The sequence below is a fragment of the Triturus cristatus genome, chromosome 4_1 (assembly GCF_964204655.1).
Source record: "Triturus cristatus chromosome 4_1, aTriCri1.1, whole genome shotgun sequence".
NCBI classification, from domain to species: Eukaryota; Metazoa; Chordata; class Amphibia; order Caudata; family Salamandridae; genus Triturus; species Triturus cristatus.
The window spans coordinates 171,771,268-171,843,356 of record NC_140585.1 but is presented as its reverse complement, the minus strand read 5'-3'; positions in this window follow the sequence as shown (position 1 = coordinate 171,843,356).

Genomic DNA, 72,089 nt, shown 5'->3' with positions numbered 1-72,089 from the left:
GGGTGTATGGCCCCTAATGTGGCACAATAAGTGCTGCAGCCCTTAGGGGTCCTCTCTGGTCACAATACTCGGGGTACCTAGGGTACCATTTACCAGGAACTGACATGTAGCCAGAGATGCCAATTGGGTTTCAGCTTCGATACAGTTTTAGGGAAGGAACACAGGCACTGGGCACCTGATTGGAAGGAGCCCAGGGCACACTCAGTCAAAAAACATCAGCAATTCAGCAAAAAGTGGGGGCATACCATGCAAGAAAGATGGCACTTTCTCACAGATGGGGCCTAAGGTGACGTGTGCAAACACGCCCTGTGGCGGGTTTTAAGATGTTGAAATAATTCCCCTTCAATCCTGAGGGACCCTGGGGGCCAACTAGTCCACCCGGTGCTTCCAGTAAGCGCCACTGCGCTGTATTTCAGAGAGGTGGCCCAGGCCATGCCCCTTTTTACACCTCTCTGCAACGCAGCTCTGTGGCGCTTACTGGAGGTACCTAGTGGGCTACTTGGACCCTAGGGACACTCAGGATTCAAGGGGACTTAATCTCCCAAATTAAAACGGACACAGGGTGCGTTTACACAGTGGTGAAGGGAGGGGATGGGGCCTGAGATGACGTGTACAAACACGCCCTGTGGTGGGTTTTAAGATGGAGAAATAATTCCCCTTCAATCTTGAGGGACCCTGGGGGCCAACTAGTCCACCAGGTGCTTCCAGTAAGCGCCACTGCGCGGCGTTGCACAGAGGTGGTCCAGGCCGTGCCAGTTTTTACACCTCTCTGCAATGCAGCTATGTGGCGCTTACTAGAGGTACCCAGTGGGCTTCTTGGACCCTAGGGACCCTCAGGATTCAAGGGGACTTAATCATCCAAATTAAAACGGCCACATGGCGCGTTTACACAGTGGTGAAGGGAGGGGATGGGGCCTGAGGTGACGTGTGCAAACATGCCCTGTGTCGCGTTTTAAGACGGGGAAATAATTTGCCTTCAATCCTGAGGGCCCCTGGGGGCCAACTAGTTCACCAGGTGCTTCCAGTAAATGCCACTGTGCTGCGTTACAGAGAGGTGGTCCAGGCCGTGCCACTTTTTACACCTCTCTGCAACGCAGCTCTGTGGCGCTAACTGGAGATACCTGGTGAGGTAGTTGGACCCAAGGGACACTCAGGATTCAAGGGGGCTTTATCCCCCGAATTAAAACGGCCATAGGGCGTGTTTGCACACGTCAGCTCAGCCCACCCCCTCCCTTCACCAGTGTGCAAACGTGCCCTGTGGCACGTTTTAATAGGTAGTTTTAATCTCCCTGCCCTATTATGTACTAGAGGCTTACAGAGGAGGACTTTCTAATCACAGGGGTACTCCAACGCATAGTGTTCCCTACTGTATGTAGGTGTCTTAACTGTATTCTAAGTGTCTTTTAGCATAGGACTGGCTCTAGGACTGGTTAGTCAGAGTCAGTTACCACCAGTACCCATCTTAAAAAAACTTGTAAAAACTGCACCAACACCCAAACACTTATAAATTCACCCAGGTACTCTCCTTGCAGTACTCTAATCATTCAGGCAGTACACAAGTACTCATCCAGCGAGCCAGGCCTTAGCACATGGACTGCTTCAAACGCCTATCCAGTATGCATGCAGTCCTCTAACCACCTACACACTTGTCTTTCACACCTTCAATTCCCCAGTCTAGTGACCCATTCAGCACCATGTACTAATCCATTCACTGTGCCAAAACCCAAACACTTATAAATTCACCCAGGCACTCTCCTTGCAGTACTCTAATCATTCAGTCAGTACCCAAGTACTCATCCAGCGAGCCAGGCCTTAGCACATGGACTGCTTCACACCCCTATCCACTATGCATGCAGTCTTCTAACCACCTACACACTTGTCTTTCACACCTTCAATTCTCGAGTCAGTATCCATACACTTCCAGCAAACACCCTGTCACTCCCCTTGCACTCCTCTAGTGACCCATTCAGCACCATCTACTAATCCATTCACTGCGCCAAAACCCAAACACTTATAAATTCACCCAGGCGCACTCCAAGCAGTACTCTAATCATTCAGTCAGTACCCAAGTACTCATGCACTGAGCCAGGCCTTAGCACATGGACTGCTTCAAACGCCTCTCCACTATGCATGCAGTCCTGTAACCACCTACACACTTGTTTTTCACACCTTCAATTCTCCAGTCAGTATCCATACACTTACAGCAAACACCCTGTCACTCCCATTGCACTCCTGTAGTGACCCATTCAGCACCATGTACTAATCCATACTGAATACTGAATACTGAAATATTTATAGAGCGCTCGAATGCCGAGGCGTCTTGGCGCTGAGATAACGTAGAGAATGGTGAGAGTGGATCATTGATGAGGAGAGAAAAGCCAGGTTTTTAATGCTTTCCTAAAACATTGTTTAGATTTTTGTGAGCGCAGGTGGGAGGGTAGAGAGTTCCACAATCTGAAGGCCTGGTATGAAAAAGACCTGCCGCCCCATCGCATTCTTCTTATTCTTGGGTGGCATATTAGATCACGGTTGGCTGACCTTAGTGCACGCAATGGCACATAGCGGGGGAGAAGTTTAGACAGGTCATCAGGTCCAGTAACATACAGAGATTTCTGGACCAGGCAAAGGGCCTTAAATTGTATTCTGGCTTTAACTGGGAGCCAGTGAAGTTCCCTAATAGCTTTTGACGTAGGGTGACGGTAGGGAAGATTAAGTAGAGCCCTAGCTGCTGCGTTTTGAATTGCCTGGAGTTTGTTAATTTGTTTTTCACCTGTGCCCAAGTAGAGTGCATTACAATAACCCACTCGGGACATTATCAGGGCAGCCATCTTCTTTAGAGTAGGGGGGATGTAGGGTAGGATTATTTTTAGGACTTTAATGTTGTAGAAACAAGTGGAGGTGACCTGGTTTATCTGCGTTTTACAGGAGAGATCCTTATCCATCAAGAAGCCAAGATTTCTGACTTTATCAACCGGATTGGGGCAGGGGCCTGCCTCCTGAGGCCACCATAGGTTGCTCCAGACAGATGGTTTCTGACCGAACTCAATTATCTCGGTTTTGTCCGCGTTTAATTTAAAAAAATTACAACTCATCCAGTTTCTAACATCCAGAAGGCAGTTTTTGAAGCGTTCTGCCGTAGCTTCGATGGACTGGGACACTGACACTATGATTTGAGTGTCATCGGCATAAGACACTAATTGAAGGCCATGAGATCGAATTAGGGCAGCCAGGGGAGTGACATACAGATTAAAAAGGGTGGGCGACAGTGCCGAGCCCTGAGTGACCCCACCTGGAAGAGAGAATTCGTCAGAGTGAAAACCTGCCCAGTGTACTTGTTGGATACGAGAGTCCAAGAAGGAGGTTAACAGGGTAAGTGCCGTGCCCGTGAAGCCTAAATTTTTGAGTCTATTTAATAGGATGGAGTGGTTTACGGTATCAAAAGCCGCCGTAAGATCTAGTAAGACCAGAGCCGTTCTGCCGCCCTCGTCCATTTCCCTTCGGATGTTTTCAGTGGCCATAATAAGGGCGGACTCTGTCGAGTGATAAGGGCGGAAACCATGCTGAGAGGGATCCAGGAGTTTGTTTTGGTCCACATATCTCATCATTTCCTGGTTTATAGCTTTTTCAAGAATCTTAGCTGGCAGGGGGAGGCAGGATATTGGCCGGTAGTTCTTTAGTACCATTGGATCCAAGGAGTCCTTTTTGAGAATCGGTCGGATACAAGCCTTTTTCCAGCAGCTAGGAAAGTCACCAGAGGAGATGATGTTATTGAGCAGCGGGGTCAGGCCAGCCGCTACCGTTTGAGGGATCAGGTGTAGAATGCGTGGTGGACAAGGGTCTAGAGGGGACCCCGACTTCATCAGAGCAATTAGGTCTGCCACCTGAGTCTCCTCCAGCAGCGGAAAACAGGAATAGCCAGGCCCAGACGAGTGGGCAGTGTCGACATTGTCGTTAGGTATAGTTAAAGCAGATGAGCTCAAATCATCATAGACATTCTGGACCTTTTGCTGGAAGAAGGTTGCAATATTGGTCACGAGGTCCTGGTTAGGGGTAAAAACAGTGTCGCGGGGGCTCTTAGTCAGTTGAGTGACCGTTTTAAATAGTTCTCTGGTGGTATTAGAGGCTGCCTGAATTTTGTTTGTAAAATATAATGACTTGGCCTGAACTATTGCTGTCTTGTACTCCTGTAGGGCTTTTGTGTATATTAATTTGTTTAGGGCACTATAATCCGAGCGCCACACCCGCTCAAGTCGCCGGCATTTGATTTTTATGTGTTTCACTTCTGCCGAGTACCATAGCGCGGTTGCAGACCGTCTTCTTGCTTTTTTTATTTCAACCGGCGCTAGTTGATTAACCGCCTGACTGATCCAGTTTTGAAATATAACCGCTCCCCTATTGGTATTGCCGGATCCAAAATTCGGGGGGTTTTCTGTAAGTGCATTAGCTAGACTAATAGGTTCAAGTTTGTTCCAGGGGCGCGTTTTGACAGGGAGTGAAAAGCCTTTTCGGTGGATGGATGAGTTGTTATAAGGCAGATTAAAAAAGATGGCATAATGGTCAGACCAGGGGAGTGCTAGGATCGAGGTAATATTAATGTGGTTATTATTGGTAAAAATACCATCAAGGGTATGTCCGGCGGTATGGGTAGAGCCAGATACTAGCTGAGTCATGCCAAAGCTAAGAAAGTTATCTATTAGTGTGGTTGAGTCAGAATCGTTGTTAGCCTCTAAATGGAAATTAAAATCACCCAGAATAGTGTAGGAGGTAGAGTCAAATGTGGATTCTAGGAAAGTGAGTAACGCCGCAGTAAATGGTGCTCTTGGCCCAGGGGGGCGATACACAAGAAGGCCTGTGAATATTAGGCAGTTGTTGCTTTTGACTTTAAAACTCATGGCTTCTGCTTCTAGACCCGGTTCTGGTAAAGAGAATATTTTTAGATGGGATTTGAAGATTATCCCAATGCCACCGCCCACTGCTGCTGACCTGTTTACATATTCTACCAGGTAGCCTTCAGGAACTGCATCATTCCAGTCCGGCCCCGAGGTCTCAGATGCGCCAAAACCCAAACACTTATAAATTCACCCAGGCACTCTCCTTGCAGTGTTCTAATCATTCAGTCAGTACCCAAGTACTCATGCACTGAGCCAGGCCTTAGCCCATGGACTGCTTCAAACGCCTATACACTATGCATGCAGTCCTCTAACCACCTACACACTTGTCTTTCACACCTTCAATTTCCCAGTCACTATACATGCACTTCCAACAAACTCCCTGTCACTCCCCTTGCACTCCTCTAGAGACCCATTCAGCACCATGTACTAATCAAATTCACTGCGCCAAAACCCGAACACTTTTAAATTCACCCAGGCACTCTCCTTGCAGTACTCTAATCATTCAGTCAGTACACAAGTACTCATGCAGTGAGCCAGGCCTTAGCACATGGACTGCTTGAAACGCCTATCCACTATGCATGCAGTCCTCTAACCATCTACACACTTGTCTTTCACAACTTCAATTCCCCAGTCAGTATCCATACACTTCCAGCAAACACCTTGTCACTCCCCTTCCACTTCTCTAGTGACCCATTCAGCACCATACACTAATCCATTCACTGCGCCAAAACCCAAACACTTTTAAATTCACCCAGGCACTCTCCTTGCAGTACTCTAATCATTCAGTTAGTACCCAAGTACTCATGCACTGAGCCAGGCCTTAGCACATGGTCTGCTTCAAACGCCTATCCACTATGCATGCAGTCCTGTAACCACCTACACACTTGTCTTTCACACCTTCAATTCCCCAGTCAGTATCCATACACTTACAGCAAAAACCCTGTCACTCCCCTTGCACTCCTCCAGTGACCCATTCAGCACCATGTACTAATCCATTCACTGCGCCAAAACCCAACCACTTATAAATTCACCCAGGCACTCTCCTTGCAGTACTCTAATCATTCAGTCAGTACTCAAGTACTCATCCAGCGAGCCAGGCCTTAGCACATGGACTGCTTCAAACCCCTATCCACTGTGCATGCAGTCTTCTAACCACCTACACACTTGTCTTTCACACCTTCAATTCCCCAGTCAGTATCCATACACTTCCAGCAAACACCGTGTCACTCCCCTTGCACTCCTCTAGTGACCCATTCAGCACCATCCTCTAATCCATTCACTGCGCCAAAACCCAAACACTTATAAATTCACCCAGGCACTCTCCTTGCAGTACTCTAATCATTCAGTCAGTACCCAAGTACTGATGCAGTGAGCCAGGCCTTAGCACATGGACTGCTTCAAACACCTATCCACTATGCATGCAGTCCCCTGACTAACCAAAACACTTATAGTTCTGCACTTATACATTCAACCAAAAAAAAACAATATTTCCGTTTCAATATTTTAAAAACATTGTTATTTCCATTTATATTAAAAATATATAATGTAATTTAAAAAATAAAATATGAAAAAATAAACAGTTAAGAAACTGTAGAAAATCAGTATAAAAAATACATATAACTATTATTACATTTAAAAATTATCATTTAAAAACCTTTGAAATTCACTGAAAAATCCATAGGTTTCAGACATGTTATAGTTGGGAATTAGCATTTAAAAAACCTTAGAAATTCACTGAAAAAAACATAGGTTTCAGGACTGTCATAGTTAGCTGGACATTTCACTCATACAAAACCATTGAAATTCCTCTGTTATAGTTAGTTCTGCTAACTATAACTCGCTCGCCCGCAATCCACTGCTGATGATGTCACATATTACATCATTCATGACATGGTCAGTGACATCACTGATGACATCACTGATGACATCTCAAATGACATCACTGATGACATCACTGATGACATCATCCCCATGACAATCAGATACACCTCATCACTAGTTTAACCTTTCATCACTCACTGTAAAATACAGAGTACCATATTTGAATCCATTGACACACCAATCCAAGTTTCTAAAAACCCACTCAGTGATTCCTAGATCTATACACACATCTAATCACTTACCTATAGGTTCACTCATACATGCTGTCAATGATCAATAGAACACTATCAAATATACGTATATACCTCTATCGACATTACACACCAGCACACATCCTATTCACTTATGCAGTCATCCTACTCACTTATGCAAACAATGGATCATACTTATATTTAGTCAGCTACACACTTATACAAACACCACTTCATTTATTCATATAGATAGTAACTCATACTTAGTGTGTTATAAAATCACTATTACAAGTATACAGTTATCCATACAGTCACTCATACAATCTCTGAGTCTTATGTATACTTATTTATATACAACTGTCACATACAATGCCTTTTATTTTTCTAGTTTGTTGGACGTGTACCATTGAAAGATATATTTGCTCATCATCACACCCATAAAGATATTCACTCATCCAAACAACTGTTATAACAGGTAGACTTAGCCTCATATACCTACTGAATCAACTATTCACACATATTTGGGCAGTCACACCCCCCTCCGAACCACACACACACATTCACTCTCCCAAACAAATACTCAGCTAACTAATCAATAACTAATATAGACTTTCACATAGCTACTAACCAACTGGTGCAGCAGTTTACACAACAACTGACAAAGTGATACAGATATTCACACAGTTTAGTCACTATCCAATATATTTAGTGAGACACTATAAGTTAGTCAAGTAAACAGTCAATCACACTGCTACTAAATTCTCCATCCAGATATTTATATTTATATATCCACTCATTCTTCAATGCAGATTGCTATATATATAATACATATTTAAATAACGAACCAAACCACATTCCGTTCAGCAGTTCGGGCTGTAGCTGCGACTAAATATTCCTATGGAAAATTGCATGGGGAAAACATGTTTTGAGACACCCATTTTTTCTCGGCCACTACTTGACGTTGTCACTGACCATGTCATGAATGATGTAATATGTGACATCATCAGCAGTGGATTGCGGGCACGCAAGTTATATTTAGCAGAACTAACTATAACAGAGGAATTTCAATGGTTTTGTATGAGTGAAATGTCCAGCTAACTATGACAGCCCTGAAACCTATGTTTTTTCAGTGAATTTCTAAGGTTTTTTAAATGCTAATTCCTAACTATAACATGTCTGAAACCTATGTTTTTTTCAGTGAATATATATATATATATATATGTATGTGTTCTTTTATTGATTGTTTTAGACATGTCACTGGGCTATTGTCCATGATCTAGTATTTTTTACCCCCATCAATTTTACACACTCTCTTTTATAATCTCCTGTTTTATAGAACGAACAGCATCTCTTATCTCTAAATCTGTAGTTTTTTATACACGTGTTTAATGGATTTATGTCACTTTGAAATGCACTTGTCACTTTTCTGAATTTAGCGTTTAGGTCTTAGTTGCCCTAAACGTGTGGTATCATAGCACTATAGCACTTTTGAGAAAAAAACGTTCTATTTTTTATCGTTTTGGTGAGCACTTAGTATTATGTGATGTATATTGTGCAACAAATTGATTCATGAGAAAAGTTTGGATAAAATGCAATATATTTTTCCATCATAGACTGATCAACTTACATAAGAATACTTGCATGAGGAAATTAGGGCATTCAAGCTTTTATTTCGTAGATTTGCAATATATATTGGGAAATGTATTCTTAAAATGTATAAACTATGTTGAAATGTATTTGTACAAACAGTAGTATGTCTTCCATAACTATCAATGGATATGCTGCACTGGCACTTTAAAAATGGGTAAACTCTTGAAGAATGATCAGGTGATCAAGGCTGCTTGGACGACCGAAACGCGTCTTGACAAAGAGAAAATAAAATAATGCTTAATACAGTTGGTCTACGCAGGTGATTTCCGCACGTAAGCGGGTGAATATCGCGAGTTGCTGAGATATATATCTTCATCTCTGCTCACACCAGTGTTCCATGACCTGTTGCTATGGTAGCAGGCAGAAGTCATGTTGGGGGTAGGAATCATTTGGAAAAGGGTTGAAATTTGCAACCAATAGAAATGTGTGTTTCCATTTGAAAAAATGTGGGAAGCACTGTGATTTGAAGTTAACATGTATATGTGTGAAAAAAGAGAGGGAAACATTGCCATTTACTGGTTCTGCTGAGAGGTGTACAGTTCAGAGATTCTGGCTCTGATAATCTGCTGTGTGAGTGCCACATTTCTTTCTCAACTAACTACTTTTAAAGGTGAGTTATGAATTTGAGAGGGGATGTATGTGGTGTATTTTGATTAAAAAAATATAAATGAGATTCTTGTTTTAAAGTTGTGTTTTACATTTTATGTTTTGGAAGAAATTTAACTGCCAGGAACTTGTCAGATAATATGGAGTATGTCTTCAAAATAAGTCAAGGTGTACTGGTATCACCCAGGAATTCCGTTTTCTGTCTAGAATCAACCATGAGTCTGTGTGCACACAGGAATTTGTTGTCATAGATTTAATTTGTGGTGGTCTGGTTCTGTAAGACTTGCATTTGTAGGAAAGGGGCAGCTTGTTTTTTATATATATATATATATATATATATATATATATATATATATATATATATATATATATATATATATATATATATGTATATGTATATATATATTATAGACAGTTATAGTTAGGACCGTGTTTCCATGGGAAATCTCAAAATTCTATTTTGAATAACTTTCGCGCCGGTTGACGAATCCTCGCGAATTTTTCAAAACTAATGGGGCGCTCTGCTCAGCTCCTACCCTGAAAGTCTCGGGGGTATTCGTCAAGCGGGGGCTGAGAAAAAAGGGGGGTCCCAAAATGCGTTTTCCCCATTCATTTTCCCATAGGACCTTTAGTCGAGGTACAGCCCGAACGGCTGAACAGAATTACTTGAAATTTGGCAGAGAGGTAGTCCTCAGGTCAGGCATGTGCCTTTTGCATATATGGTGTCAATCTGTTCAGTAGTTCCTTAGAAAATTGCAGTTAAAAGCACATACATATCTATATGCGCGCATCGTACGTGCACGGTATGTGCACGGTGCGCGCACCCTAACGTGCGATAGCGTAATCCTGATTGGTGGATTTATGTCAGTCAACATTCGAATCGGTCGAAATCAGGAAGTGTCGGCCGCCATTTTGTTTGTTTTCAGTGCGAGAGTGGAAAAGTAAGGTGGCGAACGTGAAAAGGGGGCAGGGTGGAGAGTTCCTGACCCCCTAGCCTTTGTCAGGGGGTCCCTGAAAGACCCCGAAGGGTGAAAAAAACATTTTATTTTTTTTCAAAAAATCGCGTGGTGCACGCACGGTGCGCGCACCCCCGTCCACCATTTTGAGTTTTAGAGCCCCCGTCCGCCATTTTGAGTTTTAGAGGTAGAAGAGAGTTAAAAACAAAAGAGGAAAACGTGAAAAGGGGGCAGGGAAGAGAGTCCCTGACCCTCTAGGCCTTGTCAGGGGGACCATGAAAGACCTCTTAGGTGTCAAAAAAAATAAATTATAAAAAATATCGCGAGGTGCGCGCACGGTGCGCGCACGGTGGCAAAAAAAACATTAAAAAAATAGATTAAAAAAACAAGTATAAGTGTTTAGATGTTTGTTGGCTCTAAAAAGAGCTGTTGTGTTTATTGAGTGTTTTTTGTACCTACAAGTAAGTACCGATGCAGAGTCTAAAGTTCAGGAGGAAGACTCTGTTGCCTTCATCAGTGAAATGAACACCGTCTCCTCTATAAATGCCTTGCATGTTGTAACGCAAGTTGTTGTGGTATATAGAACCCATACCATAGTCTCTGAGAAAAGCAGAAACAGACTTATTGACGTGCTTTCTTGCTTTGTCAATCTGTGGACAATATTGGTTGGACCAGTTCCACTTTTGCCTTTGGCATATATTAGAATATACAAAGGTAGTTTGTGGAAAAATTGACATCAATTGCACAAAGGTGTCCTTAACAAGCATTTCCAGACCTACCCCAGTTAAAGTGCCTAGGTCATTTCCACCACAGTGCACAATTAAAAGGTCAGGCTGTGGGAGATGTAGAAAGGATTTCACCAAGGGCATTAATTGGTACCACTTTAACCCTCTCTGACCAATCCATTTAATGTCTACATTTGGCAAAGCAAGATCTTTGAAAATACCTCTTTTTTCTGCATACTTTTTACTCCAGAAGACATAGCTATGACCTACAATCCACACTGTGAACATCTTTCAAGGAGATCTGGATGCACTCAGAAGGTGTCTTTCAGTGGAATGGCAGTATGAAAAGAAAGATAGTTGTAAAATGGAGGCTTACATACTTTTTTTTAAATAAAAAGAGCTCATTGGCTATTTCAGATCATTCTACACAAAAAACTAGGCTGTAAGTTTAAATTTTTAAAAGCATGTTTTGTATTGGTTCAGAAAAATGTGTACCCACAGAACATTACTTTAGATTTGCTGTTAGGTTTGAAAAGTCAAGCACTCTTGGGGCCCGATTCACAGAACTAACTTAAGACAAAATCCTAAACTTACTACCATTTTGGTATTCATAGAATGCACTTACTACTTTTGGTATTCACAGAATGCACTTACTACTTTTGGTATTCACAGAATGGATTTACGACTACTAACTTTACGTCCGCACTTGGGCCGGAAATTCCGTAATGGAGGCGGGGCTTCTGGCCAGGAGGCGGGGCTTCTGGGCCGGAGGCAGAGCTTCCGGCCCGGAGGCGGGGCTACCGGGCCGAAGGCGGAGCTTCCGGCCCAGAGGTGGAGATTTTGGCCATGGCTAAATCTCCGCCACTGGCCGGAATCCCCACCTCCGGGCCGGAAGCTCCGCCTCCAGCCCGCAAGCCCCGCCTCCGGCCTGGAATTTCCGGCCCGAGTGCGGACGTAAAGTTAGTAGTCGTAAATCCATTCTGTGAATACCAAAAGTAGTAAGTGCATTCTATGAATACCAAAAGTAGTAAATTTATTCTGTGAGTACCAAAAGTAGTAAGTTTAGGATTTTATCTTAAGTTAATTCTGTGAATCGTGTCTTTGCTCTTTGGATTAGAAACATTGTGTGCTGAACTTCTGACCTCTCTGCTCACACCAGTGTTCCATGACCTGTTGTTATGGTAGCAGGCAGAAGTCATGTTGGGGGTAGGAATCATTTGGAAAAGGGTTGAAATTTGCAACCAATAGAAATGTGTGTTTCCATTTGAAAAAATGTGGGAAGCACTGTGATTTGAAGTTAACATGTATATGTGTGAAAAAAGAGAGGGAAGCATTGCCATTTACTGGTTCTGCTGAGAGGTGTACAGTTCAGAGATTCTGGCTCTGATAATCTGCTGTGTGAGTGCCACATTTCTTTCTCAACTAACTACTTTTAAAGGTGAGTTATGAATTTGAGAGGGGATGTATGTGGTGTATTTTGATTAAAAAAATGTAAATGAGATTCTTGTTTTAAAGTTGTGTTTTACATTTTATGTTTTGGAAGAAATTTAACTGCCAGGAACTTGTCAGATAATATGGAGTATGTCTTCAAAATAAGTCAAGGTGTACTGGTATCACCCAGGAATTCTGTTTTCTGTCTAGAATCAACCATGAGTCTGTGTGCACACAGGAATTTGTTGTCAGAGATTTAATTTGTGGTGGTCTGGTTCTGTAAGACTTGCATTTGTAGGAAAGGGGTAGCTTGTTTTCTTGAACTGTGATGGTTTGCACTGTGTGGTATTTCAGATAGCAGTGTGTAACGCTAACACATTTAATGTCTCTAAGGCTCATTTCATTTGCTGTAGTCTAATCACTCACCCAGGTTCCATATGCTCATGCTCTCAAGTAGCTGTTAGGACATGTGCTCTTTTCTACCTCTCTAAACTATAAGGAAAATGAGTCAAGCTCTTACAGTAAATATCACTTGTAAAACCACAGCGGTAAATGTGCTTTGAAATTGCCAATGAAAAATCCTTTTCTGCCTAGAATCACACCATGAGTCTGTGTGCACACAGGAATTTGTTGACAGAGATTTAATTTGTGTTGCTCTTGTACTGTAAGACATGCATCCGTAGGAAAGGGGCAGCTTGTTTCCTTGAACTGTGATGGTTTGCATTCAGCAGAAATCACTATCCCACAAATGAGAGGCAAATGTAAACACATTTAAAAAAAACAGGGTAGATTTTCCTTCCACACCTGCCATGGGTGAGGTAGATCCTACATGTTCCAAACTGCAATTAACCCTTACCCCACATGTACTCTTACATACATCTGTGCAGTCTTCATGCAGTTCTGCAAGCGTCCATGCAGATCTCTCTTTCACCTGACAATACACAGTCTCCAGAAGCACGCTCTTAGAACACAGGCAGTTGCTTCTCTTGCACTCCCATGCTAAGTATTCAGCACTGTGTGGTATTTTAGATAGTAGTGTGTAACTCTAACACATTCAATGTCACCAAGGCTCATTTCCTTTCCTCTAGTCTAATCACTCACCCAGGTTCCACATGCTCATGCTCTCAAGTAGCTGTTAGGACATGTGCTCTTTTCTGCCTCTCTAAACTATAAGGAAAATGTGTCAGACTCTTACAGTAATTATCACATGCAAAACCACAGCAGAAAATGTGCTTTGAAATTGGCAATAAAAAATCGATTTCTGCCTAGAATCACACCATGAGTCTGTGTGCACACAGGAATTTGTTGTCAGAGATTTAATTTGTGTTGCTCTTGTACTGTAAGACATGCATCCGTAGAAAAGGGGCAGCTTGTTTTCTTGAACTGTGATGGTTTGCATTCAGCAGAAATCACTATCTCACAAATGAGAGGCAAATCCTAACACATTTTAAAAAAACAGGGTAGATTTTCCCTCCACATCTGCCATGGGTGAGGTAGATCCTACATGTTTCAAACTGCAATTAACCCTTACCCCATATGTACTCTTACATACATCTGTGCAGTCTTCATGCAGTTCTGCAAGCGTCCATGCAGATCTCTCTTTCAACTGACAATACACAGTCTCCAGAAGCACGCTCTTAGAACACAGGCAGTTGCTTCTCCTGCACTCCCATGCTAAGTATTCAGCACTGTGTGGTATTTCAGATAGCAGTGTGCAACGCTAACACATTGAACATCACCAAGGCTCATTTCCATTGCTCTAGTCTAATCACTCACCCAGGTTCCACATGCTCATGCTCTCAAGTAGCTGTTAGGACATGTGCTCTTTTCTGCCTCTCTCAACTATAAGGAAAATGTGCCAAACTCTTACAGTAATTATCACATGCAAAACCACAGCAGAAAATATGCTTTGAAATTGCCAATGAAAAATCGTTTTCTGCCTAGAATCACACCATGAGTCTGTGTGCGCACAGGAATTTGTTGTCAGAGATTTAATTTGTGTTGCTCTTGTAATGTAAGACATGCATCCGTAGGAAAGGGGCAGCTTGTTCTCTTGAACTGTGATGGTTTGCATTCAGCAGAAATCACTATCTCACAAATGAGAGGCAAATCCTAACACATTTGAAAACAACAGGGTAGATTTTCCTTCCACACCTGCCATGGGTGAGGTAGATCCTACATGTTCCAAACTGCAATTAACCCTTACCTAACATGTACTGTTACATACATCTGTGCAGTCTTCATGCAGTTCTGCAAGCGTCCATGCAGATCTCTCTTGCACCTGAAAATAGACAGTCTCCAGAAGCACTCTCTTAGTACACAGGCAGCTGCTTCTCCTGCACTCCCATGCTAAGTATTCAGCACTGTGTGGTATTTCAGACAGTAGTGTGTAACGCTACCACATTCAACATCACCAAGACTCATTTTCTTTGCTCTAGTCTAATCAGTCACCCAGGTTCCACATGCTCATGCTCTCAAGTAGCTGTTAGGACATGTGCTCTTTTCTACCTTTCTAAACTATAAGGAACATGTGTCAGGGTCGTACAGTAATTATCACTTGCAAAACCACAGCTGAAAATGTGCTTTGAAATTGCCAACGAAAAATCATTTTCTGCCTAGAATCACACCATGAGTCTGTGTGCACACAGGAATTTGTTGTCAGAGATTTAATTTGCGTTGCTCTTGTACCGTAAGACATGCATTCGTAGGAAAGGGGCAGCTTGTTTTCTTGAACTGTGATGGTTAGCATTCAGCAGAAATCACTATCTTACAAATGAGTGGCAAATGCTAATACATTTGAAAACAACAGGGTAGATTTTCCTTCCACACCTGCCATGGGTGAGGTAGATCCTACATGTTCCAAACTGCAATTCACCCTTACCCCACATGTACTCTTACATACATCTGTGCAGTCTTCATGCAGTTCTGCAAGCGTCCATGCAGATCTCTCTTGCACCTGACAATACACAGTCTCCAGAAGCACGCTCTTAGTACACAAGCAGTTGCTTCTCATGCACTCCCATGCTAAGTATTCAGCACTGTGTGGTATTTCAGATAGCAGTGTGTAATGCTAACACATTCAAAATCACCAAGGCTCATTTCATATGCTCTAGTCTAATCACTCACCCAGGTTCCACATGCTCATGCTCTCAAGTAGCTGTTAGGACATGTGCTCTTTTCTGCCTCTCTAAACTATAGGGAAAATGTGTCAGACTCTTACAGTAATTATCACATGCAAAACCACAGCAGAAAATGTGCTTTGAAATTGCCAATGACAAATCGTTTTCTGCCTAGAATCACACCATGAGTCTGTGTGCACACAAGAATTTGTTGTCAGAGATTTAATTTGTGTTGCTCTTGTACTGTAAGACATGCATCCGTAGGAAAGGGGCAGCTTGTTTTCTTGAACTGTGATGGTTAGCATTCAGCAGAAATCACTATCTCACAAATGAGAGGCAAATGCTAACACATTTGAAAACAACAGGGTAGATTTTCCTTCCACACCTGCCATGGGTGAGGTAGATCCTACATGTTCCAAACTGCAATTCACCCTTACCCCACATGTACTCTTACATACATCTGTGCAGTCTTCATGCAGTTCTGCAAGCGTCCATGCAGATCTCTCTTGCACCTGACAATACACAGGGCCCGATTCACAGAACAAACTTAAGACAGAATCCTAAACTTAGTACCATTTTGGTATTCACAGAATGCACTTACTACTTCTGGTATTCACAGAATGAACGTGCTACTTTTGCGATTCACAGAATAAACTTACTACTTTTGCTATTCACAGAATGGATTTACGACTACTAACTTTACGTCCGCACTCGGGCTGGAAATTCCGGCCCGGAAGCGGAGCTTCCAGCCTGGAGGCGGGGCTTCTGGGCCGGAGGCGGAGCTTCAGGCCGGAGGCGGAGCTTCCGGGCCAGAGGTGGAGATTTTGGCCATGGTTAAATCTCCGCCACTGGCCGGAATCCCCACCCCCGGGCCAGAAGCTCCGCCTCCGGGCCGGAAGCCCCGCCTCTGGGCCGGAAGCTCCCCCTCCAGGAGTGCGGACGTAAAGTTAGTAGTCGTAAATCCATTCTGTGAATAGCAAAAGTAGTAAGTTTATTCTGTGAATCGCAAAAGTAGTACGGTCATTCTGTGAATACCAGAAGTAGTAAGTGCATTTTGTGAATACCAAAATGGTACTAAGTTTAGGATTTTGTCTTAAGTTAATTCTGTGAATCGGGCCCACAGTCTCCAGAAGCACGCTCTTATCACACAAGCAGTTGCTTCTCCTGCACTCCCATGCTAAGTATTCAGCACTGTGTGGTATTTCAGATAGCAGTGTGTAACGCTAACACATTCAACATCACCAAGGCTCATTTCCTATGCTCTAGTCTAATCACTCACCCAGGTTGCACTTGCTCATGCTCTCAAGTAGCTGTTAGAACATGTGCTCTTTTCTGCCTCTCTCAACTATAAGGAAAATGTGTCAAACTCTTACAGTAATTATCACTTGTAAAACCACAGCAGTAAATGTGCTTTGAAATTGCCAAAGAAAAATTGTTTTCTGCCTAGAATCACACCATGAGTCTGTCTGCACACAGGAATTTGTTGTCAGAGATTTAATTTGTGTAGCTTTTATTGTGTAAGACTTGCAGTCGTAGGAAAGGGATAGCTCATATGATATGTTTTGAAAAGCTCTTAAAAAATATAGTAATATATATATAAATTACATAAAAGTATTTTTTTTTAGTTTTTTTCAGGTATTGCTGAACAACACTGAAAAAAATTAAAGATGCCTATAAAATCAAGAAAGAGAAAAGAACAGCAACAACATCTATATTTGAAGACAACTGGACAAAAAAAAATAGTTGAAGAACCTCATGTTGGAAAAAAGAGAAAGCCTTCTGGTAAGCAGACTAAGGATTTAAAAAAAAAATATCTTCAAGCAAAGAAAAAATGTAAGAAATATATCCACTGGAAATAGTGTTTCAAGTAGAAAACAACCAGACAATCGACAGAATATACTAAATGCTAATGAAAAATAGATTTTAAAAACATTCGTAGAAAAATGTTTGAGAAGAGTGATGTTCAATTTGTTGAAGGATGTGAAAAAATATAGGAAGAAAGCCAAATTTTATAAGAAAAGGAAACATATTGAATCAATTGTTGCCAAGGCTTTGGAATTAAAAAGAAAACTATTCATTTTAATTTTGAACAGGATCTGTACATTAGATAAATTAGTGAATGTAATGAAGTCAAAAAGAAAAAGAAAAAGAGAAGTGAAATAAAAAACTTTTGTAAAGTGTTCTTAGGAGAATGGAAGCATAGTTCAAGTACTGAACCATTTTTTAATGAAGAGAGTTATCTTCAAAGTAATAGTTTGCTGCATGCAGTTGACACCAGTGGTCGAGCTTATGAAGTTAAGGATGGTTGTGTAATGGAAAAGGAGAAAATGGTTCCAAGAAATGAGGAAGAAGTGTTAGCTGATGAGGTTATGGGGATACGTCCTAAAGCCCCAGTGTACACTTGGAATTGTAGTAGTATTTGTACTGTACGACAGGAATCAATTGATACATTTCGTGATTTTCTAAGAGAATATAGTAAAAAAAAGTGTTAAACAGAAGATTAAGGTGCTTCAAAGACTAGATCCATGCAGAGTGAGAGAGAATACTGGTTTGCAAGGACATTCTCTGGCTTGTCTTTCTAGGAAAGTTTGCCAAAGTGTTTTTCGCCATTTTAGGATGCTGGCTATTCATCATACTGAAATGAGAAAGTTTGTGAGAAGATTGTATTTTGCTAAAAGTCCAGCTTTAAAGTTAAATGAGTTGAATAATGCTCTGTTCCGTGGATCTGTAACAGATGTGAAGAAGGTTTGTGAGGATATTGAGTTTTGTTACTTTGGTCCAGAGCAAGAAAGTGCAGGAAATGACACAGTTATTGAAGACAATGTGGAAGAAAATGTAGAACTCACTGTTAGTAAAACATTTGAAGATCAAATGACAACATTTACTATCATCTCTAATGAAAGACCAAATATTACTTGTATTTGTTGCCGGAGAAGCCATTATAAAAATCAAACAAGGTATGTTGATCTCTATAAAAAAAGTGAAAAAGAAAATAATACTAAGTGAATGGATTTTGCTACATATTTATTTCTGGAAAATTGTTTTGATTTGGGTGAATATCACCGTATTTGTAAATACTGTTATAACAAGTTAGAAGAAAATAAAATGCCAGCAAGAGCTGTACATAATAATTTAGAATTGGTTGAAATTCCTGCAGAACTTAGTGATTTAAATACGTATGAGTCTATACTCATTCAATGTGTCCATCCTTTTCAGACTATAGTTCGTATGGAGCCCAAAACAGGCAAATTACCTCCTACAGATTTACAAAGAGGTTTAAAAGGAAGAGTTGTCTATTTGCCATTAGATTTGAAAAAAAACATTGAAACAATTGATGCAGATAGTTTGGAAACTGAACCATTAGTTATTCTGGTTAATGGTGTACCTACAAAGAACAAGAAAATTTGGCAGGAGCTGGTGGATGTACGAAAAGTACAAAGAGCAAATTTATATTTGAAAAGAAATAATAAATGGTATGAATCAATTTATATGGAAGAAGATGAAGAAGTTTTACTAGGAGACTCAGGAATATCAACTGGGCAAATTGAATAAGTGGATAAGTCAAAAGAAGAAGAAATTTATGAACATTTCAGCATACATCCTCTTCATTCTAAAGAAGTTATGGGAAACACTATTGATCTCTTTCAAATGAAAAAAGCTAAAGGAACTCCCGTGAGTGTATGGGAGGAGAGCTTGGAAGCTCGTTGTTTTCCCCAGCTGTTTCCTACAGGAAAAGGTGGATGATATGATGAACGTCCAGTACAGATTCCTGCTTCTGAGTATCGAACTACAAGGTTATATGCAGAAGATCCAAGTTTTCATCAAAGTATTCCTTATTTGTTCCATCTTTTATTTGAAAGTGACTTATCAGCACTATCATATGCAGTAAATCACATTTTGAAAACTGGAGTACATCTACATAATGATTTTCTGAACAAAGTGCAACAGCGAGATGATCATTTGGAATCACAATTAATAAATATGATGGCTTGTCAGCGTGGGACCAATGAATATTGGTACCGACGCCATGGAGAATCGAAATGTATGTTACAGAATTTAGGAACTCCTACATGCTTCCTTACCCTAAGCTGTGCTGAGTACGCTTGGGATGATTTACTGGATTTTCTTCGAGAGGCAAATTCAAATATTGAAAACATCCAATACAAGACAGCAGGAGAATTGTGCTCATTGGATCCGGTTAATGTTTGCAGATATTTTAATCACAGATTTGAGGCTATGATGTCCTTCATCTGCAATAAAAAAAATCCACCTCTTGGAGAAGTTGTGGATTTCTTTTGGAAAAAAGAGTACCAAGCAAGAGGTGCTCTTCATATTCATATGCTGTTGTGGATCAAGGATGCTCCAAAATTTGGAACAGATTCTGATGATGCAGTTTTATCTTTCATTGAAGGATATGCAACACGTGCTATACCTAAAAGCACAGAAGAAAAAACTTAAAAGAGCAAGTTTTACGTTTCCAAAGTCATTGATGTGGAAAATACTGTCGACGAAAGTACAAGAGTAAAGATAAATTCTACACAAAATGTCGATTTGGATTTCCAAGACCTGTTCTTTCAAAAGTAAGAGTAAACAGTTTTATGTCAGCTGTGCGACATACTATTACAAGAAAACCGCCTAAGAATACCTATAACCTAAGAAGAAAAGAAGAGTCATAATATATAAATGACTACAACCCAGTCATTTTATCCATGTGGAATGCTAACATGGATATACAGTATGTAGCTGACAATTCTATTGCTGTTGCTCGGTGTGTCACATCTTACATCACCAAATCTGAGAAAACGGAATTGAAAGAAATGTGGGAAGAGATTTCTCACGAGAAGACTGTCAGTAAAAAGCTATACAGTTTCAGTTTAAAGATGTTATCGCATCGAGAAATTGGATCCTTCGAATGCTCAGATAGGTTATCATCTGCAAGTCTGTACTCCAAATCCAGAAGAATAATTTGGGTAAGTTTAGGCCTTGCAGGAATGAGAAATCGGGTACTGAAATCTATTCGAGAAATTGAATATTTAGCAGAGTACGAACCTGAAAGTACAGACATTTTAAGAACAAACATGTTGGACACATATTACCCAAAGAGAAGTCATCATCTTGAGAACATGTGTCTTTATGAAGTGCTGCAGAACTACATTTATAAACGGAATGCCACAAAAGACATCAACAATGGAAAATATAAAGTCATTGGTGAGGAAGGATGTTTGGTAAAACAAACAAAAGGAAGTTTGATTAATCACAGAAAGCTGAGTTGTGACACTACTGACAAGAAGGAATTTTACCACTTAGCACTTTTACAGTTGTTTAAACCATGGCGCTCAGAGGATGAATTACTTGGACATTTTCAAAGCAATGAAGATTCCTTTAATGCATGCAAAGAGACCATCGAATGCAGTACTTTCACAACTTATGTAGAAATGTTAAATGAAGAAATTGAACAAGAAGCAACAATTGCAGCTGAAGTAGCTAGAGACAGTTCTCAAGACAGTCAAAGTTCTGGGACGCTCAGTCAAGATCCCCTAGGACAACCAATCGTAGAAAATGAAGCTGCAATAGCCATGACTGAAGTGGAAACAGCTATGAATCAAGCTCAGGAAGATTTAATAAACTTACCAAGTTTGGAACAGCAACTGAATGATGAACAAAAACAAATTTATGAGGAAGTCACAAAACAAATTGATCATGGATTACTACATGAAAATAAAGAATGCTCATGCACATCGTTTGAACCAATCAGAATGTATGTGAGTGGACAAGCCGGAACTGGAAAAAGTTTCTTGATTAAAGTGACTAGAAGCTACCTACAGCAAAAAACAGATTCAACTTTGTCTTGTGTTGTTACTGCTCCAACTGGGTTAGCAGCATATAACATAAAAGGAATTACCACCCATCGTTTGCTAATGTTACCAGTAGAGCACGAGAACAAAATACAGTACCACAAGCTAACAGGAGAAGCATGTTTTGTAGTTGCAAGAGTATTAAAAAAAATGAAAGTTCTCATCATTGATGAAGTAAGCATGGTATCAAACTTAATGCTTGCCTTTGTGCATTTAAGAATGCAGCAAATTCTAAAGACAAACTATGACGTGCTATTTGGAGGAAAACATGTTATAGTTTTTGGGGATCTTCTGCAGCTCACTCCAGTTAAAGGACAACCAGTATTTCAAACTCTTACACATGAAGACACGAAAAAGTCGTTAGGAAGTATAGGTAATGTGAATATTTGGACATACTTTGAGTAGAAAGAACTCATTACCAATATGCGGCAGGCAAATGATGATGATTATGCAAGTATTCTCCAAGATATCAGAATTGGACTACTCACAGAACATGGCAGAAAAGCTTTACAGAGTCGATTGCTATGTAATTTGTTCCCAACAGAACAAATTGTTCCAGAGAAAATATACAAGAACATTGCTGGAAAAAATACTGTAATCTGCTTAATGCCAACACTACATGAATGCTCTATATTCAATCAAGAACTTTTGAAATTGGAAAATGAAGAGATTGTTAAACTGGAAGCTGTGGATAAAATACAACATGAAGGAATAACTATTATATTGACAAGCAAATTGACAAGTAAATTGGATTCTCTAGAGAAAAACATCTCGAAAACAGCCGGTTTAGAAAAGAATCTTAATGTATGTATGAACTGTCGAGTAATTTTAAGACGTAATTTGGATGTAGAGAAAGGTTTAGTGAATGGAGCTATGGGTAGAGTTGTGGGTTTTGTTAATTACCAGAAAAAAGTAGGAATTGAATTTTTAAAAATAAAATTTGATCAGATTGAAGAGGTTAAAGACATTTGTCATTGTTCAGTTTGTTTCTTGCTTGTGAAAGACTTATATGTACGTAGGAAGCAGTTTCCATTTTCTCTAGCATATGCTGTAACTATTCACAAATCTCAAGGATTAACTGTAGATAGTGCTTTTGTAAACATTGGATCTACTGTGTTTAAAGAAGGTATGGCATATGTTGCTTTGTCACGAGTGAAGAAATTATCTGGTTTATTCATGATAGACTTTGATGACTCAAAAGATAGTGCTGATGCAAACTGTGTAAAGGAATATAATAGATTAAGAAGAAGCTATGCTCCTCATTTAGGTCAGTATCCTGTGTTTGAAAAATGTGTTGTTTGTCGGAAAAGGAGAATTGAGAATATCTGTAATGAGGATGTACAGAAGAGAAAACAAAAAGAGAGTGATGTGATTCTAAGCAAAGAGAAAAAGGACAATGTTGAAGAGGTTGTTGGTTGTCATTTTGAAAATAGCTCTGGTGTCAACTGCTACGTTAATGTAGTGCTGAATGTTGTATTTTATCTTGAAAGTTTGCAAGGGCAGATAATACTAAATCATGTAAAAAGATTCTGTTCTCTGCTAAGTTTTCTTTTTGAGAAGCTGAGTAATGATAAAACTAAAATAGAAAGTGCTTCTGATGTTAGAACACTTTTAGATGCATGTTCATGATGTACACAGTTTACTCAAAATGTCCAGCAAGATGCACAGGAATTCTTGATGTATATGCTTATGGTACTGGAAGATAAAGGGGTAGAAATAGAAAATATGTTTGGTATGGGAACATAGTTGTGAAAACTGTTTCAACACATGCAGCTCTAATGTTGATTCTGAAAGGTTCATATATTTAACATTACCAGAGAGTAAATCAGTGACTTTTAGTAAATTAGTTAAAGATGCCAATCACAACATTGAATGTTCTCAATGTAAATCAGACATGTTATCAATGTTATTTTTAAATAAATATGGACAGTATGTAATTTTAATGATGCAACGTTGTAGAGCTGATGGTACAAAACTGGACACTTTAATAGAGAAGTTTACAGGACATCAATTAACAATATCTGGAAAAACTTTTGTTGCAGTTGCAATAATTTTCCATGATGGACCTTCTATAACTTCTGGTCATTACACAGTTTATCTAAAATGTGAAAAAGGCTGGACACTGTGTAATGATTCTCAATTGATTTTCAAGCAACGTTTGCCTGCAGAATTACCAAATTCCTACTTAATTTTTCTGAAACCAAAATTTTAGATACAAATTGCAGCATCTGAACAAACCATTATTTCGATTTTATTGGATTACCATTGGATATTTCACCAAAAAAGAATTTAAAAATTACCATTTGGCCTCATGGAAAGGTAAAAATTTCTCTTGTGGACTTCTTTGACAGATATTATTTGGATGTATGTGCTTAAGCAACAAGATTTACAGATGTTATTTGTTGCAAATAGTTATTGTTCTTAGAAGAGATTCAGGCTTTTTTTAAACAATCTTTCAGATTGTTAGTTTTTTTGCCCGCTGTTAAGTGATGAATGCAATTGCTTTCACAATTTGCAGTGAAATTCAATATATTCTGAAAACAGCAAAAAAAGGGCAAAAAATGACTTTGTTAAATATGAAAATATGTGTACTGTATTCTAAAATGTATTATTAAATATTAATACTTTTTTTCTTTTTTTTCAGATCGAGAAAGAAAATTTAGGAAAATTAATCCTTTTTTTCTAGCAATTAAAAAAAACCATTTATTTATAATTAAGTTATTTTGTTGGTCAGGTAAGTTTGAAATATCTGTATTTCTCACCCCTTTACTTTAATGCTCCCTTTTTTTCACTTCTCCTCACTCTGCTTTTCTCATTCCCCTTGAGGTCCCTCAAGGACCATGAAGGGTGAAAAAAACATTTTATTTAAAAAAAAAAAACACAAGAGGTGCACGCACCGTGCACGCACGGTGGGGAAAAAAAAAAATGATTACAAAAATTTAAAAAATTTAAGAGGGAAGGTGGCTCGAAAAAGAGCCGTTGTGTTAATAAAGGGACAGAGGAAGGAAAGAATGGCAAAATGATATGGTGCTGCACTTGTGCTGCTGTATCTTATTATCTATTAGGTGAATGCTGGACTCCCCAAAAGCAATAAGAGCATAGCGAGTATTGCACCGTATATGCACCCTCTCAAACATAGGGTGAATGTCCAGAGGAGCAGAAGAGGGTGACACTCCCACCGCAGAGGAAGTGCTCGGCTGAGCTGCCGATGATGTACTCGGCTGAGCTTCTGCGGATGTGCTCGGCTGAGCTGCTGGAGGGGTTGCTCTAGTAGCTCGAGCAAAAGTCGCAGGATGTACATCCCTAATGTGCCTGAACATAGTGAAGATACTAAAAGAGTATTTCTTCTTAGGATCTCCTCTAGATAAGACACGCTCACAAAGTTTGCAGGTGACTTTTGGAGCATTGACTTTCTTCTGCCCCTCTGGAAATGTAAAATATTGCCAGACAAAAGAATTTTTCTGTTTCCTCTGTCTCTATCTGATAAGGCTCTCCTGCTCCTTCTCCCAGGGAATCAGAAGAAATAATGAGGGGAATGGGTGTGGTGTTGGAAGTTTCTGGAAATGAAAGAACTTTAAACCAATGAAAAGTGTTGTTTCTTGATCACATGACTTACCGTGCGCGCACTGTACACTTACGGTGCGCGCACGGTACAAGTACGCATGCGCGTAGGTAAGACGCGCGCATGCGCGTACTGAGCACGCACGTATGACGCATGCGCACATGCGCATTAGGGGCACGCGCGCATGCGCGTACGGCGGACCCGCGTAAGGAGCACGCGCGCATGCGCGTACGGAGCCTGCGCGTACGCATCGCAGACGAAGTATGCATGTGTATGTAAATTGCATACGCATGCGCACACGGAGCACGTACGCATGTAAACTACGTGCGCGCACCGTACTTGTACCGCACCGTGCGCGCACCGTAAGCTTACGGTGCGCGCATGGTAAAAATCCCTTAAAAAAAAAAACAATGTTTAGAAGTTTGTAGAAGATATTAACTGTGCTGTTCAACTATATCTAAACATTTAAAAAAAAAGGTGAGCCATTCCATATTGCAGGATACAGTAAATCTATGATTATATACATAGGTAGCATATTGTTAAAAAAACAAATCTCAAAAAAAATAATACATTCAAAAATTAGCATTTAAAAAACCTTGCAAATTCACTGAAAAAACCATAGGTTTCACACACGTTATAGTTGGGAATTAGCATTTAAAAAACCTTTGAAATTCATTGAAAAAAACATAGGTTTCACACACGTTATAGTTAGGAATTAGTATTTTAAAAACCTTGCAAATTCACTGAAAAAACCATAGGTTTCACACATGTTATAGTTAGCTGGACATTTCGCTCGTAAAAAAACAATTAAATTCCCCCGTTATAGTTAGTTCAGCTAACTATAACTCGCGCGCCCGCAATCCACTGCTGATGATGTCACATATTACATCACTCATGACATGGTCAGTGACGTCACTCATGACATCACTGATGACATCTCAAATGACATCACTGATGACGTCATCCATGTGATAAATTACCACATCTTCTCACACCCTAATATAACCTTTGATACACCGACTCAAAATTTTAGACTTCCATTCTCAAAACCATACATACTCCAATACCAATAACTACATACCCACTTATTAACTGTTAGGTCTACATACACCTCGACTCATTCACCTGTACAGTCACTCATACTTACAATCACTCCATACAAGACTATCATATGCATTTATACACCTAAATAGACACTCACATACCACCAATCATCCATAGAGGTACTCTCACACCTAGTCAGTCATGCAAATAATTACACTCCCATTTACTCACCTATGCGGTTATACACACTCAAGTTCACTTATTCATAAAAATAGTACCACATTCTTATGCTCTTATAGAATCATTGATACAAGCACACACTCATCCATACAGTCACTCTCACAATCACACACTATCACATCTACCCACTTATATACTCTTACACGCATTTATTCTGCCTTTCACATATGTAGTTAGTCACAAATGTACCACTGAGATATACATTCAATCCCTAACACACCCATACATACACTCACTCAACCATACAGTCCATCACAGATGCACTCTTAAAACCATGCACCCTTAGAATCACCCACTCACACATCTATGCATAGAGTCACACACACCCTACCCACACAAACACTCAGGAACCCATACAGATACTGAGACAAGCAATCAATAACTCATATAGACACTAATATAGGTATTCACAAAACCATGCAGCCACTTCTACACCAACATACAGAAACATACAGACATTTACACAGTTTAGTCACTAGTCTGCAGTGAGATACATTTAATGACTCACTTATAGAGTTAGTTACACACCACAGAAAATCATCCATTTACACACTTGTACACCCACTCATTCTTCAACAGGTCTTTCCCTATATATATTAAACATATTAAAATTGTTAAGAAACACATACTCAATGGATGATGTCATCAGTGATGTCATCAGTGATGTCATTTGAGATGTCATCAGTGATGTCATGAGTGACGTCACTGACCATGTCATGAGTGATGTAATATGTGACGTCATCAGCAGTGGATTGCGGGCGCGCGAGTTATAATTAGCTGAACTAACTATAACGGGGAAATTTCATTGGTTTTTTTACGAGCGAAATGTCCAGCTAACTATAACATGTGTGAAACCTATGTTTTTTTCAGTGAATATATATATATATATATATGTATATTCCAAATGCAGTCTCACACAGCCTTTGAAGTGTGAGCACACAAGCCCTCCAGTCGGGAGTGAGGTAAAACACAGTTATTTATTCAGCAGGTACAGGTAAAAGCATTACGCGTTTTGACCTAGTAACGGTCTTAATCATATGCCAAGACGAGGAACAGCTGTTTACAAGTTTAAATACTGCTGGCTGACGTGACAGTGAGAAAGGACTGACATGCTTGTTTACAATTCCGATTATACTTTTCACACTGCTTTTACGTGAATTTCAAAACATGGATGATCATTTCACATATTTGCACAATCCCCTACTCTTCAACAATATGTCCCGAATGTTTAGATATTAAAATATTCGAGTGGGTCATGATCACATAATTCTCCATTTTCTGGAACTACCCAGTCCATAATGCATTAGTACAGGTTTTCAAGCATAGCCATGTCCTTTCATTTTTAAACCACGTTTATAAATGTCTTTAACACAAAATCCAATCGCAATATAATACTGTTGCAGCCTCAAAAAGGATTAAGTTCCATGTAGGGCTTGGTAACATTTTAAAAGCGTGTTTTGTGAAAAAAAGTTCATCCTTGCACTGTTAAAAAGAATCACAATGCGAGTACCTGTCATTAATGTATTATTCACTCCTCCATCGTGCTAGGGTTAAATAGCCCAAAACAAACTCTGGCTGCTTCCAAATATACTTCAGATTATTAGCAGGCAGGCCTCCTGCTCTCCACCAGTGACAAAAGCCATCCGTGCGTGCAGTGGCCCACAGCTTAGCCAATTTCTCCATAGCCATAAACAGGCAGCCGGCGGGCATCCTTTAACCATGTACAACATGAACTCCAAATGAAATTGACGAACAGGTTGCCTCAGCCAAACGAGTCGGGGCTTGGTCACAGAGTCACCGTCATTACATTCCAAATGCAGTCTCACACAGCCTTTGAAGTGTGAGCACACAAGCCCGCCAGTCGGGAGAGAGGTAAAACACAATTATTTATTCAGCAGGTACAGGTAATATATATATATATATATATATATATATATATATATATATATATATTACCTACTGGCGGTCGCCAGTAGGTAGTTATAGTTAGGACCACGTTTCCATAGGAAAACCTCAACATTCTATTTTGAATAACTTTGGCGCCGGTCGACGAATCCTCGCGAATTTTTCAAAATAGGTGGGGCGCTCCGCTCCGCTCCTACCCTGAAAGTCTCGGGGGGATTCGTCAAGCGGGGGCTGAGATAAAAGGGGGGTCCCAAAACGCGTTTTTCCCATGCATTTTTCCATAGGACCTTTAGACAGGGCTACAGCCCGAACGGCTGAACAGAATTACTAGAAATTTGGCAGAGAGGTAGTCCTCAGGTCAAGGAAGTGCCTTTTGTAGGTTTGGTGTAAATCTGTTCAGTAGATTCTGAGAAAATAGCCTTTAAATCAATATATATATCTGAGCCAGCTTACGGTGCGCTTACGGTACGCTTACCGTACGCGTACGGTGGCGTGCGCGAGCGCGATTCTGATTGGCCCTTAGATCTTAGTAAACATTCGAATCGTTCGAAACCAGGAAGCGGCGGCCGCCATTTTCTCTCTCGCACTCTGAGGGGGGAGCTGATAAACAAATGCCAAAAACATATAAAGGGGCTGTTTAGACAGCGCCCATGCACATAACCATGTTAGTTGAGTCTTCAAAAATCCCCCAAGGCAAAAAACGGTAATTTTTAATTTTTCGAAAATTTCGCCGATTACGCGTACGGTAAAAAATTATAAAAAAAAAAATCCACACTACCTCCACCCCGTGTGCAAATGGTGGCCGAAGGCCACCATTTGTCCATGGCTTATTTGAGCACAGCATTTCCCCAAAAAATTTCAACAGATTACCTATCACAAGGAAGCGCATAATATGTCCTCCATGTGCGCACGGTGCGCGAAGCGCATCGTGCGTACATGGCCCATCTAGCGTAACGTGGGCACGCGGTGCGCGTAGCGCACCACGTGCCCACTGTGCGTGCACGGCACTAACTGCGTAAAGTGGGCGCGCGTGCTCACTGTGCGCGCACGGTGCGCGCAGCGCACCGTGCGCGCACGGAACGAACTGCGTTAAGTGGGTGTGCACGCCACGAATGGCGTAAAGTAACTTAGCATTTAAAAAACCGTACAAATTCACTGAAAAAACCATAGGTTTCACACACGTTATAGTTAGGAATTAGCATTTAAAAAACCTTGCAAATTCACTGAAAAAACCATAGGTTTCACACATGTTATAGTTAACGGAAATTTTACTGATAAAAAAACAATGAAATTCCCCCGTTATAGTTAGTGCAGGCAACTATAACTCACGCAACCGCAATCTTCTGCTGATGACATATGTGTCTTTATGAAAAAAAAATATTTGTAATATATGTATAGCTAAAAATGTATGGAAGAAGACATGGGCAAATAAGTGTCTAAATACAGTATTAGCATCAGCAGAGGATTGCGGTCGCGTGAGTTATAGTTGCCTGCACTAACTATAACGGGGGAATTTCATTGGTTTTTTATCAGTATAATTTCCGCTAACTATAACATGTGTGAAACCTATGGTTTTTTCAGTGAATATATATATATATATATATATATATATATATATATGTGTGTATATATATATATATATTACCTACTGGCGGTCGCCAGTAGGTAGTTATAGTTAGGACCCCTTTTCCATAGGAAATGCGCAACATTCTATTTTGAATAACTTTGGCGCCGGTCGATGAATCCTCGCGAATATCTCAAAATAGGTGGGGCGCTACGCTCCGCTCCTACCCTGAAAGTCTCGGGGGGATTCGTCAAGCGGGGGCTGAGATAAAAGGGGGGTCCCAAAACGCATTTTTCCCATGCATTTTTCCATAGGACCTTTAGACAGGGCTACAGCCCGAACGGCTGAACAGAATTACTAGAAATTTGGTAGAGAGGTAGTCCCTAGGTCAAGGAAGTGCCTTTTGTAGGTTTGGTGTAAATCTGTTCAGTAGATTCTGAGAAAATAGCCTTTAAATCAATATATATATCTCAGCCAGCTTACGGTACGCGTACCGTAAGCTTACCGTACGCGTACGGTGGCGTGCGCGAGCGCGATTCTGATTGGCTGTTAGATCTTAGTAAACATTCGAATCGGCCGAAACCAGGAAGCGGCGGCCGTCATTTTGTGTGTTTCACTCAGAAAAAAAAGAGTGAAAACAAGAAGAGGGGGCAAGGAGGAGAGTTACAGACCCCCTTACATTTGTGAGGGGGTCAAAGAAGGACTGTAAAGTACAAAGAAAACATTTATTGATTTTTAAAAAAATCACGGGGTACGCGTACGGTAAGCTTACGGTAAGCGTACGGAAGAAAAAATAAATTAAAAAAGAAATGAAATGCAGATTAAAGAGTTTAGATATTAGGGAGCTCTAAAAAGAGCCGTTGTGTTTATGAAGTCATTTTTTTAGTGGTACCGATGCAGAGTCTAAGGTTCAAGAGGAAGACTCTGTTCCCTTCATCATTGAAGTGCACACCATCTCCTCTATAAATGTCTTGCATGTCATAACGCAAGTTATTGTGGTAAATGGCACCCATACCATAATCACGGAGGAAAGCAGAAACAGATTTGTTGACGTGCTTTCTTGCTTTGTCAATCTGCGGACAGAAATGATTGGACCAGTTCCATTTTTGCCTTTGGCATATGTTGGAAAACACAAAGGCAGTTTTAGGGAAAAGTGAAAACAGTTGTGCAAAGGTGTCCTTCATAAGCATTTCCAGACCTACCCCAGTCAAAGTGCCTAGGTCATTGCCACCACAGTGCACTATTATGAGGTCAGGGTGTTGGATTTGCATGAAGGATTTCACCAATGGCATCAATTGGTGCCACTTTAACCCTATCTGACCAATCCATTTAATGTCTACATTTGGCAAAGCAAGGTCTCTCACCATACCTGTTTTCTCTGCAAACTTTTCACTCCAGAAGACATAGCTGTGCCCTACAATCCACACTGTGAACATCTTCAAAGGAGAACTGGATGCACTCAGGAGGTGTCTTTCAGTAGAATGGCAATATGAAAAGAAAGACAGTTTGGAAATGGAGGCATACATATTTTTTTCAAAACAAAAAGAACTGATTGGCTGTTTCATACCATTCTACAATAAAAACTAGGCTGTATGTGTAAATTAATAGAAGCATGTTTTGTATTGGTACAAAAAAATGTGTTACCAAAGAACAGTACTATGGATTTGCTGTTAGGTTTGAAAAGTCAAGCACTCTTGCTCTGTGGAATTGAAACATTGTGTGGCGAACTTCTGACCTAACTCCACACAGCAGTGTTCCATGAGCTGTTGCTATGGTAGCAGGCAGAAGTCAAGTTGGGGGAAGGGTACTAGGCAGAAGTCAAGTTGGGGGAAGGGTACTTTTGGAAAAGGGTTGGTTTTCAACCAATAGAAATGTGTGATTACATTTGAAAAAAAGGGGGAAGCACTGAGATTTGAAACTTACATGTATATGTGTGGAAAAATAGAGGGAAAGTTTGCCATTATCTGGTTCTGCTGAGAGGAGAGAGGTGTGGAGAACAGAGATCCTGGCTCTGATAATCTGCTGTTTGAGTGCCACATTTCTTTCACAACTAACTAATTTTAAAGGTGAGGTTAGAGTTTGAGAGGAGATGTATATGGTAAATTAAGAAATGAATAATAGAAATGTAATTCTTTTTGTTGAAGTTGCGTTTATTATTTTCTGTTTTGGGAGAAATTTAAATGTGAGGAACATGTAAAATAATATGGACTATGTTTTCACGATAAATTACGGTGTACTGGAAAAAAAAAGAATAGTTTAAGGGTTTGAGGTTGGACTCAGTAATGCAAATACATTCAGCATCACTAAGGCTGGTTGCCCTTGCTGGAATGTAGGCAGCCACCCAGGTTACACATGGTGGTGGTCTGAAAAAGCAGTTTGGACATGTGCATTTAAAAAAATCAAAAAAGTGGATTCATAATGTGTCAGTCTGTAAAAGTGATTTTCACTTGCCAAAAAAAAAGAGCAGTAAGTGTGCTTTCAAATTGGCAAAGAAATTTCGTTTTGGGACTAATGTGAAAACATGACTCTGTGTGGAAATAGGAATTACAGGCAGAGATTTATTGCGTTTTTCTCTGGTGATTTCACAGTTGCATTAGTAGGAAAAAGGGGGAGCGATTTTTTGGGGGAAGAAGCAGACTCTTAGCACACACCCAGCTGCTTGCCATGTATAATCATGCACAGTATTTACAAGCGAGTGGGGTTTTCAGGTTTCAGTCTGTAATGCAAATACATTCAGCATCACTAAGGCTGGTTGCACTTGCTGGAATGTAGGCAGCCACCCAGGTTACACATGGTGGTGGTCTGAAAAAGCAGTTTGGACATGTGCTTTTTAAAAAATTTAAAAAGTGGATTCATAATGTGTCAGTCTGTAAAAGTGATTTTCACTTGCCAAAAAAAAAGAGCAGTAAGTGTGCATTTAAATTGGCAAAGAAATTTCGTTTTGGGACTAATGTGAAAACATGACTCTGTGTGCAAATAGGAATTACAGGCAGAGATTTATTGCGTTTTGCTCTGGTGATTTCACAGTTGCATTAGTAGGAAAAAGGGGGAGCGATTTTTTGGTGCAGAAGCAGACTCTTAGCACACACCCAGCTGCTTGCCATGTATAATCATGCACAGTATTTACAAGCGAGTGGGGTTTTCAGGTTTCAGTCTGTAATGCAAATACATTCAGCATCACTAAGGCTGGTTGCCCTTGCTGGAGTGTAGGTAGTCACCGAGGATACACATGGTGGTGGTCTGAAAAAGCAGTCTGGACATGGGCTTTTTAAAAAAACTGAAAAGTGGTTTCATAATGTGTCAGTCTGTAAAAGTGATTTTCACTTGCCAAAAAAAAAAGAGCAGTAAGTGTGCAATCAAATTGGCAAAGAAATTTCGTTTTGGGACTAATGTGAAAACATGACTCTGTGTGCAAATAGGAATTACAGGCAGAGATTTATTGCGTTTTGCTCTGGTGATTTCACAGTTGCATTAGTAGGAAAAAGGGGGAGCGATTTTTTGGTGCAGAAGCAGACTCTTAGCACACACCCAGCTGCTTGCCATGTATAATCATGCACAGTATTTACAAGCGAGTGGGGTTTTCAGGTTTCAGTCTGTAATGCAAATACATTCAGCATCACTAAGGCTGGTTGCCCTTGCTGGAGTGTAGGCAGTCACCCAGGATACACATGGTGGTGGTCTGAAAAAGCAGTCTGGTCATGGGCTTTTTAAAAAAACTGAAAAGTGGTTTCATAATGTGTCAGTCTGTAAAAGTGATTTTAACTTGCCAAAAAAAAAGAGCAGTAAGTGTGCATTCAAATTGGCAAAGAAATTTCGTTTTGGGACTAATGTGAAAACATGACTCTGTGTGGAAATAGGAATTACAGGCAGATATTTATTGTGTTTTGCTCTGGTGATTTCACAGTTGCATTAGTAGGAAAAAGGGGGAGCGATTTTTTGGGGGAAGAAGCAGACTCTTAGCACACACCCAGCTGCTTGCCATGTATAATCATGCACAGTATTTACAAGCGAGTGGGGTTTTCAGGTTTCAGTCTGTAATGCAAATACATTCAGCATCACTAAGGCTGGTTGCCCTTGCTGGAGTGTAGGCAGTCACCCAGGATACACATGGTGGTGGTCTGAAAAAGCAGTCTGGACATGGGCTTTTTAAAAAAACTGAAAAGTGGTTTCATAATGTGTCAGTCTGTAAAAGTGATTTTAACTTGCCAAAAAAAAAGAGCAGTAAGTGTGCAATCAAATTGGCAAAGAAATTTCGTTTTGGGACTAATGTGAAAACATGACTCTGTGTGCAAATAGGAATTACAGGCAGAGATTTATTGCGTTTTGCTCTGGTGATTTCACAGTTGCATTAGTAGGAAAAAGGGGGAGCGATTTTTTGGTGCAGAAGCAGACTCTTAGCACACACCCAGCTGCTTGCCATGTATAATCATGCACAGTATTTACAAGCGAGTGGGGTTTTCAGGTTTCAGTCTGTAATGCAAATACATTCAGCATCACTAAGGCTGGTTGCCCTTGCTGGAGTGTAGGCAGTCACCCAGGATACACATGGTGGTGGTCTGAAAAAGCAGTCTGGTCATGGGCTTTTTAAAAAAACTGAAAAGTGGTTTCATAATGTGTCAGTCTGTAAAAGTGATTTTAACTTGCCAAAAAAAAAGAGCAGTAAGTGTGCATTCAAATTGGCAAAGAAATTTCGTTTTGGGACTAATGTGAAAACATGACTCTGTGTGGAAATAGGAATTACAGGCAGATATTTATTGCGTTTTGCTCTGGTGATTTCACAGTTGCATTAGTAGGAAAAAGGGGGAGCGATTTTTTGGGGGAAGAAGCAGACTCTTAGCACACACCCAGCTGCTTGCCATGTATAATCATGCACAGTATTTACAAGCGAGTGGGGTTTTCAGGTTTCAGTCTGTAATGCAAATACATTCAGCATCACTAAGGCTGGTTGCCCTTGCTGGAGTGTAGGTAGTCACCGAGGATACACATGGTGGTGGTCTGAAAAAGCAGTCTGGACATGGGCTTTTTAAAAAAACTGAAAAGTGGTTTCATAATGTGTCAGTCTGTAAAAGTGATTTTCACTTGCCAAAAAAAAAGAGCAGTAAGTGTGCAATCAAATTGGCAAAGAAATTTCGTTTTGGGACTAATGTGAAAACATGACTCTGTGTGCAAATAGGAATTACAGGCAGAGATTTATTGCGTTTTGCTCTGGTGATTTCACAGTTGCATTAGTAGGAAAAAGGGGGAGCGATTTTTTGGGGGAAGAAGCAGACTCTTAGCACACACCCAGCTGCTTGCCATGTATAATCATGCACAGTATTTACAAGCGAGTGGGGTTTTCAGGTTTCAGTCTGTAATGCAAATACATTCAGCATCACTAAGGCTGGTTGCCCTTGCTGGAGTGTAGGCAGTCACCCAGGATACACATGGTGGTGGTCTGAAAAAGCAGTCTGGACATGGGCTTTTTAAAAAAACTGAAAAGTGGTTTCATAATGTGTCAGTCTGTAAAAGTGATTTTAACTTGCCAAAAAAAAAGAACAGTAAGTGTGCATTCAAATTGGCAAAGAAATTTCGTTTTGGGACTAATGTGAAAACATGACTCTGTGTGGAAATAGGAATTACAGGCAGAGATTTATTGTGTTTTGCTCTGGTGATTTCACAGTTGCATTAGTAGGAAAAAGGGGGAGCGATTTTTTTGGGGGAAGAAGCAGACTCTTAGCACACACCCAGCTCCTTTCCATGTATAATCATGCACAGTATTTAGAAGTGAGTGGGGTTTTCAGGTTTCAGTCTGTAATGCAAATACATTCAGCATCACTAAGGCTGGTTGCCCTTGCTGGAGTGTAGGTAGTCACCGAGGATACACATGGTGGTGGTCTGAAAAAGCAGTCTGGACATGGGCTTTTTAAAAAAACTGAAAAGTGGTTTCATAATGTGTCAGTCTGTAAAAGTGATTTTCACTTGCCAAAAAAAAAGAGTAGTAAGTGTGCATTCAAATTGGCAAAGAAATTTCGTTTTGGGACTAATGTGAAAACATGACTCTGTGTGCAAATAGGAATTACAGGCAGAGATTTATTGCGTTTTGCTCTGGTGATTTCACAGTTGCATTAGTAGGAAAAAGGGGGAGCGATTTTTTTGGTGCAGAAGCAGACTCTTAGCACACACCCAGCTCCTTTCCATGTATAATCATGCACAGTATTTAGAAGCGAGTGGGGTTTTGAGGTTTCAGTCTGTAATGCAAATACATTCAGCATCACTAAGGCTGGTTGCCCTTGCTGGAGTGTAGCAGTCTGGACATGGGCTTTTTAAAAAATCTGAAAAGTGGTTTCATAATGTGTCAGTCTGTAAAAGTGATTTTCACTTGCCAAAAAAAAAGAGCAGTAAGTGTGCATTCAAATTGGCAAAGAAATTTCGTTTTGTGACTATTGTGAAAAGAAATGTAGTAATATATTTAAATAAAATAAAGGATTTTTTTTTTTAGTTTTTTTCAGGTATTGCTGAAGAGCAGTGAACAAAATTTAAGATGCCTACGAAATCCAGAGTTCAAAAAACGCACAAAAAAAACCTATATTTGAAGACAACTAGAGGACCAAAGTTAGTAGAAGATGCTGATGTTGGGAAAAAGAATAAATCTTCTGGTAAGCACAAAAAACAATTTCTAAAAAATATATTCAAAAGAATGAAAAATGTACAAAATGTCTGTACTCGAAAGGATGTTTTTAAAAAAAAAGGAGAGAAAAAATTGACAATTTAGTTAATGCAAATATACCTTCAGCAACTGAAAAGATTTATATAAATAGAAAAACAGCGTTTAAAGAGATACGTAGAAAAATGTTTCAGAGAAGAGTTATGTCTAATTTGATGAAGGATATGAAGAAATATAAGAAAAAGACAAAGTTTTATAAAAGAAAAAAAGAAATAGAAGCCATTGCAGCAAAGGCATTAGAATTAAAAAGGAAACTATTCATATTAATTTTGAATAGGATGCGTACATTAGACAAAATGGTTAATGTACTGAAATCACATAGCAAAAGGAAAAGAGTAGTGAACAGAACAAACTTTTGTAAAGTGTTTTTAGGCAAGTGGATGCATAGTTCAAGTAGTGAACCTTTTTTTAATGAAGAGAGCTATTTTCAAAGTAATAGTTTGCTGCATGCAGTTGACACCAGAGGTCGTTCATACGAAGTAAAAAATGGTTGCATAATGGAGAAGGAGATAATGGTTCCAAGAGATGAGGTACAAGTGATGGCAGATGAGGCAATGGGGAGACGTCCTAAAGCCCCAGTGTACACTTGGAATTGTAGTAGTATTTGCACTGTGCGTCAGGAATCTATTGACAAATTTCGAGAGTTTCTAAGAGAATATAGTAAAAAAAGTATAAAACAGAAGATTAAGGTGCTTCAAAGTCTGGATCCATGCAGAGTGAGAGAGAATACTGGTTTGCAGGGTCATTCTCTGGCTTGTCTATCTAGAAAAGTGTGCAATAGTGTTTTCCATCATTTTAGGATGCTGGCTGTTCATCATACTGAAATGAGAAAGTTTGTGAGACGGTTGTATTTTGCCAAAAGTCCAGCAATAAAGTTAAATGAATTGAATAGGGCTCTGTTCCGAGGAACGGTATCAGATGTAGAGAAGGTTGTTGATGAAATTCAGTTTTGTTACTTTGGTCCTGAACAAAACAGTGCAGAGAAGGACACACTAAATGAGGAAGAAGTGGAAGAGAATGTAGAACCCTCTGTAAGTTACACATTTAATGATCACATAACAAAATTTGCAATTGTCTCTAATGAAAGACCAAATTTTACTTGTATTTGTTGCCGCAGAACTCATTATAGAAAACAAACTAGGAATGTTGATCTCTACAGAAAGAGTGAAAATGAAGATAATTATAAGTGGAAGGATTTTGCCACATATATATTTCTAGAAAATTGTTTTGATTTGGGTGAAGATCAGCGTATTTGTAAATACTGTTACAACAAGTTAGAGGAAAATAGAATGCCGACCAGAGCTGTACATAATAATTTAGAATTGGATGCTATTCCTGCTGAACTTTCTGAATTAAATACATATGAGTCTATACTCATTCAATGTGTTCATCCGTTCCAGACCATAGTACGTATGGAGCCCAAAACTGGTAAATTACCTCCTTCTGATTTACTGAGAGGTTTAAAAGGTAGAGTGGTGTATTTGCCCTTGGATTTGAAAAAAAATATGGAAACTATTGATGCGGATACTTTGGAAACTGAACCATTAATTATTCTGGTTAATGGTGTACCTACAAAGAATAAGAAGATTTGGCAGGAGCTGGTAGATGTACGGAAAGTACAAAGAGCAAATTTGTATTTGAAAAGGAATAACAAATGGTATGAATCAATTTATATAGAAGAAGAAGAAGAAGAAGATTTACAAGAAGACACAGAAACACCAACTGGACAAATTGAAAAAGTGGACAAGTCAAAGGAAGAAGAAATTTATGAACATTTTAGCATACATCCTCTTCATTCAAAAGAAGTTATGGGAGACAATATTGATCTCTTTCAGATGAAGAAAGCAAAAGGGACTCCCGTGAGTGTATGGGAGGAGAGCTTGGAAGCTCGATGTTTTCCCCAGCTGTTTCTTAAAGGAAAAGGAGGACGATACGATGAACGTCCAGAACAGATTCCAGCTTCTGAGTATCGGACTACAAGACTATATGCCGAAGATCCCAGATTTCGACAAAGTATTCCTTATTTGTTCCATCTTTTATTTGAAAGCGACTTGTCTGCACTGTCTTATGCAGTAAATCACATTTTAAAAAGTGGAGTACATTTACAAAATGTGTCTGCTAAGGATTTTATGGAGAAAGTGCAGCACCGAGATGATCATTTGGAAACACAACTTATCAATCTGATGGCTTGTCAGCGTGGGACAAATGAATATTGGTACCGACGCCATGGTGAATTAAAATACATGTTACGGAATTTAGGAACACCAACATGGTTCGTTACCCTAAGCTGTGCCGAGTACGCTTGGGATGATTTACTGGATTTTCTACGAGAGGCAAATTCAAACATTAAAAACATCGAATACAAGACAGCAGGAGAACTGTGCTCATTGGATCCGGGTAATGTTTGCAGATATTTCAATCATAGATTTGAGGCTATGATGTCCTTCATCTGCAATAAAAAAAATCCACCTCTTGGAGAAGTAGAGGATTTCTTTTGGAGAAAAGAGTACCAGGCAAGAGGTGCTCCTCATATTCATATGCTGTTGTGGATCAAGGATGCCCCAAAGTTTGGAACAGATACTGATGAAGCAGTGTTATCTTACATTGAAGAATATGCAACATGTGCTATACCAAAAAGCACAGAAGAGAAAAAGTTAAAGGAGCAAGTTTTACGTTTCCAAAGTCATCGGTGTGGAAAATACTGTCGACGGAAATACAAGAGCAAAGATAAATACTACACTAAATGTCGATTTGGATTTCCAAGACCTGTTCTTTCAAATGGAAGAGTCAACAGTTTTATGTCAGCTGTGAGACATACTATCACAAGAAAATCCCCTAAGAATACCTACAACCTAAAAAGAAAAGAAGAATCAAAAAATATAAATGACTACAACCCAGTCATTTTATCCATGTGGAACGCTAACATGGATATACAGTATGTAGCTGACAATTCCATTGCTGTTGCTCGATATGTAACGTCTTACATTACGAAATCAGAAAAAACAGAATTGAAGGAAATGTGGGAAGAGATTTCTCACGAGAAGACTGTCAGTAAGAAGCTGTACAGTTTCAGTTTGAAGATGTTATCGCATCGAGAAATTGGATCCTACGAATGTTCAGATAGGTTATCTTCTGCAAGTCTCTACTCGAAGTCAAGAAGAATAATTTGGGCAAGTTTAGGCCTTGCAGCAATGAGAAATCGGGTACTGAAATCTGTAGGAGAAATTGAATATTTGGCTGAGAATGACCCAGAAAGTACAGATATTTTGAAATCAAACATGTTGGACACTTATTATCCCAAGAGAAGTCAACATCTGGAGAACATGTGTCTCTATGAAGTGCTGCAGAACTACATTTATTCACGGAAAGCCGCAGAAGACATCAACAATGGAAAATATAAAGTCGTTGGTGAGGAAGGATGTTTGGTGAAGCAAACAAAAGGAAGTTTGATAAATCACAGGAAGCTGAGTTGCGACACTACTGACAAGAAGGAATGTTACTACTTGGCTCTTTTACAGTTGTTTAAACCATGGCGTACAGAGGATGAACTACTGGGAGAATTTCAAAGCTATGAAGATTCTTTTAATGCTTGCAAAGACAGCATACAATGCAGTACATTCTCAAGTTATCTGCAAATGTTAAATGAAGAAATTGAACAGGAAACTACAATTGCAGCAGAAATAGCTAGAGACAGTTCTCAGGACAGCCAAAGTTCAGGAACACTCAGTCAAGATCCCCTAGGACAACCAATCGTTGAAAATGAAGCATCAATAGCCATGAATGAAGTGGAAACGGCTATGAATCAAGCTCAAGAAGAATTTATAGACTTAGAAAATTTGGAAAGACAACTGAATCAAGAGCAGCAACAAATTTATGAAGAGATCAGAAACAAAATTGATCACGGATTTCTACATGAAAAATAAGAGTGCTCATGCACATCATTTCATCCAATCAGGATGTATGTAAGCGGACAAGTTGGAACTGGAAAATGTTTCCTTATAAAAGTCATCAGAAGCTACCTACAGCAAAAAACAGATTCTACTTTGTCTTGTGTGGTTACTGCTCCAACTGGGTTAGCAGCATATAACATAAAAGGAATCACTTTACATCGTTTGCTAATGTTACCAGTGGAGCATGAGAACAAAATACAATACAACAAGCTAACTGGAGAAGCATCCTTGGAAGTTTCAAGAATATTGAAGAAGATGCAAGTTCTCATTATTGATGAGGTGAGCATGGTATCAAACTTAATGCTTGCCTTTGTGCATTTAAGAATGCAGCAAATTCTAAGGACAGACTATGACATGTTATTTGGTGGAAAACACGTCATAGTTTTTGGAGATCTTTTGCAACTTACTCCAGTTAAAGGACAACCAGTGTTTAATACTGTCACACATGAAGACACGAAGAAGTCATTAGGAAGCATCGGAAATACAAATATTTGGTCCTTCTTTGAGTACAAGGAACTTACTACTAATATGAGGCAAGCAAGCGATGAAGAATATGGAAGTATTCTGAAAGATATCAGAATTGGACTACTCACAGAAGTTGGCAAAAAAGCATTACAGAGTCGGCTGCTACATAATTTATTTCCAAAGGAAGAAATAGTTGCAGAGAAAATATACAAGAATATTGCAGAAAACAAAAGTGTCATCTGCTTAATGCCAACTCTACGTGAATGCTCAATATTTAATGAGGAGCTTTTGAAATTGGAAAAGGAAGAGATCAGGAAATTGGAAGCAGTGGACAAAATTGAGGATGGAAGAATTACTGTCACAGTAACAGGCAAACTGAAAAATAAATTGGACTCACTAGAGAAGAACATCTCCAAAACAGCTGGATTAGAAAAAAATCTATATGTTTGCATGAACTGTAGAGTATTTTTAAGAAGAAATTTGGATGTTGAAAAAGGTTTAGTTAATGGAGCTATGGGAAGAGTTGTGGGTTTTATTAATTATCAGAAAAAAGATGGAATTGAATGTTTAAAAATAAAATTTGATCAGATAGAAGAAGTTAAAGATATTTGTCGTTGTACAGTTCGTTTCATGCTTGTGAAAGACTTATATGTACGTAGGAAGCAGTTTCCGTTTTCTCTAGCATATGCTGTAACTATTCACAAGTCTCAAGGATTGACTGTAGATTGTGCATTTGTGAACATTGGTTCAACTGTGTTCAAAGAAGGTATGGCATATGTTGCTTTGTCACGAGTGAAAACATTATCAGGTTTATTCATGATAGACTTTGATGATTCAAAAGTTAGTGCTGATACAAACTGTGTAAAGGAGTATAATAGATTAAGAAGAAGCTATGCTCCTCATTTAGGTCAGTATCCTGTGTTGGAGAAACGTGTAGTTTCTCGTAAAAGAAAAAATGAGAATATCTGTAATGAAGATGTAGAGAAGAGGAAAAAAAAGAGGAGTGATGTAATTGCAAGCAAAAAGAAAAAGGAAAATGAAGAACAGGTTGTAGGATGTCATTTTGAAAATAGCTCTGGTGTCAACTGCTACGCAAATGTAGTGCTGAATGTTGCATTTTATCTGGAAAGTTTGCAAGAGCAGATAATAGTAAATCAGGGAAAAAGATTCTGTTCTGAGCTGAGTCTCCTTTTTCAAAAGCTGAGTAAAGATAAAACTCAAATAGAAAGTGCTACTGAAATTAGAAAACTTTTAGATATATGTTCAGGACGAACACAGTTTTCTCAAAATGAACAGCAAGATGCACACGAATTTTTGATGTATTTTCTTCAAGTACTGGAAGTAGAAGAAGTTGCAATTGATATTTTATTTGGTCTCTCTTATAAATGGGAACATAGTTGTGAAAACTGTTATAATATATGTGGCTCTAATGTTGATAATGAAAGGTTTATTTATTTGACATTGCCAGAGAGTAAAACAGTCACTTTTGCAAAATTAGTTAAAGATGCTAATCATAGCATGAAATGCGGTGAGTGTAAATCTGACATGTTTTCAACATTAATTTTAAAGGAATACGGACAGTATGTAATTTTAATGATGCAACGATGTAGAGCTGATGGTTCAAAATTGGATACTTTAATAAAGAAGTTTACAGGACAGCAATTATCAATTTCAGGAAAAACTTTTGTAACTGTTGCAATAATTTTCCATGATGGACCTACTGTTACTTCTGGACATTACACAGTTTATCTTAAATGTGAAAAAGGCTGGACACTGTGTAATGATTCCCAATTGATTTTCAAACAACGTTTGCCTTTTGATTTAGCAAATTCCTATCTAATCTTCCTGAAACCTAAATTTTAGAGAGACTTGGCAAGATCTGGACAAAATAATTTTACCATTTTACTGGATTACCATTGGAATTTTGTAAAAAAAAGATTTTTTAAATTATCATTTGGCCTAATGGAAAGATAACCAATTGTAATGTGGACTTTTTTAATTTTTAATGAAACTTTCAAAAACCAATAATTTAGAGATAATCGGTAACATCTGCACAATTTAAATTTTGGAATGTTATTGGAGTGCCATTGGAAATTTTTTCAAAAATGATTTTAAAAATTACTATTTGGCCATGCGGAAAAGTAACCAATTCTATTGTGGACTTAATAAATTATTCAAAAATTTTTCGTGAACCAAAATGTTACAGACAATCGGTGAGATCTGGACAAATTAAACTTTAGAATTTTATTGGATTACCGTTGGAAATTTATTCCCAAAAAAATTTTAAAATTACTATTTGGCCTAAAGGAAATGGAATCAGATGTATTGTGGAGTTATTTGAGATATAATATTGTGATTATACTTCTGAAACAAACATATCAGACGGTATTTTAAAGAAATAAGTATTGGTATTAGATGATATTTTTTTAGAATATTATGCATTTCTATAATGTTAAGTTTAAGTAAAAAGAGATTCTGGGCTTTTTTAATACAATCTTTGAGATTGTTATTTTTTTTTTGCCCGCTGTAAAATGATGAATGCAATTGCTTTCACAATTTAAAGTGAAATGCAATATATTCTGAAAACAGCAAAAATAAGGCAAAAATATTTGTTGAAAAATATGTAAATATGTGTACTGTATTATAAAATGTTTTAAAAATATTAATACTTTTTTCTTTTTTTTCAGATTGATATAGAAAATTTTCGAAAACTAGAACCATTTTTAAAGCAATTTTTTTTTAAAACAAATGAATAAATATTTTTTTGAGTGGGTATGGTAAGTCAATAATAATAATTGTAGTCTCTCAAGGACCTTGTAATGTGATAATTGATTTTTAGTGTTTAAAAAAAAAAAAAAAAAAAAGTTTTTAAAAACATATATAAAAAATAGATGAAAGGTAAGGTTGGCTCTTAAAAGAGCCGTTGTGTTCATGCAGGGACAGAGGAAAGAAAGAATGGGAAAATTAGTCTCTGCGACAAGTGTGCTGATCTATTTTGTTGTTCACTAGGGAAACACTGGTCTCCCTATGACAAATTAGATCATGACAAGAGGCGCATCGAATATCAACCCTCCGAAATCGAGGGTTAATTTCCAGAGGGCCAGCAAAAGGAGATGCTCCCCCCACAGATGAAGGGCTCACCTGACCTGCAGAAGAAGGAGTCAGCCCTGCAGATGATGGTCCAGGCTGAGCTGCTGTGGATGTGCTTGGTTGACTTTCTGAAGAGTTACCTCCAAAAAGTCGAGCATGTGTCCTTCTGTGTACATCCTTGAGGTGTCTCTTCATGGTATGATTCCCAAAGGAATACTTCCTGTCAGGATTACCTCTTGAAAGTACACGCTTACACAGCCTACAAGTTACTAAGGGTGCATTTACCTTTTGCTGGCCTTCAGGAAAAGTAAAATAATCCCATACATAAGAGGGCTTTTGTTTCCTCGCTCTCTGCCTCAAGGTAGTGCTGCTAGTGCTAGCCTCACTCTCAGAAGAGCTCTGCTGTTCTGCCATCGTATCACAAAGACAACCCAGCTCCTTCTCCTAAGGGATCACAAGCAGAAATGAGAGGAATGGGTGTGGTGTAGGAGAGTTCTAGAACTGAAAGTAGTTTCAACCAATCAAAAGTTGTGTTTCATGATCACATGACCTACCGTACGCTTACGGTACGCTTACGGTACGCTTACGGCAAAAGTGCGCATGCGCGTAAAAAAGACATGCGCTTGCGCGCATGCGCATAACAGTCACTACCCGACACTTCCGCGTAGCGTGCGCGTGTAGCGTACGCGCGCACGCGTCCCACGCGGAGTACGCGCGGCTACGCAAATTGCGTAACTATACGCAAGCAGCGTAGAAAAATTACGGACGTTGCGTAAACCGTACGCTTACCGTAAGCTTACGGTACGCGTACTAAAAAAATAATTAAAAAAATAGAAAAAATGTACTGCAAATAAATTTTACATGTTTATTTTAAAAAATATATTAAAAAAACATATTAAAGAATTTTAAAAATTTAACCATAGTCTTTATAAAAGGTAAGAAAATTAAAATAAAAATATGTTTAAAAAAATAGAAGAAAAAAAAAAAAATTAGCATTTAAAAAACCTTGCAAATTCACTGAAAAAACCATGGGTTTCACACACGTTATAGTTAGGAATTAGCATTTAAAAAACCTTAGAAATTCAGTGAAAAAACCATAGGTTTCACACACATTGTAGTTAGGAATTAGCATTTAAAAAACCTTAGAAATTCAGTGAAAAAACCATAGGTTTCACACATGTTATAGTTAGCTGGACATTTTACTCGTAAAAAACAAATGAAATTCCCCCGTTATAGTTAGTTCAGCTAACTATAACTCGCGCGCCCGCAATGCACTGCTGATGACGTCACATATTACATCACTCATGACATGGTCAGTGACATCACTCATGACATCACTGATGACATCTCAAATGACATCACTGATGACATCACTGATGACATCATCCTTGTGATAGAGTGGCAGACCTCCTCTTCCCCTAATATAACCTTTGATACACACATTCAAAAATAGAGACTAAAATTTTCAAAACAATGGACATACCAATAACAGTTACAACAACCTCTTCAGTAATTCTAAGATCCACATACACATCCACTCATTCACCAACAGTCCTATACAGTCACTCATACATGTACTCACTTATCATATGTACTCATACACCTATACATCCTGTTACACAATGCCACTCATCCATAGAGCTACTCACACACATAGTCATTCATGCTAATAAAGAATCAAACATACATTTACTTGCATATACAGTTATACACACACCACCACACTTACTTCTACGGAAACTTACACATACTTAGTCTTTTAAACAATCACTTATAGAAACACATACTTATTCATACAGGAACTCTTTCAATCTCTCACTCTCACATATACTCACATATATAAACCAATAGTCACATATACTAGTTTTAAACATATGTAGTTACTCATAAAGACACTATTGAGACAGTCATTCACTCACTAACACACCCATACACACACTCATCCACCCATGCAGTCCTGCACACATGCTCTGTTCAACACATACAAACAGTGAGTCACTCATTCATGCACCTATGCACTACGTCATACCCCCCACCGAACCATGCAGACACTCAGACTGATACTCAAAAAAACAACTAATAACCTATATAGACACCCATGTAGCTACTCACCAACCCATGCAGCCACTTATACACAAAGTGAAAAAATGATACAGATATTTACATATTTAAACATTATTCACTAAGCCATGTATTCACTATGATACACTTAATCAGTCAGTTACATAATCAATTTTTCAAAAACAAATCATCCATTTAGACACTTATATACCCATTTATTCTTCCATCGACCTTGAGATATACATATATAAAACATATTTAATTTTCAGAAAAACACACATTCACTGGATGATGTCATCAGTGATGTCATCAGTGATGTCATTTGAGATGTCATCAGTGATGTCATGAGTGATGTCACTGACCATGTCATGAGTGATGTAATATGTGACGTCATCAGCAGTGCATTGCGGGCGCGCGAGTTATAGTTAGCTGAACTAACTATAACGGGGGAATTTCATTGGTTTTTTACGAGTAAAATGTCCAGCTAACTATAACATGTGTGAAACCTATGGTTTTTTAACTGAATTTCTAAGGTTTTTTAAATGCTAATTCCTAACTATAACGTGTGTGAAACCTATGGTTTTTTCACTGAATATATATATATATTCACTGAAAAAACCATAGGTTTCACACATGTTATAGTTAGTGGAAATTTTACTGATAAAAAACCAATGAAATTCCCCCGTTATAGTTAGTGCAGGCAACTATAACTCACGCGACCGCAATCCTCTGCTGATGCTAATACTGTATTTAGACACTTATTTGCCCATGTCTTCTTCCATACATTATTAGCTATACATATATTACAAATATTTTTTTTTCATAAAGACACATATGTCATGAGCAGAAGATTGCGGTCGCGTGAGTTATAGTTGCCTGCACTAACTATAACGGGGGAATTTCATTGGTTTTTTATCAGTAAAATTTCCACTAACTATGACATGTGTGAAACCTATGGTTTTTTCAGTGAATTTGCAAGGTTTTTTAAATGCTAATTCCTAACTATTACGTGTGTGAAACCTATGTTTTTTTTCAGTGAATTTGTACGGTTTTTTAAATGCTAAGTTACTTTACGCCATTCGTGGCGTGCGCGCCCACTTAACGCAGTTCGTTCCGTGCGCGCACGGTGCGCTTCGCGCACCGTGCGCGCACAGTGAGCACGCGGTGCGCTTCGCGCACCGCGCGCCTACTTTACGCAGTTAGTGCCGTGCACGCACGGTGGGCACGCGGTGCGCTACGCGCACCGCGTGCCCACGTTACGCTAGATGGGCCATGTACGCACGATGCGCTTCGCGCACCGTGCGCACATGGAGGACATATGATGCACTTCGTTTTGAAATGTAAAATGTAATATTTTAATTTTTGTCATCTGTTATCAGCCATGCAGAAATGGTGCCCTTCGGGCACCATTTGCACACGGGGTGGGGTGAGAGTGGATATTTTTTTTTTTATATATTTTTTTACCGTACGCGTACGGTAAGCGTAATCGGCGAAATTAGAGAAAAAATAAAAATTCCGTTTTTGGCCTTGGGGGATCTTTGGGGACTCCCTCAGCATGGCTAGGTGATTTGGAGCTGTCCAAACAGCCCCTTTACATGTTTTTGGTCTTTGTATTTTAATCATCACTCTCAGTGCGAGAGAGAAAATGGCGGCCGCCGCTTCCTGGTTTCGGCCGATTCGAATGTTTACTAAGATCTAAGAGCCAATCAGAATCGCGCTCGCGCACGCCACCGTACGTGTACGGTAAGCGTACCGTAAGCGCACCGTAAGCTGGCTCAGATATATATATTGATTTAAAGGCTATTTTCTCAGAATCTACTGAACAGATTTACACCAAACCTACAAAAGGCACTTCCTTGACCTGAGGACTACCTCTCTGCCAAATTTCTAGTAATTCTGTTCAGCCGTTCGGGCTGTAGCTGTGTCTAAAGGTCCTATGGAAAAATGCATGGGAAAAACGCGTTTTGGGACCCCCCTTTTATCTCAGCCCCCGCTTGACGAATCCCCCCGAGACTTTCAGGGTAGGAGCGGAGCGTAGCGCCCCACCTATTTTGAAAAATTCGCGAGGATTTGTCGACTGGCGCCAAAGTTATTCAAAATAGAATGTTGCGGATTTCCTATGGAAACGTGGTCCTAACTATAACTACCTACTGGCGACCGCCAGTAGGTAATATATGTGTATATATATATATATATATATATGTGTATATATATATATATATATATATATATATATATATATATATATATATATATATATATATATATATATATATATATATATATATATATATATATATATATTACCTACTGGTGGTCTCCAATATGTACTTATAGTTAGGACATAGTTTCCATAGGAAAAGCTTTTGTTGACTTGCTTATGGTCCTCACTGATAAATCTTCATGACATTTAAAAAAAGAAAAAGGTGCCCTCCTGACTCTAGTTGTGCATTGAAAGTTTCAGGGTGATCTGTCAAGTGGGGTTAAGAAAAAGGGGGGGTTGTTATTTTGTGCAATTACATTCAGTAGTTATTGTAATTTTAAAAGATGTTTTAGCCGAGTCTTCAACCATGAAGTGTTGGCAGCCATCTTGGGAATCGGTTTTAGCCCAGTCCCCCCAAAAACGCAAAACAATAAAGAAAAAGGGGCTAGGTAGGAATACCCTGACCCCCTAGCAGTTGGGCTGGGGTCTTCCTTCATTTTATTTAATTTATGGGAAAAAAAGAAGCACCGTATCCCATTCTTTTTTAATACTCTGCCCCCGGGTGGGCCAGGCCCCTGGGGCATATTTAAATATAAATAATGGGATGGGAGGAGCATGCAGCCCCCTCTTCAAGGCCAGTTTGAGCCCCGGGAGCCGCCACCTTCCTGGGGCTGGCCAATTCAATATTTAATTGGAGGGGGTCATGTGGGCCCCCTGCTAAGCTCCTAAGAGCCCTGTTGGCCACCACATCCCTTGAGCTTTATTACAAATATTGTAGGGGGTTGTGCGCACCCATGTCCATTCTTGTGGAGAACCACTAAGACCACTACCTCCACGGGGCCAGAAAAACATTTTGAAGGGGGAGGGGGCCATGCAGCTTCCCGGCCGGCCCTTTCTTGACCCCAGAGACCACTGCCTACCTGGGGCAGGCCCCTGAAAATGAAAGGAGGGGAGTAGTGAGGCCGCCCTCCTGGGCTATTTTCAGTCCCAGGGACCACCACCTCACCGTGGGCTGGCCCTGTGCTATAGAAAGGATGGGGCAATGCGGCTCCCCTCCTGAAGCCACTAATGGCCATGGGGACCACAAGCCCCAGGGCTGGCTCCCTATGACATAGATGCTGTTTGCTCTCGCTTGGTGGGAGTTTTGACAGCTCCAGCCAAGTGAAAGCAGACAGTACGTCATCTCCAAGTTCTTGCTCCCGCTCGCTGGGAGCAGAGTTCTTGTCTGTTTTCAAAATAGAGGAAAAAAGTACTCCCACATGCAGGGAGCAGCATTTTATGCTGTCCCCTATGTGTGGCAGCAATGCTGGCTCCCGCTGGAGGCAATGACCGCAGGGGCATTGATGATCCACCTGTGGTTCCCAATGTAGCACAGCGGGTGCGTGCTCTGGGGAGGTTCCTGAGCACCCATAAGCAAGAGGTCGGGCCCCAGGGATAGGATCCCTGGGGCCAAAATCAGCCCAGGAGGGGAGCCAGGTGGTCAGAGCAGAGTGCATGGTTCTCCCTTTGCATTACTACAAGTATGTAAATGTACAAATCACCTGGAAGCTCTACCCATTTATCCCCGCCCTGCACACCTTGGTAGCATGCAAAGGCCTTCCCGCCTTTTGCCAGGATGATGGACAGCTTAACAAAAGGCCCACAGTGGAGTTTTCCACCTAGTTTGGTGACATGTTCCTGATGCATAGGAATATGATGACATCTCCACCAAACAAGGAAGCACTTGCTTCTTATAGTTAAGAGGAAGGACCCTTGTTTGGTGGAGATTTCCTCTTTGTAGTCTTGTTGTCTTCTCTATAGGAGAATTCATATTATCACAGATTTCTGGATGAAGACGCACAAGGAAGAATCAAGTTGCCGAAACGCACACAGGGTTGCTGGAGATATTTTCTCGCTCTTAACTGTAAGATTGAGTCACTATGCCGCAGCAGCTCACTTCCAATCACAAAGAAAACATAAATGAAGAATACAATAACAGTTATTTTGCTAGCACTGCCAAGATTTCCTTGCCTGTAGAGCCTTTCACAGGCAGCGGTTTGAGGTCTGAGCAATTCCCACGCCTTAAAACATCCTTTGTCACAAAGACAATTCAGGAGGGGCTCCGTCTTGCGCTACAGACTTGGTGCCTCGCGATCACTTGTGCCCTTGCTGCCCTTGTGCATCCAGTTGTGTGAGTCACAGAGGGGTGGGAGGCGGGCAGAGTGGGTGCCCAAGATCACACCACATATCAAAGAGAACTTGTGGGTGTGGCATCATGCTGCCCAGGATCACACCTGTTGTGCCTAAGGAGTTGGGATGGGCTATAGGTAATCCTGCCCAAGATCACAGCTGGTGTCACCCAGAACCTGGTGGGAGTTATAGGCCATGCTGCCCGAGATCCCATCGACTGTGTGGCTGATAACCCCCACCCCAGAGACCATGCTGGGTGTCAGGGATAGGCTGCAGAGGCACATCACCCTGCTCAAGATCGCACCTAGTGTCGGAGGGACGCTGGTGGTGTGTTAAGATCATCTTGCCTAGGATCAAACCGAGTGTGTTAAAGACTATGATCACACGGAGTCCGCAAGAAGCGGATGGTTTCAGAGAGAGGCTGGTGGGTAGTGGGCATTTCCAACCAAGCAAGAGATGCACTGTGACTCCAGCAGGGAGATGTAGGTCAAAGGGCACTGCTGTAGATCATACCGTGAGCCAGGGAGGCAGTAGGACTTCAGTAGAGAGCTGGGGTGAGGAGCACTGCCTTAGATAACACCGTGTGCCATGGAGGTGCTGGGGCTTCAGCAGAGAGCTGAGGTGAGGAGTATTGCCTTAGATCACACTGCGTGCCAGGGAAGTGCCAGGTATCAGTCCAGTTGCTGGCCTGGAGTCTTCTGAAGTTGGGTAGGTGGCAAGTGGTGGAACAGATGGCGAGGGCTACAATTGGAGTCTGACATGTTCCCCTTTGGAGGATTCCTTTGCACAAGATCACATTATGGAAGGATTCTGTGCTGTAAAAACAAATGAACCGGTGGAGTCTGACTGGAACAGGCAGCAGTCATACCAGCAAGACCTTAAGGTGTTTATTTAGGAACAGTGACCCTCTGAACAGGCAGTAGTGCAAGCAGGATGATGCAAGAAGAGTCTGAGCAGGCACTTCTAGTGAGAAGATGAGCAGAGGGAGTGGACACTACGGGGCCGATTCACAGAACTAACTTAAGAAAAAATCCTAAACTTACTACTTTTGGTATTCACAGAAGTTAGGATTTTGACTTAAGACAAACTTAAGACAAAATCCTATCTTAAGTCTGTCTTAAGTCTGTCTTAAGTCTGTCTTAAGTCTGTTTTAAGTTTGTCTTAAGTCTGTCTTAAGTTTGTCTTAAGTCTGTCTTAAGTCTGTCTTAAGTCTGTCTTAAGTTTGTCTTAAGACAAACTTAAGACAAAATCCTAACTTCTGTGAATACCAAAAGTAGTAAGTTTAGGATTTTGTCTTAAGTTAGTTCTGTGAATCGGGCCCTACATGTAAGACTGGTGCACCCCGTATGCAGCTACCTGTGTACTGTAGGGGGTCCCAGTGATAGTGGGATGGGTGCCTAGCTCTCTCCCCTTCATCTCTGTGGCTTGTCATTTGACCTGCCTCTCTCTCACTCCAACAAGTCTTCCATCCATCTTATGCACTTGCTTACTCCCACCTTCCTCACACTTTTACAATGTTCCACCCTCCCAGGTCTCTTTCTCATACATACTTCAACCTTTTACATGTCTCTCTCTTTCCTACTCATCCCTCTCCTCGTTACACTTGTGCTTTCTCTCTTCTTCATCTCCCCTTTATAGTCCCTTCCTTCTAATGCCTGCTCCTCCATAGGCCCACACCTTTTCTTGGCAAAATGTCCCCTTCACACTCTATCCTCTCCTACCTTCTCTCTGCCTCTTTTCTTCCAGGGTACGCTGCTTCTTACCACCACCCCACCCTTTTGACCCACTTCCGTCTCTAATTTTGACCGCCAGCCCCAGTGTGGGTGATGGCGATTGAATGCTTCACACCAAGAAACAAGGAAAAGATTGTGTAAAATGGTACATTTTCAAGTCCTGTTTTAGCCTACCTGCTGGTAAAAATGTAGGAAACAAAGGCGAGTGATACGAAGAAGCATTGTGTCAAAGCTAATGTCTCCTCTGGTTGGTTTACTTTGAAACCGTTTATTTCTGAGATGGGAGTTTTTACAGTTATCCTCCCTTTGAAATTGCCCATATCCGCAAAAACACGGCGACCGCCACAGAAGGAAAGGAACATTTCAATATGTTTACATTTCAGATGTCTTCCAGGCTGCGCTCCAGGTGCAGCCTTTGAGTAGTGATGCTCCTCACAGTAGGGCTGTCTCCAGCTTGGAGCACCCGCAACAATGGCACAAAGAGGTTATGAGGGCTCTACACTGAAGTGTGATTAAGGTAGACAAAGGCTTGGCCTTCAACCTGCAGCTCCACCCCTACTCACCCATAGCATTTAAAAAAAGGGCAGAGTTGCAGGAAGTCAAATCAGCAGCCAATCACTAACAAAAGTATTAATTGAACTTTAAAGGGAGACCTTTCACCATCCCCTCACTCACACCAATGTCTGCATCCCCTTCCCTCCAGCCACTGGAACGCAGCTAATACACGCCCACTGTCGGGGAAGCTGTCCTCATCTTCTATCTGATGCCAAGGCAAACCAGAGACATTTAAATGTATCCCACTCTCCTGTGTAATTAATACTCTGAGTCAAACCTGAGGATGAAGGTCAGAATCTCTTTTACAATATGGACTTTACTTCCCATACATTTTCTCAACATATGCATCCAGCCATTATTTTTTACTTTTAACCCTTAATCTTATCAACTGACCTAGCTAGATCGGTGGTCTAGCAGTAGTTTAGAAATAGAGAGATGGTTTACCTGATTCTTGTACCTGTTAAAAGTTTGCAATATAGCACAATCCTCACAAGTAAATATTGTTGTTTCTTTCTACATTCTTGCATACTCAAATTTCATTCTGTCTCAAAAATATTCACTACATTCCCTAAATCCGGCATTCAAAAAATGGGCTTTAATTAAAACTTCTGTTTGGTGCCTGCCCTTTTTGCTTCTCTCTTTCAAATGCCCCTCTACTTCCATCATCTGCATACCTCCTCTGTTTTGGCACAACATACTCTGACACATACACCTTTGACTATTCTCTATTTCAGCATATTTCCCACAGCTCATTGTCCTCCTTCTGCTTTAAGTCATACCTATGCAACCAAACACAACCTAATCTTCTCTATCTTCTATATTAATCGCACCAACCATGAGCTTAAGCTCACCCCCCCTCCACTAATGATTGCAACCAACCACTATTACTTTAGTCCACCATAAAAAACTGAAATGACTGCATGGAATGGTTTGCTTTAAGTGCACAAGACTAATGCCAATAACTAACATTTACCAGAAATACTGAACTGACCAGCAACCTTGGGCTCCGGAGAATTGTGTTGCCTGACGTAAAGCACTTTGATGCCTTGTCAGGGGTAGTACACGCTATATAAATACAATTACAATTATGGAGCTGTAGAGTAAAATATGCACTATACATTTACCCAACAAGAAAGCACTTACTAATTGACCAGTAGAAAGTACTGCAGTTGGGTAGATACTTTGGGACTTATTACGATGTCGATCAGACACCGTCTCAGACTCGGGAACGACCTTTGGTCGGCGGTTCCAACTGCCTGATTACAATATGACTGAACACTGTTCGGTCGGATACTCACATTTCTCTATGGGAGCTTGTGTTACAGCCATAAACCGGCCGTAATACAGGCTCCCATTAAGAAATGAGTGTGCTTGTAAAACCCTGCGCCCTGTGGCAGCCACTCCATGGTGCCTGCCACACAGTGCATGGATTTACAAGGGGGCACCCTAGCTACCCCCTCGGCCACGAGATGTTGGCCCCGGAGGCAAGGGGACCCTGCTGGGGGCCCTAAAGTCGTTTTCCGACAACATTTTCCATGCCGGAAAGGCCGGCATGGAAAGGCTGTGGGAAACCACCATCGTTATACAGACAGCGGAAACGTCGTCCATAGGGATTTATGGTGCATTTCCGACTGGCCGGAAGACTCAGAGAGCCGGTTGAAACTGCTTTGGAATGACCAGCTGGGTCATGCTCTGACCGCCAACATCGTACTTCGGTGGTCGGACAACCAACCAACCGTGTCCATCAGAAAGCCTCAGACCGCAGTCAGAAAGCCTCCGACTAGCGATCGGAGGCTTTCCGACCGACATCGTTATCGGCCCCTATGTGTAAAACTGTGGACTCTTGTTGGATAAATGGGCTGTTGGACCCGGCCTCATAGAATGGCCCTCCGTGCACCCGCACCACCGAACCCTGGTACCTGCAGCCCAAACACCCGGCCTAGCCGGTCCTTCCTACCAGAACACCCGCACCCGGCCCGGACATCCTCGTCCATGGCCTCTCTCCTTTCGGCCACCCCGGGCCCGCATGCCCACTTCATGCGTCAAGATGGCCACCCGGCCCCAGCGCGACCCTGACCTAGAGGCGCCACTCCGGCTGGAGGACATCACACTTCCAGGGGATGAGAGAGGGAGGAGCAGTTTCTATCGCACCTCTGAACTCCCCGGGGACGATGGGTTTCGATCGGCCCTCCGGCCTCCCTGCGGGCTGGCTCCGTGCCTGCTGGGTGTCTGGGACTCCTCCCGCCCCGGCCCTGAACGAGATCAAAAGACAATAGCAGGAAACCCCGACAAGCGACCCCCAGGTGACAAGACCCCTGCCTACACCGACTCCGGACATCAAAGAGGGGTCGACCTATAACAAGGGGTGCTCTGGGTCGGTCCGGCAGATTCGACGCTGGACCAACGAAAGCCTGCTGAGTGACTCGCGGCTCCTGGAAGATCGTAACACCTCCGAACTTGTGCCTAAGCCTGCTGAGTGACTCGCGGCTCCTGGAAGATCGTAACACCTCCGAACTTGTGCCTAAGCCTGCTGAGTGACTCGCGGCTCCTGGAAGATCGTAACACCTCCGAACTTGTGCCTAAGCCTGCTGAGTGACTCGCGGCTCCTGGAAGATCGTAACACCTCCGAACTTGTGCCTGAGCCTGCTGAGTGACTCGCGGCTCCTTGAAGATCGTGCACTTCCGAATTTGTGCCTAAGCCTGCTGAGTGACTCGCGGCTCCTTGAAGATCGTACACCTCCGAACTTGTACCTGAGCCCGCTGAGTGACTCGCGGCTCCCCCAGACTCTCACGGTCCCGCCGGACCCCGACTACGACCACGTATCCCCCAGCTCGAGGATTGTGAGCTGTGCGCCGGATACGTCCCTGCTTGAACTTTTGCCAAAGACTGTCCCGCTACCCCCTACCTTCCCGAGACTCTTGAGCCCGTGCTCACCTTGTACATATTTGCCGTGATAACCTACTTGATAAAGATTGTTTTCTGAGAATACCCAGTGTGGTTACTCTGTGTCGTGTGGTGCCAGAAGTACGATCCTAGCTGCGAGATTCCTCCCCCTGGGGAGTCTCCCGCCAGTGCCCGGCTACGATACTACGAGGGTGGGTCTCAGGGTAGTCAGGACCCCCTTCCGGGCTCCTCTGAGGTCGCCGTCTAACATTGGTGGCAAGCGACGGGATTCGGGCCCATCACCTAGAGATCGTACCGTGAACAACGGACGCACTACCGACAAGGATGGCAGAAGGAAGCGCCATGAGCCCCGCAGAAACCAACGCCAACAGGGTGTTCCAGGTGGAGCATCTAGAAGAATATACACACAAGGAGCTGAAGCAATTTTGCAAAGAACTTAAAATCGCTACCACTGGTCTCAACACGAAGGAAGATTTGCAGAAAGCACTGAAAACTTGGGTGGAGACCGGGGCCTCCCGCCCGGAAGGCACGGGGGAGCGCCCCGACGAAACCGAACCTCCCCAAAGTGAAAGCGGCAGCAATCAGGTGCGAGGCGGCGTACCAGACGGGGGCTTATCCCCAGAAGAACTCGCGGACAGAGAGAGAAGCCGCAATCATGAACTAGAGCTGGCCAAACTCAAAATTGAGGGCGAATTGAAGTTAGCGGAAAAAAAGCTAGCAGTAGAACAAATGCGTGTACAAGGCGAACTGGAGGAGAAAAAGCTCCAACGGGAGCACGAAGGAAGGAAGCTCCAACTGGAGCACGAACGCAGCTTAAAGGAACTCGAGCTCAAGGCCCGAAACGAGGAAGGGAGGCCCCCAGGAAACCGAGAGACGGCCTCCCCAGCGGAACAGAAGGTCCACATCCCGAAGGATGTGGTCAAGGAATATTATAAAAACGATGACATTCAGCAATGGTTTCGGGCCTACGAGGTCGCCATGACCTCCCATCGGATCCCGCAGAAGGACTGGGGGGCGGGGTTGTGGGGGCGGTTTCTGAGCGAAGGAAGGGACACCCTGCTCGACCTACCCCTCTCCCTGCAGACCTCCTACAGCCACATGAAAGAGGCTCTACTCACAAGATACGGCCTCACCCCAGAAATGTACCGTCAAAGGTTCCGGGACTGCAGGAAGATCCCGGGCACCACATGGGTGGAATATGTAAACTTTTTCAGTCGGGCCTTCGATGGGTGGATCAAGGGCAGCAAAGTCACCACCCTTGCCGAACTCACTGATCTCATGTTGTGGGAACATCTAGCTGCGAACTGCTTCGTAGAACTACATCAGCATCTGCTGGACAGCAAGCTCACAGATCCCCGGAAGCTGGCTGTGGAGGCCGACCGCTGGACCAACACCCGGGTCTCCCGGGGCATGGTAGGAGAGTACCCCCGAACCAGTCAGGGACCACCCCGCCAGAGAGGAGGAGGGAACCAGGGAGGGCCGAGAGAGCCCCAGCCTAGCCCCCCGAAGACACCACCTCCACCTTTCCCGGCGCCCCCTCCACCAGTGACCGGGCCCCCTGGGAAACGGGGACACCGGGTGACCGTCACATGTTTCCGCTGCCAGAAACCCGGGCACTACGCCAATGACCCAGAGTGCCCCATGGCCACCCAAGTCCCCCCGATGAGACAGATAGCCAACGTAGCCCTGGGGGAGGGGGTGGAGGAAGCCGAAGAGTGGGAATCCGCAGCGATGGCCCTAGTATCCCTGGGAGATAGGGAGATGATCCCTGGTAGCCTCCTCCCCTCCAACACCCAGAAATATGGGCAGCTTGTCAAAATCAATGGCCACCAGGTAGAGGCCCTGCGAGACACCGGGGCCAGTATCACCGGTGTCCTCAGGCACCTAGTCCCCGAAGAGCAGATCCTCCCCAACGTCTTTTGCCCCGTAATATCCGCAGACAATAGAGAGAGTATGTGCCAGGTAGCCCTGGTGCCATTTGAGTGGGGAGGGGTGATAGGCAAACTCAAGGTGGCCGTAAGAACCTCCCAGCCGGTCGACTGCCTTTTAGGGAACGACCTAGAGAGTTCCCCATGGAAGCACGTAGAGCGTAAGGCCCACCTGGGAATGATGGGACTCCCCGAGTGGGTGTGCGCCACCACCCGATCTATGTCCGCCCGACTCACTCCCCAGAGGGAAGTCGAGAGCACCCTGATCGAAGAGACCAGAACAGTCCCCGCCGAGGGTCCTTCCGTCCCCCCATCAGAAGGGTCCGTCGCTAGCGATGAACCCGCACCATCCGACCCCGCCCTGGTCCCTGAGTTAGGAGATCTACCCGAGTTGGCCCAATGGCGCCACGAGGGCGGACCCACCCGGGAAGAGTTTTGCAGGGAGCAAGCCACTTGTCCTTCCCTGGTCGGGCTGCGGCGCCAAGCCGAGAGCCAAGCCGCAGGTGACCAGACCGGGACGCACCAAATCTATTGGGAGAATAGCATCCTGTACAGTGAGCAGAAGTCGGTGGAGCTGGGATCCGGACGGGTACTGGTGGTACCCCTCCGCTTCCGAGATTTCCTCCTGGGTTTAGCCCACGACGTCCCCCTCGCCGGCCACCTGGGACAGGACAAGACCTACAACCGTCTTGTGACCCATTTTTATTGGCCTAAAATGAGAGCAGCGGTAGAGGCCCATTGCAAGTCCTGCCCCACGTGCCAGGCTAGTGGAAAGAGTGGAGGGAAACTCAAGGCTCCCCTCCAACCCTTCCCGGTCGTCAGTACCCCCTTCGAACGAGTCGGGATCGACATCGTGGGACCACTGGACCCCCCCACCTCCCAAGGCCACCGTTTTATCTTGGTCCTAGTGGACCACGCCACCCGCTATCCGGAGGCTATCCCCCTGCGCACCATTACGGCCCCTGTGGTGGGCCGGGCCCTGATGGGGATCTTTTCCAGGGTGGGGTTTCCCCGCGAGGTCGTGAGCGATCGCGGCACTAATTTTATCTCAAGGTATATGACGTCCCTGTGGCAACAATGTGGGGTGTCCTATAAGTTCACCACCCCGTACCATCCCCAAGGAAACGGCCTAGTAGAAAGGTTTAATAGGACTTTGAAAGGGATGATCGCTGGCCTAGAAGAACCCCTCCGGCGTAAGTGGGACGTCCTGCTCCCTTGCCTATTGTTCGCGTATCGAGAGGTCCCCCAGAAGTCCCTAGGATTCAGCCCGTTTGAGTTACTCTATGGGCACCCCGTCCGAGGTCCCCTCAGTTTGGTTAAGGAAGAGTGGGAGACGGCACCCCAGACCACCCCCCGAGATGTGTTCCAATACGTCCTGGCCCTCCGGAACCAGACCAGGAAGTTCCGAGAACTGGCCGAGGCCAACCTGGAGGCGAGTCAAGAAGAGATGAAACGCTGGTACGACCAGAATGCCACTCTGGTTGAGTTCCAGCCGGGCCAGCAGGTGTGGGTCATGGCCCCCGTGAAGCCTGGCGCCCTCCAGGACCGATGGACTGGGCCTTACAAGGTGGTTGAGCGGAAGAGTCCAGTTACATACTTGGTGGACGTCCGGTCGCCTCGGGACCCCCTCCGGGTCCTGCATGTGAACCGCCTCAAGCCTCACTTCGTGCGGACAGAACTGAGCCTCCTGCTAGCCACCGATGACGGGGCCGAAGATGAGTCGGATCCCCTCCCGGACCTCCTGTGTGTCAAGGAGCAGGATGGCTCCGTGGAGGGAGTGAACCTCTCCCCAGCCCTCACTGCCCAGCAACAAGTGGACTGCCGCCAGCTCCTAAGACAATTTGCCGACCTCTTCTCTCTGACCCCCCGGGTCACCAACTGGTGTGTTCATGACGTGGACACCGGGGACAGCCCGCCGGTGAGACACCGAGCCTACCGGGTTCCTGACCGGGTCCGGTCCTGCATTCAAGATGAAGTCTCGAAGATGCTGACCCTGGGGGTGATTGAGCCCTCTGACAGTCCCTGGGCCAGCCCTGTGGTCCTGGTCCCGAAGGCAGCGGCCCCCGGTGCCGCCCCCGAGCTCCGATTCTGCGTGGATTACCGGGGGCTCAATGACGTTACCCGAGCCGATGCCCACCCCATTCCACGAGCCGACGAACTCATTGACCGACTAGGGGCAGCCCGGTTCCTCAGCACATTCGACCTCACCTGCGGATACTGGCAGATTGCGCTCACCGAAGGGGCCAAGGAGCGGTCCGCTTTCTCCACCCCCGACGGGCACTACCGCTTCCGCGTAATGCCCTTCGGGATGAAAAATGCCCCGGCCACTTTCCAGCGACTGGTGAATAGGGTCCTGGCCGGGTTGGAACAGTTCAGCGCCGCATATCTAGACGATATCGCCGTCTTCAGTTCAGAGTGGAGTGAGCACCTCCAGCACCTCCGGAGGGCGCTAACCGCCCTGCGCCAGGCAGGCCTCACAGTAAAAGCCTTATTACAAAAAACAATGGTTCTGTCGGGTATTAAGTAAAACAATCGCTTTGTTATGCAAATAAATCAAGAGATGACCACACAAACTAAGAGTACAAATCACACTAATGCTAGATTTGGAGGGTGTGATGTCGTTTTTTATATAAATTTCAGCATTTATATAGAAACACCCGTATTACTTGTAACGCAAGGTTACCAATGAAATAAACTTTAACGTGAAGCAGTGAATCAGTGACAAGGTGACAAGAGTGACAATTATGTGCACAGTATTTACAGTGATCAAATACAAAAGAAACATTCTATGTACATCATATACGAAGGAAACATTCTATGTACATCATATACAAGAGGAGGGCCAGTATTAGGGAAAACAATGGCGCTGTTTCATGAGTGAATCAAAATGTATTCGAAAAACAGGTCTTGAACTGGTCCTAGCACTTTATCGTCGACGTTTCAACCCAGATTATGCGAAATTAAATCGTCATGCAGGGTCTTCATCAGGACATTAAGAAGGTAATGGCAACCTGCAAGTGCAAGTAAAGTATACATCAATATCGTCAAATGCTAATGTTTGTTGTGTGGTCTGGAAAGGGATAGCCAAGACTCACCTAGCCAGTGGTGTAGGATGGCCTGGTAATCCGTTTAATGCGTTTCAAAGGGAAGAGCGCCTCATCAAATGTGGTCTCTGTAAATGAAAGGGGGACTTCATTGGTTCGAAGAAAAGGCATCTCCGAGGTCATAGTTCAACAACGCACGGGATGTGATAATCAACGATGATTGAACCCCATATGAAGGAATCATAGTCTATATAAATACGACCGGGGCGTGTGTCGTCCCTATTAAACAAAAGGAAATTATGTAGACAAGGAGAGTTGTTTAAGGAACTAAATTGCCCCTGTTGTAGAGGTGGGCTCGACAAACACGGTTGGTGAGGTGCCGACAACGGTGTTGGGAGCGTGCCTGTGAAGCATGCATGTTCGATTGACTTCTAATGTGAAGAGTTCAAAAAGCCAGCCACGGCAAACATGCTTTGAAAGAAACTTTCAATGAAAAGGGGGGGGCGGCTCACCTAAGCGGGCGAACCGCGTCCGATTAGTGGGATACGTCTGGTATTCAAACAGAGTTCTGTAATAAAAACATTCGTTGAGGGCACAATCATAAACGGGTGATTAATCCTTCAAGGCACAGTAAGGGGATTCGGTGCTTACTTGAATTGGAAGGCAAGCGATAATGACTCACGCTGCTGCAGCTCCTCTCACAGTCAGAGGAAGCCGCAACTGACAGGACGAATGCTAAATGAAAGGAATTCGGGGCAGTCCGGTCTGACGTCGACAGTGTTACGTGTCAAGCAAGTTGCCTGGCAACCATAGGCGTTTCCGAGCGCCGAAGCAGCTGGGACCGGCACGGAATGGATCGCGCGGAGGGCTTACGTCAGAAGCTGTGTCAGAATATGTGATTAGCTCATTAACAGGCGTAAACACACTTGCAATGGGAGAAAGGGTCTATGATTAATTCAGCGTGAAGCGTAAACACGCTTGCGCTGGGGAAATAGTTGATGTAGAGTCTGTTTGGGTACGTAAAAATAACTCATCTGAAAGATTTGTTATGTGTAGAAAGTTAAATTGCTTATAAGGCCAGACGCAGTTAGTGACATAGTTGATCAACACAGGTGTGACATAAACGAATAATGTAGGGATAAAAAGCATCGGTTTAACTGGCTCATACACCGCATGAGTGAAAATCATGTAGAAACCGTTAACAGGAAAAACATGCGTCAATGTTTATGAAACAAGAACAGCACCAGCAAATTAAAGGCCAATACAAGGCATACTGCCTGTCACAGATTCACAACTGAAGGTGTCACTTCCGTAAGCAATTATTCAGTAGAAAATATGATTGAGCAGGGCTTATGATGACAAGATCATATATACAGATTACAAGTTAAAGAAGGGAAGTATCACAGTTGACCCATCTCTCTAGATGTTTCCTCGAGACTATTGAGCCCTTGCTGGACAGTATTAAGAGAATGAATCCATCTGCATTCTTTTCTTTTTAGATTCATGACCATTGACCCACCTCTAGGTGCCAGGTTCGCCTTCTCTAGTACCCACCAATTCATATCTTCGGGCAGGTGGTTCGCTGCCAGAAAGTGATCTACCATTGGAGCTCCCTGAACCTTGCATCTAATGCGACTCATATGTTGTAATATCCTTGCTTTCACCTTCTGTGTTGTTTGTCCCACATATATGGATTCACAAGGACATTTTATCGCATAAACGAGATTGGAGCTGTTGCAGTTCGTAAAAGTAGATAAGTTATATGTTCTGGTGTTATGGGTGAAGGAAGAGCCCTCTATTGTCAAAGGGCAGGCTTTACATTGGCCACATTTGTGATGGCCAACGAGGGGAGGTAGGCCCAACTGTTCCCTGAGGCCACGTGGTTTAGGTGGTTCAAGGTATGCCTTGACAACACTGTCTTTCACATTCTTGCCCCGCTTGAACGCGAAGATAGGTTCTTCAATATTCGGAAGCTCACTTGCCACCAAATTCCAGTATTTCTTAATGATTTTCTTCATGCCATTGCTCTTTGTGTTGAAGGATGTAACACATACAAGATTTTCTTTCTTTGGTCTGTCTCCCTTGACCTGCAAGAGTTCCTCTCTCGGGCAATACCAGGCGCGTTTGCGTGCTCTTTTCAATAGACCCAGTGGATAACCACGTTCTCTTAATCGGTTGGTCAGGATCTCCGTTTCTTCAAAGAAGTCAGCTCTGCGGGTACAATTCCTCCTAAGTCTGAGGTACTGACCAAACGGAAGATTGTCTCTTAAGCTGCGTGGATGGTGAGAGTCATACTTAAGGAGGGTGTTCCGTTCCGTTGGTTTCCGAAAGAGGTCACAGACTAGTTGTCCATCATCGACCACAAAGGTGAGATCCAGAAAGTCGATGGTACTATTATCCTCCGTCATAGTGAACTGGATATCATTCGATCTCGCATTAAGCCAGCCGTGGAACAGATTGAGTTCGTTCCTTGTACCAGACCAGATCATGATGACATCGTCTATGTAGCGTTTCCAAACGGTAATATGGTCTAGGAACGGATTTTGATGACTGTAGAGGTGTTCTTCTTCATACGCGTCCATGAAAATATTGGCCAAGCTCGGCGCATAGGTAGCCCCCATCGCCACGCCTTTACATTGGTAATAGAATTGCTTCATGAAGATAAAGAAATTATGTTGCATAGCAATTCTCAGGAGGCCCAGCAAAAAATCAGTCGGTATCCAGTGAGGTCTTGGTCTTTTGTCCAGAGTTTCTTTGATCACTTCGAGCGCCTTTGTTTGGGGGATGGAAGTGTAAAGTGAGGATACATCAAGCGTCACCAGTAGCTGGGTTTGAATGTCGAATGGTTGACCCTCCAAAAGTTGGATAATATGCATCGTATCACGAACATACGATTTGGTCAATGGTATCAATGGTTGAAGGAAATGATCTATGAATTGGTTAAGGGGTTCCAGTATCGATCCACAACCTGAGACGATTGGCCTTCCTGGCGGCTTTTCCAGGCGCTTATGGATCTTCGGAAGGTTGTATATGGTAGGAATCCTAGCCTCACGTTTGTTCAGAAAGTCAGACTCTGACTGACTCAAGAAGCCTCGTGTCACTCCATCCGTGGTGATGTTTTCAATCAGTGTCTTTATTTCAGGTGTCGGGTCTCTTGGAATAGGGCAGTAACTGTCTCTGCATCCCAATTGTAGTTCGATCTCTGCGACATAGTCCTGCGTATTCTGCAGGACGACTGCTCCACCCTTATCTGCAGCTTTAATCACAATCGCCTCATTAGTTCCCAGAGTAGAAAGAGCCAGTTTTTCTTGCTTACTGATGTTATATTTTATATATTCCTTCTTCTCAAGTAACTCCATGATTTCCTCAAGCACAATCTTTTCAAAGGCGAGTATTTTTTCGCTCATCATGTAAGTACTTGGTGTAAATGTTGAGGCAGGTCTGAAAGGTGTGGCTGTGGCAATCGGGGTGTAGATGTTTTTAGAAAAATGATATTTCAGCCGGATTTTCCTGAAGAAGCGTTGTAATTCAACCTTTACATTAAAGGAATCAGGAATGGATGTGGGCACAAATGATAGTCCTTTTGCCAGGACCTTCCTTTCTTCATCGGTTAATGTGTAGTCTGAAAGATTGATTATAGGATCCAGAGTGTCAGAGGGCAAAGGATCAGTAATTGCCTGGCTTACTCCAAAGTTGACGTTAGCTTGATGGATTCTTATGGGATGGGAGGAATCATTACCAAGATCGTCAGTAGTAGTCTGCTCCAACTGTAAGGTTGCCATCGATGTCTCCACATGATGTTCCAATATAGTCTCAGATGCTGGAATAACTGTGCCTTGCTGTAGGGGTAGTGGCATATTAGGAAGTCGCAGTGGACCTATCGGGTTTGCCTCCAGGGAGTAGACATTTACCAGCGGTACGTTTGTCTGCGTGTCGAGATTTCCCCGTGGACTTCTGGTTGGTAAAAACGGACTCGTGAGTTGGTACGTCGATTGTTCCCTCCTCTGCGGTTGTTCCATCCTCTTTGGCGACCCCAGAAGGGGTCCTGTCCTCCACCCCTGTTTGGTTGCCGATGGCCTTCCCCTAAAAAAAGGGACAGTTGGTTATCCTGGTTGCTGGTAGAGGGTCTATCCAGATCTGGATCTGAACCACTCCCAACCGTAGAGTCAGAGAAGGTCTTATATCTTCTGGGGCCCTGTCTGCTCTTATTAGAGAAGAAACCCTGGCTATCCTGTTGATAGTAGTCCTCCGCCAGGTATGGGTATGTAGACTTCTTGTCGTAGTTTCTGATGTCCTTAGACAACTTATCCAGTTTCTTATTCAACGTTGTTGTGTTGAACTCCAATAGAGTTTTCTCAGCCCTTTCCAGGGCCTCCTTGGCATTTGTTAATGCACTATCCCCCAAGATTTCTCTCTTGAGGTCCAAAATCTCCTGTGTGAGTTTCTTCACGTATTCAATGGCAGTCTCTATCCCAAGCACCATCCAGTGCCTGGAACAATTATTCGCCACAAAACTGAACCCTTCCCTGAATTTGGGTACATCTATGAATATCGCCGGCTCATTCCGAACCTGTAGCCCCTTGGGAATTATGTTTGATTCAAGGTACTTGGTCAGGACGTGGCCATGCAATCTTGACCGCACTAATTTCTTCTCTAAGCGCTCTAGTTTGGCCAATTTCTCATTAAGACCCACATCCACTGACAATCTGTCTGGGCCTAAGAGGAAGCCAGAGCTCCCCTGTTCTTTTATTAGGTTGGCTATATACTCTTCAGTATAAGTCAGTGTCTCTCTTTCAGACATAATACACTGAGAGATATTTTACAAGAACAGATATTACTATTGAAAAGATTTCAACGAATTTATAAAAGACAGACAAATGAGAGAACAATACCCTCGCAGGTCAGCACCTGCACAAAATATATTGTAAAAGCAATGGGGTGACCCTGTGTCCCTCAGAACCTGGGTAGAATTATTACAAAAAACAATGGTTCTGTCGGGTATTAAGTAAAACAATCGCTTTGTTATGCAAATAAATCAAGAGATGACCACACAAACTAAGAGTACAAATCACACTAATGCTAGATTTGGAGGGTGTGATGTCGTTTTTTATATAAATTTCAGCATTTATATAGAAACACCCGTATTACTTGTAACGCAAGGTTACCAATGAAATAAACTTTAACGTGAAGCAGTGAATCAGTGACAAGGTGACAAGAGTGACAATTATGTGCACAGTATTTACAGTGATCAAATACAAAAGAAACATTCTATGTACATCATATACGAAGGAAACATTCTATGTACATCATATACAAGAGGAGGGCCAGTATTAGGGAAAACAATGGCGCTGTTTCATGAGTGAATCAAAATGTATTCGAAAAACAGGTCTTGAACTGGTCCTAGCACTTTATCGTCGACGTTTCAACCCAGATTATGCGAAATTAAATCGTCATGCAGGGTCTCCATCAGGACATTAAGAAGGTAATGGCAACCTGCAAGTGCAAGTAAAGTATACATCAATATCGTCAAATGCTAATGTTTGTTGTGTGGTCTGGAAAGGGATAGCCAAGACTCACCTAGCCAGTGGTGTAGGATGGCCTGGTAATCCGTTTAATGCGTTTCAAAGGGAAGAGCGCCTCATCAAATGTGGTCTCTGTAAATGAAAGGGGGACTTCATTGGTTCGAAGAAAAGGCATCTCCGAGGTCATAGTTCAACAACGCACGGGATGTGATAATCAACGATGATTGATCCCTGGTAGCCTCCTCCCCTCCAACACCCAGAAATATGGGCAGCTTGTCAAAATCAATGGCCACCAGGTAGAGGCCCTGCGAGACACCGGGGCCAGTATCACCGGTGTCCTCAGGCACCTAGTCCCCGAAGAGCAGATCCTCCCCAACGTCTTTTGCCCCGTAATATCCGCAGACAATAGAGAGAGTATGTGCCAGGTAGCCCTGGTGCCATTTGAGTGGGGAGGGGTGATAGGCAAACTCAAGGTGGCCGTAAGAACCTCCCAGCCGGTCGACTGCCTTTTAGGGAACGACCTAGAGAGTTCCCCATGGAAGCACGTAGAGCGTAAGGCCCACCTGGGAATGATGGGTCTCCCCGAGTGGGTGTGCGCCACCACCCGATCTATGTCCGCCCGACTCACTCCCCAGAGGGAAGTCGAGAGCACCCCGATCGAAGAGACCAGAACAGTCCCCGCCGAGGGTCCTTCCGTCCCCCCATCAGAAGGGTCCGTCGCTAGCGATGAACCCGCACCATCCGACCCCGCCCTGGTCCCTGAGTTAGGAGATCTACCCGAGTTGGCCCAATGGCGCCACGAGGGCGGTCCCACCCGGGAAGAGTTTTGCAGGGAGCAAGCCACTTGTCCTTCCCTGGTCGGGCTGCGGCGCCAAGCCGAGAGCCAAGCCGCAGGTGACCAGACCGGGACGCACCGAATCTATTGGGAGAATAGCATCCTGTACAGTGAGCAGAAGTCGGTGGAGCTGGGATCCGGACGGGTACTGGTGGTACCCCTCCGCTTCCGAGATTTCCTCCTGGGTTTAGCCCACGACGTCCCCCTCGCCGGCCACCTGGGACAGGACAAGACCTACAACCGTCTTGTGACCCATTTTTATTGGCCTAAAATGAGAGCAGCGGTAGAGGCCCATTGCAAGTCCTGCCCCACGTGCCAGGCTAGTGGAAAGAGTGGAGGGAAACTCAAGGCTCCCCTCCAACCCTTCCCGGTCGTCAGTACCCCCTTCGAACGAGTCGGGATCGACATCGTGGGACCACTGGACCCCCCCACCTCCCAAGGCCACCGTTTTATCTTGGTCCTAGTGGACCACGCCACCCGCTATCCGGAGGCTATCCCCCTGCGCACCATTACGGCCCCTGTGGTGGGCCGGGCCCTGATGGGGATCTTTTCCAGGGTGGGGTTTCCCCGCGAGGTCGTGAGCGATCGCGGCACTAATTTTATCTCAAGGTATATGACGTCCCTGTGGCAACAATGTGGGGTGTCCTATAAGTTCACCACCCCGTACCATCCCCAAGGAAACGGCCTAGTAGAAAGGTTTAATAGGACTTTGAAAGGGATGATCGCTGGCCTAGAAGAACCCCTCCGGCGTAAGTGGGACGTCCTGCTCCCTTGCCTATTGTTCGCGTATCGAGAGGTCCCCCAGAAGTCCCTAGGATTCAGCCCGTTTGAGTTACTCTATGGGCACCCCGTCCGAGGTCCCCTCAGTTTGGTTAAGGAAGAGTGGGAGACGGCACCCCAGACCACCCCCCGAGATGTGTTCCAATACGTCCTGGCCCTCCGGAACCAGACCAGGAAGTTCCGAGAACTGGCCGAGGCCAACCTGGAGGCGAGTCAAGAAGAGATGAAACGCTGGTACGACCAGAATGCCACTCTGGTTGAGTTCCAGCCGGGCCAGCAGGTGTGGGTCATGGCCCCCGTGAAGCCTGGCGCCCTACAGGACCGATGGACTGGGCCTTACAAGGTGGTTGAGCGGAAGAGTCCAGTTACATACTTGGTGGACGTCCGGTCGCCTCGGGACCCCCTCCGGGTCCTGCATGTGAACCGCCTCAAGCCTCACTTCGTGCGGACAGAACTGAGCCTCCTGCTAGCCACCGATGACGGGGCCGAAGATGAGTCGGATCCCCTCCCGGACCTCCTGTGTGTCAAGGAGCAGGATGGCTCCGTGGAGGGAGTGAACCTCTCCCCAGCCCTCACTGCCCAGCAACAAGCGGACTGCCGCCAGCTCCTAAGACAATTTGCCGACCTCTTCTCTCTGACCCCCCGGGTCACCAACTGGTGTGTTCATGACGTGGACACCGGGGACAGCCCGCCGGTGAGACACCGAGCCTACCGGGTTCCTGACCGGGTCCGGTCCTGCATTCAAGATGAAGTCTCGAAGATGCTGACCCTGGGGGTGATTGAGCCCTCTGACAGTCCCTGGGCCAGCCCCGTGGTCCTGGTCCCGAAGGCAGCGGCCCCCGGTGCCGCCCCCGAGCTCCGATTCTGCGTGGATTACCGGGGGCTCAATGACGTTACCCGAGCCGATGCCCACCCCATTCCACGAGCCGACGAACTCATTGACCGACTAGGGGCAGCCCGGTTCCTCAGCACATTCGACCTCACCTGCGGATACTGGCAGATTGCGCTCACCGAAGGGGCCAAGGAGCGGTCCGCTTTCTCCACCCCTGACGGGCACTACCGCTTCCGCGTAATGCCCTTCGGGATGAAAAATGCCCCGGCCACTTTCCAGCGACTGGTGAATAGGGTCCTGGCCGGGTTGGAACAGTTCAGCGCGGCATATCTAGACGATATCGCCGTCTTCAGTTCAGAGTGGAGTGAGCACCTCCAGCACCTCCGGAGGGCGCTAACCGCCCTGCGCCAGGCAGGCCTCACAGTAAAAGCCAGCAAGTGCCAGATCGGGCAAGGCTCCGTAGTCTACCTGGGGCACCAGGTCGGGAGCGGCCAGGTCGCCCCTCTACAGCCAAAGATCGACGCCATCCTGGCCTGGGAACCACCCATCACCCAGACGGAGGTCCGAGCCTTCCTGGGACTCACAGGCTACTACCAACGATTCATTCGGGGGTATGGCAGCCTTGTCGGCCCTCTCACCGAACTCACATCTAAAAAACAGCCAAAGAAGGTGCAGTGGACGGCTGCCTGCCAGGAGGCTTTCGATGCTCTAAAAAAGGCCATGTGCACTGCTCCCGTCCTCCAGGCTCCCGACTATGCCAAGGAGTTCATAGTCCAGACCGATGCCTCCGAACATGGCATTGGGGCCGTCCTGTCCCAAGTGAATGACCAAGGCCTAGACCAGCCCGTCGCCTTCCTCAGTCGGCGGCTGCTGCCCCGAGAGCAGAGGTGGAGCACCATAGAGCGCGAAGCCTTTGCCGTGGTCTGGGCACTCAAAAAGCTACGACCCTACCTGTTCGGCACGCATTTCAGAGTCCAAACTGACCATCGGCCCTTGCGATGGCTCCTGCAGATGCGAGGAGAAAACCCCAAGCTACTGCGGTGGTCAATCTCCCTCCAGGGGATGGATTTCACCGTAGAACACCGCCCTGGTACGGACCACGCCAACGCTGACGGCCTCTCCCGGTTCTTCCGCCTCAGCGAAGAGAACCCCCCAAGATGATGGGCAGTTCTCTCCGGCTTTCAGCTGGGGGGGACGCGTGTTGGACCCGGCCTCATAGAATGGCCCTCCGTGCACCCGCACCACCGAACCCTGGTACCTGCAGCCCAAACACCCGGCCTAGCCGGTCCTTCCTACCAGAACACCCGCACCCGGCCCGGACATCCTCGTCCATGGCCTCTCTCCTTTCGGCCACCCCGGGCCCGCATGCCCACTTCATGCGTCAAGATGGCCGCCCGGCCCCAGCGCGACCCTGACCTAGAGGCGCCACTCCGGCTGGAGGACATCACACTTCCAGGGGATGAGAGAGGGAGGAGCAGTTTCTATCGCACCTCTGAACTCCCCGGGGACGATGGGTTTCGATCGGCCCTCTGGCCTCCCTGTGGGCTGGCTCCGTGCCTGCTGGGTGTCTGGGACTCCTCCCGCCCCGGCCCTGAACGAGATCAAAAGACAATAGCAGGAAACCCCGACAAGCGACCCCCATGTGACAAGACCCCTGCCTACACCGACTCCGGACATCAAAGAGGGGTCGACCTATAACAAGGGGTGCTCTGGGTCGGTCCGGCAGATTCGACGCTGGACCAACGAAAGCCTGCTGAGTGACTCGCGGCTCCTGGAAGATCGTAACACCTCCGAACTTGTGCCTAAGCCTGCTGAGTGACTCGCGGCTCCTGGAAGATCGTAACACCTCCGAACTTGTGCCTAAGCCTGCTGAGTGACTCGCGGCTCCTGGAAGATCGTAACACCTCCGAACTTGTGCCTAAGCCTGCTGAGTGACTCGCGGCTCCTGGAAGATCGTAACACCTCCGAACTTGTGCCTGAGCCTGCTGAGTGACTCGCGGCTCCTTGAAGATCGTGCACTTCCGAATTTGTGCTTAAGCCTGCTGAGTGACTCGCGGCTCCTTGAAGATCGTACACCTCCGAACTTGTACCTGAGCCCGCTGAGTGACTCGCGGCTCCCCCAGACTCTCACGGTCCCGCCGGACCCCGACTACGACCACGTATCCCCCAGCTCGAGGATTGTGAGCTGTGCGCCGGATACGTCCCTGCTTGAACTTTTGCCAAAGACTGTCCCGCTACCCCCTACCTTCCCGAGACTCTTGAGCCCGTGCTCATCTTGTACATATTTGCCGTGATAACCTACTTGATAAAGATTGTTTTCTGAGAATACCCAGTGTGGTTACTCTGTGTCGTGTGGTGCCAGAAGTACGATCCTAGCTGCGAGATTCCTCCCCCTGGGGAGTCTCCCGCCAGTGCCCGGCTACGATACTACGAGGGTGGGTCTCAGGGTAGTCAGGACCCCCTTCCGGGCTCCTCTGAGGTCGCCGTCTAACATGGGCAGATGAGATTCTGTTCTGGCCCTGATACTCATTGCATTGAAATTAAACTTGCACTTGCAAATATAAACATAGCAGGTGCCCAAGTTAAAGGACAAATGATTCGAACTTCCTGGGCTTTGTGAAGGCAAATGGGAGTGCAATCTGTAATGACTGTGACAAGTGGGTTGTTTCTTGGCCTACCCTGGTTAGAGCAGAGTCCATGGTTCTCCCTTTAAATGACTATGAGCATGCAAACATTCAAAATCACCTGGAGGCATTGCCCATTTGGCCCTGCCCCGTCCACCTTAGTAGTATGCAACTAACAGACCCATAAAGCCACTAACACAGCCAGAAAACCACTTACGTACCTACTCACACACTCATACAGCACTCATACACCTAGCCACTGACCCATACAACCACTCACACATCCATTCTCTCACCCACAAAACCACTTACATGCCCATTCATACATCAATTCAAGCACTCAAACACCCACTTGTTCACCTATACAGCTACTCTCACAGATATTTGCTGTGCAAAACAGCCACTCATGCACCCACCCACTTACCATTTCACTCACTCAAACAGCCACTCACTTACTCATATATGCACTTACATACCCAGTCACTCACCCAGTGAGCCATTCATACAGCCACTCAGTCACCCAAACACCCCCTCATGCACATACTCACCCACTTTCCCTAATGTTGCACTCACTGGAGTGGAAATAGTACATTTTACTCCTCTGCAATCTAATCAAACACGTTCCCTACTGTTGTACTTATTGGATTTGGAATAGTAAATTTTAACCCTCCGCAATCCAACACTTTCCCTACTGTTGCACTAACTGGAGTGGTAATAGTACATTTTACCCCTTTGCAATCCATTTTCCCTAGTGTTGCACTCATTGGAGTGGGAATGGTAAATTGTATCCCTCCGCAATCCAACATTTTTCCTACTGTTGCACTGACTGGAGTGGGATTGGTAAATTATACCCCTCTGCAATCCAACACTTTCTCTACTGTTGCACTGACTGGAGTGGTAATCATTAGTTTTACCCCCCTGCAATCCAACAGTTTCCCTACTGCTGCAGTGAATGGTGTGGGAATAGTTGATTTTACCTCTCCACTATCCAACACTTTCCCTAGTGTTGCATTGACTGGAGAGGGAATAGTAAACATGTACCCTCTGTGATGTAACAGTTTTCCTACTG